At 34.0% G+C, this 72089-nt stretch overlaps 3 protein-coding genes across 4 annotated transcripts in view; 1 reads left to right on the forward strand and 2 right to left on the reverse strand.

Annotated features, from left to right (window-relative positions):
* Positions 1-20593: 20593 nt before the first annotated feature.
* LOC137403983 (uncharacterized) lies at positions 20594-36525 on the reverse strand. The gene is made up of 8 exons (XM_068090134.1): positions 36481-36525; positions 32725-33018; positions 27590-27795; positions 26364-26501; positions 25910-26000; positions 23893-24010; positions 23248-23424; positions 20594-22507 (listed from the first exon to the last, which is right to left on the reverse strand). The coding sequence occupies exons 2-8, from the start codon at positions 32911-32913 to the stop codon at positions 22320-22322; spliced, it is 1107 nt and encodes a 368-aa protein (XP_067946235.1). The 5' UTR covers positions 32914-33018; positions 36481-36525; the 3' UTR covers positions 20594-22319.
* A 7853-nt stretch (positions 36526-44378) lies between these two features.
* On the reverse strand, positions 44379-44699 carry LOC137404852 (uncharacterized). Its single transcript, XM_068091079.1, has one exon. It carries the CDS (start codon positions 44697-44699, stop codon positions 44379-44381), a length of 321 nt encoding a protein of 106 aa, XP_067947180.1.
* Positions 44700-57321: 12622 nt separating this feature from the next.
* The window catches only part of LOC137404486 (uncharacterized), a 25652-nt gene continuing 10884 nt past the window's right edge, over positions 57322-72089 (forward strand). The window contains exons 1-2 of one of the 2 annotated variants that reach the window (XM_068090708.1): positions 57322-57366; positions 71696-71864. In XM_068090708.1, coding sequence (XP_067946809.1) covers positions 71741-71864 — 124 coding nt within the window. In that variant the 5' untranslated portion in view covers positions 57322-57366; positions 71696-71740. The other variant, XM_068090709.1, reaches the window with a different exon arrangement.

Here is a 72089-nt window from a genome sequence, read left to right on the forward strand (position 1 = left end):
AGATAAATACTCAGAATAATTTTTTTTAAATGCCTGTGCATTCACATATAACTGAGTACAGAGTCTTTTTGAAGGCAGTTGTCTGCCCATTATTATTTCTATGAGAAGACTATTTCGAGTTTTTATAATAAAAATAGGCTCTTCCAGAAGCAACATAACATTACCATGTTTGGCCCATATCTATTTTCTACTGTTGATTGAAGGCCTCAGAATTTTCTTTCTAGTAGAGCCTCTCTTTCGCCTTTTTCGCTAAGTAGTTCTGTTCCACAACCAGTCTATTTCATCTCTCATTCTTTTGTTTGGCCTTCTAGTTCTCTTTCCATATCCTGTCCATGTCTAAACTGTGATCCTGCTGGTTAATTTGTTATCTGTTGGGTATGTGGGTGGTTTGTTTCACATCAGGGAATTGTCACCTCTGACTAGCATAGACTAGTGATAATGCCACTTGAAACGCGTCTTCCAACCGGCACTGACTGGGGTAAAAGGGTCGCCAATACTCAAACATAAAAAATGACATAAACCACGGACGCCAGACTCCAGCAGGCAAAGTCAGCATGAGAGATGGTTAAAAACCTGCTCTAAAAGAGCCTTACCACAAATATTACATAGCGACTTACTTTCTTGTCAGTATCATAAAGAGGAAGCAAGAGCCTATCATTAACCTTCCTGTCTTGTTACTTCTGCCATGATGTACCTACTTGTTCATACCTCTGCTTGTTTGATTGTGACAGGAGAATGACTATGTCACAGAGGTTGATCTCAGTGGTAACATCATAGAAGAAACTGGAGCGGGCTATCTTGCTCGTGCACTCGCTATAAACAACTCCCTTGACAAGGTCAACCTTGCAGCCAACTGCGTCAGAAGGACTGGAGCTGTACACATTGGGCTGGCCATACGAGTGAGTGATGAACTCTTGCATTTTTATTGTGAAGAATTGCGATAGAATTAGGATTATGATATAACATATATTATGATAGTACAGAATAAATGGACATAAAAAGATAAAATAAAGGACAACGAAAAGGACAACTAAAATAGTAACAATAGTTAGACTGAGAAACTAACTAATTTAAGCACAAGGCAATGGCGTCCCTCATGTATAAATATGAGGGATGCCATTCAATATTACTAACATGACGTCCCTCATGTTAGTAATATTGGGATCATAGCTCATTTGGAGTTGTTTGCACAACCAGCATCTCAATTTTTATGATCGCAGATAGCAGTTTCCATGAAGTAAATCAGTTGTGTACAAAATCTTGCTGTATGTATAGATAACAAATAAGGAATAGAAAATTTTAGTTATGAAAAATGCTGTGATTAAAATATTTCTTGAAAGTTATGTCAGTTGTACTTCAAGACAGCCATCACTATGTTTTTGTAGAATGCTTACATGCCAGAGAGAACTAGCAAAGTTTTATCAGTCTGTACAGTCCAACATTAGTTGTTTATTAACTCATGTTGTGAGCAATTGGGAATTCAAACAAAATATTTGAGATTTTTTTTATTCGAGTGGTAAACAGAAATGCAGAACTCAAAGAATTTGATGAAGCCAAACATTATTGTTTGCGCCTCAATCAGTTTTCTGTCGGTATATTTGATGACTGGTGTAAGTCATCCTTTATTGTGTTACAATGAGCCCATGACCATAAACACAATCACTAGGCCGTATTAGTGAAGCCATGGGAAGATAACTGGCATTTTATACACGTTCATTCAACTTTCAAAATATAAAGGCTAAGTTGAAAGCCTCATTTTCTAACTAAACTATGAGTTTAAAATATTTTCCTCACTGAAGTTATCAATAGTGAGCACCGTACCCTATTTTATTTTCACACAAGCCAAGCAAAAATTCTTATAACAGAATCAATAGCAGTATCTGTTACTATAATATTATACAGCTCTTGCGTAAATATGTAAAATTTATCTGTGTTCTTATGCAGTTCAACTATTTGTTAACGGAGATTAGCCTGAGATCTAATGGACTGGCCTATGAAGGAACCCTGGCAATCAGAGAGTGTCTCCTCAAGAACACCTTTCTGAAGAAGCTTGATATTAGCGACAACAGAATCAACTGGGAAGGAGCCATTGTAGGTGTTTAGAGCCAGCAGAGGGGGGTGGTAGGAGAGGAGTATGGTAAAGTGATAGGGTAGGATTATGGTGGAGTGCTGAGATGACGTGACCTGCCAACACTATATGAGTGCCATTATGAGGGTAACAGTGTTGTGATACTGTAAATAGTGTGACTTTAACAAATTTAACAGCCTAACAAGTCATTTACCCATATATAAAATAAAACTTAATCCTGAGGCTTTAAGAGATTTAATCAGTCTTTTGTAAATAAGACTGTGTTCCAAGGCCTACGCAAACAGCTCACCTCATTTATATTGCTCATGAAGAACCAGGATGGCACCAATCTATTACCATTCAATTCTAAGTGTGACTGTGAACTACATCCGGAAGCTTCTATATACCCATGTTAACCTATAGCTCTATTGGCACTGGTGCAACTTGCTTAAACATCTCCATCACTGTTTGACAGACAAAGTGTTGAAAAAAGCTTTGATCGACATAGTTTGTAATACAGGCAGTATTTTCTCTGCAACAGTAACAGTTTTTATTTTAAAAGCATTTAGATTTCATGTCTTACAAGCTCTTTTGATTTCTATGAAGATCACTGGAATAAATCTTGATTCTTTTTCAGGTTTTGGCACATGGTCTGGAGGGCAACAAAACGCTGCACACTCTCTCTGCTGGTAACAATCCTCTGACCACTACAGGGGCCATGGATATCATAGACGCTGTTTCTACTAATTGCACCCTTCAGGTTCTTGATCTGCAGGTAGGTTGGTCTAGTTCTAGTTTGCGCTAAAGGTTTGTCAAGACACACAGGTATGCATATGGAGTATAGATTCCAATGCTGTATCCCTCACCATTGTAAAAGATTTGTGGGTGCGTTTGCAATAATGGCAACAAGGACGCCTTCGATTCCCTGCACGTACCCTGAAGAGATATGCATGAATAAAAAGCAAAAATATCTACTGTATCTTAGTGTGTGACATCGATAATTATTTGTTTATTTATAATCATGTCTATAATCATAGGCATATGGTAATTATTCTATCAACTATCTGCAAACGAATCCACTAAAATATTGTAAACACTAAATCATTTTGTTATATAGATACAAGATTTCAGTTCTCATAGCTTAAAAACCTTATAAGGCTTATTTAGATTTTTGGATACAGCTACATATTCGCATGGTCATTGTTAACATACCTTATTCCACTCCATTATCATGTATCCTAATTAGGGCAAATACTATTGTATTCATCTTAAAATTGCGAGTGAAGTGTGATTAGAATACGCATGTGTACACAATCAAGTACCCCTATAGGTTATTGAACTGTTATAGTAAATATTCACAGTATTTCGCTCCATGATTAATTTCATAGCCTAGTTTAGTTATCAAAGCCTTAAATTATTATTATCCTCGTTATTATTATAATATTCCTCATGATTATAATATTATAAAGTTATGTCCACTTTTTTTAATTATTGCTCCATTTTTTACATAGAATGTAAATGTCATCAAAGAGTTTCGTCAAGTAACCCAGATGATCAGAGAACGGAATCCAGAGTTCCAGGTCATCCAAGGTCATGTTGTCATCAGACATGATGTTCTTGGTCTTCGGACAAGTAAGTAAATGAGTCAATTGTCGGCAGTATTTTGGATAGGATTGGTTATATCCCAGCAAACAACTGCTAGCTGAATGGTATACCAAAGGATGTAAAACAGATTCAAGCATTCAACTCCAGGCCTGTTTTTCCCTAGTTGCAAGTTGGGGTGGCAAATGCTAAGCCTCTAGCTGTTAAGCTCTGGACCTTTTAAGCATCAACAGCCTTCAAAGTATGCATAAATGCAATCAATTGTAAGCATCAAAATCTACATAAATATATTGTTTATGGTTCATGGTGGGAAAAACCTTTTCTTTATTCAACGAACGATATAAAACTCATGTCACTACAGATTTCTGTAAGGAAAATTGACAGAACAAGAGCTATTACTTCTTTATTGCAATAGCTCTTGTTCTGTCAACGTGTCCATGACAGAAATCTTTTACAACTGATTCTGTATTTATTTCAACATCTTTATATATGTGTAATATTCGAAGATTATTTAGACGAGCCTGTCCAATAGTGCTCCTAGATCGATGTTTTGATTCTACGTTGATTAAGTTTTATATGATAAGGAAACTGCAAGTTTGGGGTTTTTCTTCACATCCCCACTATCAGCAATAAAGTTCAGTTTCCAAGTCTTAACAAAGTCTCACAAGATCACTCACTTAGCAAGATCACCATAAAGACAACATAGAAGGCTAGTTGCTAGCAGAGCCGTATAGCTTCACAAGCTGTGAAGCTATACGGCTCTGGTTGCAAGCAAATTAGCTGTTGGAAATTCCAAGTGAATGGGTTTAGACTGCAATTCTCACTACTTAACCACTTAAAATCACTAAAAAGTTAGGACGGCTCAGCCGTCCAGAGATTACGGGCCTGTTCAACTCTGTAGGTATTCCTACATCTTTGTTAAATATTTGTCTAATTTATGTTACATGTAGCCGATATGACCCAATTTTAAGATATATGTTTCTATTTAAACTCTTAAATATTTTGAGTAAAATTAAATTATTTTATTTTATGTTTGTGATAAAAGTTGTCGAAAGTAAACTAAATACTATGAAAGCTGAATTCTTTATGAATACTTTTAAAGTCAAGCTATCTTTTCGTTTTAACTGTCTTTATTAGCAGCAAAATATATATATACTAGCTGTACTACCCGGCGTTGATCGGGTAATAAAAAAGTCTTCAGACAGAAAATTTATTTTTATATAACATACCGTATAGAACATATGCCATTTTAACTTTCAAACTTCATTTCATGAGAAAATATTTTTGTGCAGTTCAAATGAATTAAGAGAAAAAAGAAAACAACTCTAAAGGTAACTTTTTCAAACAACTACAACTTTTAAATTTCATATCTTGAGAGAAGCGTTTTGTTAAAATAAATTAGGAGGAAAAATAAAACTGTAAGCGTGTTTAAATTTAAATGGGAAATCATTAGCAAGTAATGGTTAAATATAGTCTGTTTAGCTATGATTACAATGAAAAATTGTAAGATTTTAGTTCATTCCAGTTTTGGCATCATGAGGCGAAAACATCATATAGACGTATAGAGTGGTATAGAAACCCATAATAACTATCTAATGCAATCGCTGCCTGGTAAAAATCATCAAAATCAACATTAAAAAATAGTAACAAAACAATATGTTAACCTTAGTAATTATAGTTTCTTACAATAACTTTAGTGGGTTTTTTGGGTATATTCTGCAAAAAAAATGTAACATTACAATGTAATGCGTGCAGAGTTCATACCTTCAAGGCAAACGTGTAACATAATCGCTGAATCTAACTTATATAACTTTAGCTTACTAAAAACATACTTGAAAGAAATTTTCGAATGCATCTTAGTAAACTTTTGACTAAAATTTTATCACTTATCTGTTTGCGAATCCATTTTTACCATAACGGATGACGAATTGAGATATAATCGCCAAATTTTAATTTTGAGAAAAACTATTCTTGATATTGCTTTGCGTAAAACAAATTAGCTCCAGCACGGCGAGAACGAAAAAGCGTTGCATTTCATAGAGCTAAAAGAGTTCATACATAGAGTTTCAATTAATACGTCATTTTGTCATACTTGTAAATGTCATACGTCATCCTAAAACTAACCTATCTGATCGAATTATACATAAATAGACAGTTTAATGTGGCCTAAAATCATGATAAAAACTTGACAGGCTTTTTTAAATCAAAATTAAGACCGGCCAACGAAACGCCAATAAGGCCGTGCAACAAAGAGTAGAACCATTAAGTCGTGCACATTTCACGAGAAAAACGTGCACATTTTACCAGTATATGGCATTGTCCAATTGCCGAAGGTTTCTGTAATTATCGTAGAAGTACTGAAAAGTAATCGTTTCTTTTTTGCCGATTCTACCGGACTCTGACATTTTGGACACTTACAATGAGTACTTTGGTATTCCAACTGATGTCCAAAGCAGTGAAAGTAAAGGGAATGACGATGATATTTTTCTAATGATTCTAACAATATTTAATTATAAGAATAATTATTCGAATTTACAAGATCAAAGTATATAGTGACGGATGGTGTGCAACATGTTACTGTTATTATTTTTCTAAAAATTTTGTTGATGATACTACGGCTGTGCCCAATATCGCAGTACTGCTAAGCCATTTTTAATATCTGTAAAATTAAGTAATAGGCCTGCATTTTCTTATAGATATACATCTATTTCCATGACGACCAGCTAAAATCTGTTTAGATTTTTAAATTCAGCATAATCTTTTCCTTTCATTATTGCTGGTTGTTGTACATAATAACACCCAGTACATTACAGCTACCATTGCAGCTACCATTGCAGTTCTATTGCACTGCAGTGCCATTTGACTGCTAATATTGCATTTCTCGACTGGAAAAAGAAAGTACCCTTTCTTTTTCCATTATCACTTTAGTCGTGGGCTGTATGACAGGAAATTTCTAGTTTTAGGAATGACAGCTTAGATGACCTCTTAGATGAACTCTTAGACGAACTTTTAGATGACCTCTTAGTTGAACTTTTAGACGAACTCTTAGATGAACTCTTAGACGAACTTTTAGATGACCTCTTAGTTGAACTTTTAGACGAACTCTTAGATGAACTCTTAGACGAACTTTTAGATGACCTCTTAGTTGAACTTTTAGACGAACTCTTAGATGAACTCTTAGACGAACTTTTAGACGAACTCGTAGATGTCTTTTTAGATGAATTCTTAGATAAAAACTTGGATGAACACTTGGAGAGGTTATATTCTTTACCAACTAGTTTAATACACTAGTCAGATATTCAATTGTTAGCAATTGTACAATAACATTTATTTCATACACACTTTTAGTACTTTTGTATTTATTTATTTATTTATAGAGTAATGTTACAATTAGATGTGTTACATTGATTATGCTGTTACACTAAACATACATTATATTTATTGATATTCATACTCCACTTTGCTTAAAATAAGACCATCATTTCATGTATGCTGAGAATGCGTTTACACCAGGCAAAGTTTAAAACAATTTCATATTTATAAATAATTATTACTAAAGTTATATGACACATTAAATGTAATGTAATATGAACAGTACAATGCAATAGAATACAATGCAATACAGCATATATACTGTATATTACAATTTATTGTAAAAGATAATGCAACTTAACACAACTTAACACAACATAACGCAATGTAAAGCAATGTAGTATAGTAAAATATAATACAAAAAATTTAGCATAAGACAATATAATATATTGTAGTACAATATAAAATGATATAATATTACATAATATCATATATATAGTATGTAAACAGCGACTGGTGTGTTGCATTTCTATTAATCACTAGCAATCCATCTATGCTAGCTTATACGGATTGCCTAAAACTTTTGGAATTCATTTTTACATGAAAATGAATGCATATGCTGAATATTACAACTTTATTTTTATTAGGTGTTTGATATTGAACGCTGCTTCCAACTGCAATATCAGGCAAATAGTATGCTGTACACCACTTTTCTAAACATCTGCTTTTTTAGCTTGAGTCGTTACTATAATATGGGCCATGTCTGTCCGTTCGGGAATTGAACCCGAATATTTGGATTCCCAATCAAACTCAATCACCTTGCTGCCCTGAAAATAATTATGCATGTAATTATTAAGATATGGTCACACGTGCTAAAATTTCCAAAGTTTAGGGCAAAATCACAAAATATACGAAAAACACAAAAATACTCGACCAAAACTTATGGAATTGTCAAAGCTGTGCATGCACACTGTGAAATCGTGGACAAATTGCTTTCAATTGGCTGAACAAATTATTAGCGAGAGCGACTTTAGTAGCTTTCGTGATTGGTATAGTCCAAGACCCAAACATAAACATGCAAAAAATACCAACGTAATACAACATAGTAAACACTATGCATAAAAACACAAAAATAATACTTTTGGGTTTTTCGTATATTTCATTATTTTGGTCAAAACTGCTGGAAACCTATGTACCTTTACACCTGATGGTCTTTCACAATGCACAGCACTACCTGCCTGTTTAAATAACATTTAAAGCTAAATTGAGTAGCCTACTTATAACACTGTAAATATTTGAAACTTTTTTATTTTATTATAATCAAGCAATATATCAGCTGCGATTGTCATTGTATGACTGCACAAACAAATCAACTTGTCTTTAACTGCAGGTAGAATAGCGCATCCAATGCACAAGATACTTGCTTACCTGCTAGAGAAAGAACTCAGACCAATAGAGCTAATCAGGATTATGGATAAGACCGTCTCCTTTAACCTCACTGCTGAGGAGTTGCTTGCCAGATGCAAAGTAAGACAATTCACAATACAGAGAGTTATTCACAGAGACGTTAGTAGCTCTTTGTTTACTAACTTTTTAAGAAGGAAGTAGCAACTTATATTACAAAACTATTGATTTTTACAAAAGCAATATGCTAGCAATTTACAAAATGGCGCCTGTAATCATGTATGTCAAGCGGAGAAAACTTTTAATTGATTTAATTCAACTTGTATCAAATATTTTGTTACTGCTTAAAAATTTCATTCAATTTTTTTATTGTTGATTTTTGGGAATTATGAACAAAGTACATGTACATACATATATAATTGAAGTTAGAGTAAACAGCTGAGGAAATTAGTTTTTTTTTTCCTTTTCACAAGTGGAGTGAGCAACATATTAAACAAATAATTTAAATTTTTGGAACAAAATAAACCTTGACTTAAATTGCTTATTAAAAGAAATCTTTCCAGATACAGGGTGTAATTTGTGTACTATTTGACCTTACACTTGAAACACTTTTCAACGTACGATGTTCAACATACTAGTGAAACATTTAGCCAGATTGTTGTCAAAGTTTGACTCCATGACTTTTTTTAATTTTAATCGCGTAAGCAGGAACTAAGGTTATTTCTAGCTTTTTCAATAACAGCTGTGGATTTATCATTGATATACATATCTTGGTTAATCTAGATTTTACTGATATTTGAAATACCTAAAATTCACTGACATTTGAAATCTACCAAGATTGCAGAAGTCAATCTATATATATAAATCTCAAAGTTTGTCTGTCTATACATCCGTCTGTCCAGCTATAAAGTTTTAAAAATGACAAATCCGCTGCAAACTGGATTTGTACTCACAACATCCAGATCTGCAAGCATTCATTTATCCAATTCACTACACTGTCAATTGGCTACACCATGGAATAATATAATATACTATGGAATAATTTGGGCTCATATTTGGAGCACATACCAATCTTTCATGACTTCAGTTTAACCACTACAGCTTGCGTTATGCGTAAAGCCATTTGAAGAAAAACAAATAAATAAAGAAAAATTTGTAAAGTCATATGCGAAGAAAAATGCATGACAATACGTGAAAAAAAATGTGTAAACTTATATAGTCAACAAGTCTATTGCAATCAGTATAGATCTTTAGTAGGCACTACAGCTGGTGCGGTATGAATTACACAGAAATGAACCCTGTAAACAGAAATAAACAAAAACCTTCATTTAACATTTAGAATGGTCAATGTTTTTGTTGATTAAAAGTAGATTTTTATACAAAAACCTTTTCGTTGCCCATGCAACGCCGAGCATTCATCTAGTGTAGTCCATAGAGTTATCTCCCCCTAGAGTGATAACTTCGCGAGTGTTTCCGGTGCCAACAAGGAGCGTTTAGGCCACGCCCCTTTTTTTGGGCTAGCCAGTCGTAGTGATTGACTAGATCATTAACATCAGCCATGAGAAGGGTTAAACAAGGATCATGAATTTCCAGTTAAGATAGTAATTAATGCTCATATTAAAGAAATGATGATTATAGCTTATTACTTTAATATATGCTTATTATTTAATGCAATTCAATACCTACCAGGGATCGCTAAACATATTATGGAAATGTTTACTTTTCCATATTCATTTCCATAAAGATAAATATTTCCATAATTTTAGGGAAATGGATATGGAAATTTTATTGTAGAAATATGGAAATGAAGATAATATGGAAATGAATTATGGAAATGCTATGGAAATAATATGGAAATGAATTATGGAAATGTTATGGAAATGGAAATAATATGGAAATGAAGTAGGGAAATGCTATGGAAATAATATGGAAATGAATTATGAAAATGTTATGGAAATGGAAATAATATGGATATGAATTATGAAAATGTTATGGAAATAACATGGAAATGAATTATAGAAAAGTTATGGAAATGGAAATAATATGGAAATGAATTATGAAAATGTTATGGAAATGGAAATAATATGGATATGAATTATGGAAATGTTATGGAAATGGAAATAATATGGAATGAATTATGGAAACGTTATGGAAATGAAAATAATAGGGAAATGAAGTAGGGAGATGTTATGGAAATGGAAATAATATGGAAATGAATTATGGAAATGGAAATAATATGGAAATGAATTATGGAAATGTTATGGAAATTGAAGTTATATGGAAATGAATTATAGAAATGAATTATGGAAATTTTATGGAAATGGAAATAATATGGAAATAAATTATGGAAATGTTATAGAAATGGAAATAATATGGAAATGAAGTAGAGAAATGTTATGGAAATGGAAATAATATGGAAATAAATTATGGAAATGGAAATTGTGACATACACGTAATCCCTGATACCTACATGACTTGCAAAGGCACTGAATAGATAGTGTTAAGTAAGTGAGTTAATGCACAGTTAATAGCACTTTTGCATTAAGCAAGTGCGAAGAGAGAGAAAAAGAATTTTTCTCTTTCGGCGAATAGAGAAAACACCCGTTTATTCTTGAGGTAAGTTGCTGGAAGCGGATTAACCTATATCCGTTAGTAACCAATCACACAGCGATAAATTTATTTGAACATACACAAAAAAATTTTTGCTTGTTGATTTGCGCAATGTTTTAAAAAAAGAGTAAAAAAATACCAAATTAAATGATAGGTTACAAAATTAAGAAATAACGGATTACAAATTGACATTCTGAATCAAATAATTTGCATTTACAGTCAAACATGGATAACTCGAACTTCACTGGACCGAGCGAAAGTGTTCAAATTATCAGAGCGTTCAAGTTATCAGAGCACTGTCACAAGTCCATGTATTTATTTATTTATTAGTAGATACATGCACATATACAAACTATAATAGAAATCAAAAGCTTAAATGGCTTGTTTCAAATTAGATGCTTGTAGTGTAAAGTTTAAAACTTTTTCATCAAAAAGTATAGGAGATTTTTCTATCACTTGAGATTGTTTTGTTGTTTGAGGTGATGTTATTGCCAGGACATTTTTTAGATTAAAATTGGCAAAACTTGATCGTTGTTGAAATGCCCAGAAAAAAAGACATCTTTTTCTTTTGAGCGTTTTAACCGAGGTCAATTTTGCCGATTTTTCTTGAAGTTTATGCGATGGTCACCTCACTTTTCCATGCTTCCAAAAGGCAATCGCTAAGTGGATGTTTGGGAAAAATCAAAATTCACCAAACCTTTAGAAAATTTGTTGACAAAAATATTTTGCCGACATTGGTAATAATGACGCCTATGATTTACGAAAAGTTGAGGTTTACCTCTATGACTTGGAATAAAGTGATTTTCTAAAGCGATACAACCGTCTCGGTAGCCGTTGGGCAAAAAACTGTTCGAGTTAACAGAGTTGAGGTCGAGTTATCTATAGCAATTTATCATTACTTGGGAACAGACCAAAGAAACCGTTCGAGTTAACCATGTGTTCGAGCTATCCCTGGGCAAGTTATCCATGTTTGACTGTACTTTGTTTAAGTATTTTATAGTTTATAGTTTTATAGTTGCAATGCTGTTGGCTAACATTCACCACAGATTAGCCAATCATCAACCTACAATTTAGATGTCTGGCATGTTTGGCATCAACATTCAGTTGCTGAGAACAGGGTAAATCGGGGATAATAATTCCCTTCAACAACACTCAAAATAGTACAGTAAGAGGGCATCAAAAAGTTGTCAAAAAAGTGATTTATTCTTTGTGAAGGTGGGCTATGTGATAAGATTGACATCTAGATCACAATTTCGAGCTGATTTCAAATATCTGATATCTAATTTCTACATCTCTCAGATTTTCAATTTTTGAGCAATATAATTAATATATTATTTTAATTAAATAAATTTCCGTAATGTTTTATGTGCTTCTACCAACAATGTGATAATAAAATTGGCATATAACTGGTAAAAATAACGCAATAACCCAAGTTGAAATCAATTCTGATAACATTAAACTATTTATTATTCAAATGTTAGAATAATATTATAATTGTATTATATAATATTATGTATTCCCAGTTTGGTTGATATTGTGGCAGCTTTACAGTTTGTCCTTGCCATTTTGCAACTCCTATATCATTACAGATCTGTAAAACAGAATGAAAAGTATTTTTTACGACTCAGATCATGTATATATAATATTTTAGTGTACATGTATTCATCATTAATGCTTATTATGTTGAGCTGTGTACTTTATTATGTAAGTGAAATCGCAGTTAGTCAGTCTTTTATACGGTATGACACATAATTATGTATTCTAAGCATACATGAAGCACACATCTGGTTACAATACCACCCGAATACTAACCTTTTAGTTCACAGTCAATTGAGTCCTCTGCATCACTACTTTCATCTCCATCTTCTTTATTTCTATTGGTACAGCAGCTGCATCTGCACATTTTCGTACACTTGACATCTACTTTGTTGCACTGACAACCACGAGACTGGCACCCAGTTTTGAATCGACAAAACATGTCCATGAGCACATCAGGAGGTGCTGGTTGTTTTGTCATCCATCAAGCTTTAAGCTCTACACCTTCCATGAACCATCCATGTTGATGGGGGATGGGGCATTGATGATGGCTCTCTTGGCTCTTCTCCATACCGCGGCCTTATAGGCAGCCCTAGATATATATGGAGGTTTAACTCATTTAGCGTGGGTGGTAGGTTTAATTGTGATGTGCGAGACGGTGAGCAGATGATCTTATACAGTGCTTCATTGATGCAATTTGTCTATTTACCGTATGGGTAATATGCATATGAATGTTTTAATAGATCTGTTTCCAATGATTTCAGTGTGTTACAGAATTCAGGATTGTTCTTGGCAGCTTGAAGAAAGTTTTCTTTTCTTTGGATTAGAATGTGCTTACACTTTCATATGCACTTAGAGCATAAAGCTCGAGCAGTGCTTTGCATCGTTCGGGTGTGAGGATGGTAGACAGACAGCCTATGTTTACATATCTCAACCGCTCCTTTTTACCACAGCAGTAAATGAGTTTCTGTGATAGCAGCTCATCCACTAGAGATAGACAGATTAAGAAAACATGTGTGTCCTGGCACTCAGGGTTGGAAAAAACCACGATTTTTATAAAAAAAAAAACGAAAAAAACCAGGTTTTTTTGGTTTAAGCCGGTTTTTATGGTTTAAACCGGTTTTTATGGTTTTTATAATTTTACCAAGGTTTTTGCAATTTTAAGTCTAATTAACATCACTTACTATAGCTGCATGATTGAGTATTGAACATGCATATATGTGGAATCACCTGTTAAAGATGGTACTGTGGGAGTTGTTATGGGAAAAAAGAGAGAAAACATGGAAATTTCAGAATGAGCATAAATCAAACATGATCGATGTAATACAGAGCAGAAATCTTATCACATAAAGTGAATATTTTACATACAGCTCTATGTATAAGTAAGAACTTTAACCCCAGTGATTAGTCGTGTGGTAGTGTAGAGCATAATGCAGATACATTGTGAGTGTTTGGAGCAGTGGCAGATGACTCAACTTCTATCATCTGAATATTAGCATCACTGTCTAAATTGGTGTTTTCAGCTTGGCATTTTGCTACGTGAGCTTTAAGCCTATCTGCGTGCCCTCGCATTACGACAGCACACCTATTACATGTTGCCTTAAAAACTTTGCCTTTCAAGACACAACAAACTTGATAAACTGAATGTTAACAATCCAAATACTTTGGCCTGTGCCCAATAAATGAAATATTAGTTTGCAAACTTAAAGCTTTTGCCCTAAAGGATTTTATTGTTTTAGTTTCTAATTATAAGTAATCCTTTCTCACTGGCCAGACTTGAGAAAGTATTCATCCGTTATTAGAGACGATGATTGAATTAGTATATTTCACATGGTTTTTATATTTCATCAGTGAAGAGATCATCATATCACTTGATAAAACCAATTGAAAATTAAATTCCCTAATTCATTGTTGTGCTAGGAGTTCATGTAGGTTCAACTTGAGCTCTGCCATCAATTTACTACTGTGTCCTAAATAAACTTCCACAGCTGTTAATTACATATAATTGCATTTCTACCGCACATGAACCACTAGGAGCTTGAAATATTATGTTTTTCACAAAAAATAATGAAAAAACCGAAAAAACCATAAAAACTGGTTTTTTCGGGCTGGTTTAAATCGGGTTTAAACCGAGCCAACCCTGCTGGCACTTGATTAGAACTTTTGAGCTAGGCTTGTCTTCCATTATCTTTGCGATATGTGATAACAAGCGCATATCTGCCTCCTCGTGGTCTGATGTCAAACTATCTATTTGGCTCACAGCGATTGATGAGTCAAGGTCATAGCTGATTATGTAGCATTCTTGAAAGAGAGCTATTACAAGAGCTAGTTTCTGCTTCACTGTTGAATTGCTTCATGTATACTTTGAAAATTTCACTAGGACAGTCTTGTTTGAGCCTCCGCTAAAAATTCAGACCATTTTGGCACTGATTGGTTCACACCAAACACAGCAACCCTCTGCCTTTCTTTCACAATTCTACGACTTCTCTCACCTCCTTTAACGCTAATATCAGAGTACTTGTCACAAACAGAATCCACATGGCATATGTGATACACGCTTGCAATACTAACTATCCATTGCGAAAGCTGACTTGCAACCATGCCAAAAGGTGGAGGAGTTTTCAGGGTCTGAATTTTAGCCATGCATCAACCACAATAGCGTCAAAGACTGGTAGCTGATCCTGGTTAGCATAGATCGATAGTTGATCATCAACATCTTTCTCAACAGCAGACATCAGAGCCGACTTAACAGTCTTCAATATAGAGCCATCAGAGTTAGCCAGGGACCAGCTGATGTTGCCAAGAGAGAATGATAACACTTTTTTCAAATCCAAGTTAGGCTGTTGGCTGATCACTAACAAACAGTCAAACAGTCTGTGCGAACACTCTAGGACCTTTTTTTTATTTCTTCTTTTTGAAAGTAATGTTGTTTGAGAATGTAATTCTTCAAATATGAGAACCTTTTGATTTTGAGATCATACATGTAATTTATCTACACATTTACGTCAAAATTGTAGGTTTTAACAGGTCATGTAAACTGCAAAGAGTTAGTTTTGCTGCTCACAAAATGTGCAGATAAAATGAAAAATCTTTCTTTTTCTGCCACCAAACCATGTAGTAATCATCATGAATTTGTGAAGTAAGAAATATCTAGTCTCACCTTTTCTGCTGCATCAAATTCTTCCTGTTTCTTCTCATGTCTTTTCTCAGCTCTTTCCATAACAAGTTTGTTACAATACTTTTTATAACAGGCATAATGACATAACAAGTCTGAACTTTCATCAAAGTTTTTAATGCTTTGCAGTTTTTGAGCAATTTTACATTGAATGCTCTTTTCTTCCAATATGATCCATCTATTTGAATACTGTTTGACTGTATCAAATTGAACTTTAGTCACTCTGACTAGAGTTTTATTCACAGACTGATTAAGACAGTGAAACAAGCAGTCTTGCTGAATCCTTTGCATGGGTTAAGAAATGCTGAGAGTTGACTCACCTAATCTCAAAAAAGGCATTTATTATTTTTCTAGATTATAAAATAGTTTTCTTTTTCTGATATGTAAAGTTTTTTAAGCATATATAGAGTTGCCCCCTCCCGTTTTCCCGTTTGAAAGGGCTTCTTAGCTCAGAAATGTCAAAACCATAGGTGTAGAAACATTATAATTGAATTCAGCATAAATTTCTGACTATAAAACATCTCTGTTTAAGTAGCCCACCCTCTGAAGGAAAAAGCTGAAAGATAAGTTTATGTTCCTACTGTACTGAAATATTTGGAAGTCTAAAACAACGCCTACTTTCATAAAGCTACAAAGCTCAACATTTTTCACAGGTACTGTGAAAAGAGTTGAGCTATACTTTATAAAGTTATTCAGTTCATAAGATCAGATACTTTGTCATTTAACTCCAAAAAATTCTGAAAAAGTGAGCCTAATTACGCATTACGAGTGTTAAAAATCTTTTTGCATTTTATAAATACTTAAAAATTGGGGATTATGCAGGCGAGAAAGTTTATTTAAAATCTATTGACCACAATGGAGTCTGACTAGCTTACTAGTTATCTACTAGTCTCACTAACCTATGGCTATCTACTAGTCTGTCTAACCTAATAGAGTTTATAGTTATCATTCTAAAAATATGTAACATGGCATACAAGTTAGTCATTCCACAAGCATTCACTCAGGCTGAAATGTACATATAGGCCAAAATGTACATACAAGCTAAAATGTACATACTTCCCTGTATGTAAGTTACATACACGGAAGTTGCGCCCTATATCTTCAAAATATTATCAACATTATATCAAACTGAGTGTTATAAACCAGATTGCTGGTTTATTCTTCATGAGTAACTATTGGACATAGACATCAGGTCATGTAAATCTTGTCATTGTTTTTATAAGTTACAAGTTAATACTTTTAAGCTGGGCATAGACACCCAGATGAAATAAATATTGTTGCTGTTGTTTAGAAGCTGGGCATAGACATCAAGTGGTACGAGAGAGGTGAGCTGATAGAATACATACTCGGAGATGCAGAGATAAGTATCACTTACACGTGAGTGTTTCCTTTGTAAACTGAACTTTCTGTATTATTTCCTAATTACTGTCCATGATACAATAGAGTAATTTGAATGTGTTAGTCTTTACAGCAGATGGGTTTTTGTTTTTTCAAGGCATGCTTATGTTGAATTGCAAAGAGAAATTCTATTGCCATGTGTTCTCATAAGCAACCTACTAGTTGCTAAGGACTTTTTGCCTTCACACAAATAATTCTATGGCTACCATCTTTTCAGGATAGCTCTACTTTTTGTTGGGTATAACTCATGATGTTTTCCTGTTTTAAAACAGCTCAGAAACAACTAGTAAATACAGCTCTACAGTTAATAAAAATTGCTGTCATTTTGTTATGTTAAGTCATTATTGAGTCAATTATTGATTTCTATATTTCTAATGTTAGGAGACATCTCAATGCTATAGTTGGCTAAGGACTATACTAGCATATAGCTTTATGTTAGCATTTTATAGCTTTGCAATTAAAACAATGTATGGTACGTACTATCCTACACCGCCTATCTTTTAAGATAGCTAGGTCTATGAAAAATAATTGTTTTGTTGGAGAAGGTCGTTTCTGAGAAGCATCACACAGTTCACAGAGGAAGAGAGACTACACAGAATAAAGGAAAGGAAAACAGCTCAGGCACTGCTCAAGTACCAAAAGGATGTGCTCAGAAAGAATCTGCCGCAGGTGTCTGTTCGCAGCATGGTTAACTCTATGACCGGAGGTAGGTAAAATAGCCTAGTGAGTTGCTCCTCCAAGCTGACCAATAAGCATTTTCTGATTGTTTGCTCAGCGGTCACTTATTGATTGTTTGATCAACTAACACTTATTTGATTGCTTGACCAGCCATAATTTATTGATTGTTTAATCAGCTATAATTTATTGACTGTTTGATCAGCTATCATTTATTGGTTGTTTGATCAGCTATACTACAAGAGAAGTCATTTATAAAAAAGGAATGTCTCTCAGACAAAATGACTCAATTAAAAGCTGATTTTATATTCAAATTAATGTTCAAGTAGCTTGGCTACTTACTATATTAAAGTTGTATAAAGCTACTCTATTTGAGTGGAGTGCAGTATTACCTTCACTGTTTAGTGCATTAATCCCTTGCATGGTATGAGGCCAATTTAAATGTTAGTTGGGAAAACCTTCCAGACACAACTTAGCCTGTCTTGACAAACTGTTGTTTTTGCGGAATTGTCCCCCGTTGAGCGGGGCGAGCAAAACAACAGCTTGTCACAAGACGCACTGCACCTGATGCATCAGCTGCACTGAAAGGGAGTTGTTCTCTTCCGTCTATGCAGCTTGGCTGCAATGTTATGTTGGTCGCTCCATTGGTAAACATAACAGATTTAGCCCAAACATTTATGTAGAAAAAAATAAGATGAAAACGCTTAACCAGAGACCAGTCTCTGCGGTACACTTTAATAGAACTTAAGAATAAAATATATTAAAAATAAAATCAATAAGAACAAATAAAACTGACTGATACCAAAATAGAAATAAAACTGACTGAGCATATGGTTTTGAGTCACTTGTTATATTAAATTTTGAAAAAATGGTGTTCCATCTGATTAAATGGTATTATGGAAAAATCAAATGTTTACACTAATATCATTTTTATAGTAAGCAAACATGGAATTAGTGAAAGTAAGATTTATTTGTATTTGTAGATTTACTAGACAAGCTGAGTGTATGCAGAGACAAAGAGGATCTGGTGGCCAATCGACTCAAGAAGTCCATCAAAAACCTTTCTATTCAAAAACGCCATCAAAATTTATAAGTATGCTAGAACTAAGATGGCAAACGAGCTCTTTGGTTATAAACTACAAAGATTATTGATTCTTTATTTGAAAGCAACTCTACTGTAACTATGAGTTTTCTAGTATCACAACATGTGTGAGTTTTCACGAAAGTATATAAATAAACTTTATCTTACCAATTGTGAGCCACAATAGAGTATAAAGTAAAGGGAGATGGGGAGAGAAAGCGAGAGAGAAAGCGAGAGAGCAAGCGAGAGAGCGCGAGCGTGCGAGAGAGAGAGAGAGAGAGAGAGAGTACCATCAGTACCATAAGAACCAGAATACTTTTGCCATAAGTACCAGAGTATTGAAATTTGCAATTCATTTGACCTTTGACCTACGGTAATCTACTGCTGTTCTGTTTCTCTGATAAGTTGTCGTGAGCTATAAGAAAATGTAATATTATGCCTATATATATGAAATAAAATATAATACCATAGTATAATAGTATATAATGTAATTTGTATGATAAAATATAATAGCCTATAATATTTTATAATGATATATTATATTTGCCATTTTTATACACCTGATAAAAATTTTGTTTAACTTCTGACTAATCGTAAAAAGTTAATGTATTCATATAATCATCTTTTCATCTGCATTTAAGAAGGGGCCATTTTCCTATTATCATCATGAGTGCAACTATACAGTAGGCGCTCCTATAACATATCCCTCCTATAACATAAATTCCAGGCATCGTAAAGAATTCATGTGAAGTTTTTGCTTTGTACTACGTAAAAAATTCTATTTAACGTAAAGTGTCAAGTCGGGCGAGTTCTCAGATTCAATTTTAGTGTAAGTTAATCTATCTCGGCGCACTTGCTAAAGAAAAGACGAGGTACAGATAGCATTATATCTATTATATATACAACTTCTATGACATTCTAGTTCATCGTGATAGATCGTCAGATGTGTCGACAAAACAGAGAATATGTAGCTGTGCAATTACTAATAGATACTTCGAGACAACTGTTTGGTGGAATCATTACAGCGATTCTAACGCTGTAGTGATTACAGCGTTAGAATCGCTGTAACGCTTCGGTCCACCAATCTGAATGTCACGAGTTGAAGTATGGTTGGAAGTTCTCTTTTATCCCAACCTTGGGCCCTGGCTACAGATAGACGAGATACAGGTTGCATCACTTTTCCTAGTAAAAATAGTTGCTCACTTTGCTTTTATGTAGATGAATAAAATATTTGTTATTAGTTATACTTTAAAAAGTACACATTGCTGTTTAGATAAATATGCAAATTGTTGTAAAATGAACGTCGAAGATGTGCGCTCCCCATCAACTTCTTGTAGAATTTCAATCATTGTCTATAAAAACCAGTGAGATTGATCAAAAAAAGTCGAAAAGTTGTTAATTCATACCAATAATACTGCAGTTACGGTTCAGCCCACAAATTAAAGAAATTACGTCAAGTTTTCTTTCTTTTTTGTATGGCCAAAGGAGTGGGTTTGGATCTTGGAACTTATGAGGCAATTTACATTTATTTTCTTACAACGGTAAAATCCCAAAAACGTAAATGTTCCTAGAACAGAATATTTACCTAGTAGGAGCGCCTACAGCGTTTAATATAATACAATAAGTTGTAAAATAACATTCTTTACTTTATGAGCAGGACAGGTGTGACTAATAACACCAATTCTCTTCAGCAACTCTAATGCAACAGTATTTCAAGTTTGAGTCTATTAAGCATTTTTGCTGTGACTTTATTGTAAAGTAACAAAAAAAATTGCAATTAGCAAATTGTACAGAACTGGAATAAAAAAATAATGTTCCTTTAATTGCATCATTTTCTTGCAAAACAAATTAGCTTATTAAATCAATCATAAATCATGTGAAATGTTTATTCATTGAAGCTTAATGATCTCTGATTATGGCAATATAATCAGAGATCAATATATAATCAATATAATCAATATATTCACAACATAGTCACCGCATTGTCAGGAAATTCTAATTAAAACTATTGACTTCAACTAAGGAAAAAATGAAAACAGATTGATGTTATGCATCAAATTTTTTGCGTTAAAGGTTGACTTGCAAAAAAATTCACATTACAGTTATTTGATATCCAAAGATTCACTATGTCTTACTCTGCTGTGTTGTAGGTGCAAAATATGTGGAAATGTGATTACAAGCTCCTAAAAGCTCAAAAACGAACCGTTCATCGCCGCCATCACGAGATCGCCGTGGATTAGAATCTCTTGCCAAAACGGCTCATATGGGACATACATTAGTTGTACAAAAGGCTTCTGTTTATACTTTCACGCAACCTCATTCGTCAAAATATTTTCACAAATATACTTCACACATTCAATAAAACCATGTCTATTATTCTTACACCTCTATTTCATCATCATTGTAATGCTGTCATTTTGAGCACTGATATCTCAAAACCTATCGTAAAAATTCATTTAATTTTTTAACCTTAGCTCAAAGGAGTACATATCATCCTCTGATAAACATGACGAGCCTGTTGGTCACCTGTGATAGTCGAAAAATGCTGCAGAAATTATTCGCGGTGTTTGGCAGAAAGTATGGGTCACATGATCAGATTATGGCTAGACGATTAGACCAAGCCGAAACAAAACTGTAAACTATAGAGCATCTATATTTGGTAAAGGCTCTTCGGTAAAACCCGAAGTGTTTGCCCTAAACTAGTGCTACAAAAAGTTTTATATAGAGCCTTTTATTGGCCTTTCAATTTAAATGAGAACAAAACATGACAAAACAATGACCAAATGTAATGACTACGTCAACGAAATAAAATGATTTCAATTTACAGCTGTTTTGTAATGGCGGCGATTAACTGTTCGTTTTTTAGCTTTTAAGAGCTTGTAATCACATTCCCACATATTTTGCAATATTTTGTGATATCAAATAACTGTAATGTGAATTTTGTTACAATGAACTTTGGAATTATTGTACCTTGGACATTCGCAGCTCAACTTGGACACGTTCGTTCACTTTAGGAGTTTGTTTTTATGACACTATGTACCTTAAACTCTCACAATATCTTTTGTAATAATTTTTTGCAAATTTTTCTGTTTTTTTCAGCATATTTGTAACGAAAATCACAATAAAATAACTTCAAAAAACATTAACAGAGAAGACATCTTGTTAAATTCTTACCACGGAACGTTCTAGAAATAAGTTTGGAAGTAGCTACAGCGCTGATAAAAACAAATCAGTAAGTTTTGGCTATGAAATCAAAGATTGCAAGCTTATCATGTCAGTTTACAACAAAATATTATAAACTAAATTAAATTAAAATAGAGATTTTTTGGTGCAATTGCTGTCTAAAGTACAATATAGAAAAGTAGCATTTTTGACTAAAATGGCTGTCATAATAAATTAGCAAAGCTTCATAAATTTTTATTTAAAAAAATAGCATTTAACAAATTGTTCGGAATCAATCAATCGTCGAGAATAAAACGAGCGAGTTTGGTGAAACCATTACTTATGTTATATATGTTCTTCTCGTTGTAATCTGTTGTATCATTATATGTATAATCTTTATGACCATAGTAAAGATGCACCACCGACCAGTATTTCTGTAGATATTCTACATCTGTATTTTCGTTCCACAACAGCGATATGAGACCTAAAACAATGATGCACTTTTGTTTTGATGCTTTCTAAATAATACATACATTTTGGAGAAAGCAGCTAGAAAAAAACTAACAGAAAAAATTATTCCAAAATACTTGACAATAAATTTTTTAATATGGGTTTATTTTACAGACTTGAAGTTGCGTTTTCAGAATTCTTACATGTTTTTTTTAATTATTTACATACTAGTGATTCTAATGTATATGAAAAAACAATTGTTATATCACAATTTATTGAAAACTGAATTTCTCTCGTATAAAACTGTTTATTGCTTTATTGTCTAAAACTATCAAACAGTTATATTTGTCTCACTTATATATTTTCTATAAGTACTGTAAAACTAAACCTCAAATTATAAAGTTTGAAAGTTACAGTTGTTTGACAAAGTGTGAAAACCTTTACAGTTGTTTTATTTTCTCTCTTAATTTAGTTCAACTACACAAAACACTTCTTTCATGATATGTAGTTTGAAAGTTAGAATAGCAAATGTTGTTGTATGTTAAATAAAAATCAATTTTCCATGCAGACTTTTATTACCCGGGCACCGTCGGGTAGTACAGCTAGTATATTTTCTATAAGTACTATACAGGGTGTTTTTAACACATACTTATACCTTCTCTAAAATAGTGAACTAGATAAATATATAAAACTAGTCAGGATGTCTTCCCTACCACAAGTCGAACTTATGATTAGTCATAGGGTTTAGATATGCCAACAAAATTAATAACTTACGCTGTGCAACTCCTTCGTCAGCCATAAAGGCAATGCCAGGGTACTGGTCCAGCAATGCATACTGTGGTAGTTCTCCACCATTGTAGTACCATATGTGTCTTTGGTAGTCCAGCCTGTATAGCTCTTCATACAGTTGCATGAAAACACAGTCTGTAGTAGCCATCATAAACATGTTACCTGCAGGAGACAGGTTTTTATTTAAAGTAAACATTACATACAATGGAAATTTTTGGTTGTTTTGTGCAATGGTAATACCCAACAGGCATGAAATTCTAATAATACAACTAGTCCAAAAAACGTAAATGTAACGCTTTAAACACACAATGAAGCAAGGGTACTATTTTGTTGTGGCACAATGGTAATCCCCAGCTACACGATGTGATGGGAATACCCAGCTATAAAGTGCATTGGGAATACCCATCTATACGATGCAGTGGTAATATCCAGCTATTCAACGTAATGGTAATTCTCAGCTATAAGATGCAATGGGAATATTCACCGATATAATACAGTGGTAATCTCCAGCTATAAGATGCATTGGGAATACCCAGCTATATGATGCAGTGGGAATACCTAGCGGTAAGATGCAGCAGCAATAACCAACTGAAGCATTCCATGGTTACAACACACACCAGTAATACCCACCCATATGCCTCTCCTCAGAAGACTTAGAAACAACACAGTGATGTTTTCTTTCCCTTTCAAACTCATTAATCACAATACAGTCATTGTCTAAATAAATGCCTCCATGTTCCCTCAGTATCTAAAAATGGGTGAAGCAAAGCGTTCATTAACATTGCAGTGTATTCTAGTAGAACTTTCCAGTACACATGGAAAAACCAACTTGCAGCAATGAATAACACTAAGAAAGGCTCAATGACATTCATTAAGCTAATTTGAGGCAATTCACAATTTACAATTTATAATCTGCAACTGACCACTTATAACTAGCATACAGCTTACAGAGTACAAAGTCCATGTATAATTTTAAACTTACAGCTGATAACTTACAATATATAATTTGCTATTTAAAACCAATAAGCTAATACTAACAACTAGCAACTGGCTTCCAACTTAAAACTAACCATGTGCTATTTACAACTGACAAATGGCAACTAACAATAATTATTAGTAATTTTTTGTAATTTATAATTTTATAAACAACATAAAATTTGCAAAGAGGCAAATCACAATGATTACTTTGAGCTTCACTTTACAATAAAGTGCAAAATGTGAGTGCAAACATAAGGTTAGTTTCCTGCATTTTCACCACTTACTAGAAGTTGTATGCTTTGTTTATTGAGCTTAAACCATAACTGCCACATACAGTACAACTTTTATCATATTTATTTGGTAAACCAGACCGGCTGACTCCAATTTTGTACTCAAAATAAAGATTAGTCCACTAACTTTCAAAGTCATGAAGGCTTTTTTAAAGTGTTTCAATATCCGCCTAGAAAACAACAAAACCGGCACAACAAGCTTCGCCCATAAATATGTGACGAAGCCTAGCTTTTTAGGAACGAAAGTTAGGGATGATTTGTCCAATTCAGAATGATAGAGATGGGTGTCTTAAAACCCATTATTATTTAAATCCAGCCTGCAAAATCTTCTGTCTTTTCTGAAAGGTAAATAAACTATTTAAAATTGCTCGTAGCTTGTTACATGATGTTTAATAGGCTGAACGCCGAGAAAAATGTGCTCAAAAATGCGATTTTATCACAAGATAGCGTTGTTATCGCGCTTTTTTGAGCTCACTTTTAAATATGCAATGTTAAATAGCTTATCTACCTTTCAGAAGAGACTGAGATTATTTTGATGGCAGAATTTAGATAATAATGGGCTTTAAGACACCCATCTCTATCATTCTAAATCGGACTAAACATCCCCAATTTCCATTGTTAAAACGCTAGGATACGTCACATATTTATGGGCGGAGCTTGTTGTGCCAATCAAGTTGTTTTCGAGATGGATATTGAAACACTGTATAAAAGCCTTCATTACTTTAAAAGTTAGTGGACCAATCTTTATTTTGAGTGCAAAATCGGAATCAGCGTGTCTGATTTATCTAGAACATACAATAAAAGTTGTACGTGGACAGTTATGGTTTATAGGAGTACAATTTTGGTATCATAGCTCATAGAAATGAAGATTTACTAGTGTGCCTAAGAAGTTCTTGTTGACTGGCTGACTACTCTCGAGCTAGATAAATCAGTATAACAAGAAAATTATAGCAAGCGCAGCACATGATGCATAATACATAATACATAGTGCATAGAGTACACTAGTGCTGGGCATGAGTGCTTCTTGGCCAACGGGTTTTTCGGGTATCGGGTTTGTTGATACCGGTTTTATGTCTGAAATTTCTAAACATCAGACATATCTAAAAATTTACAATGCAATTATATTTCTATTCAATTTATTTATTGTGTTTTAATGTTTTCTATCAACCAATATTTGTGTACGCAGTGTTAACAGGGCATGGCGCAATAGACCGAGTTTTTGTTCATTCTACTCGATGGATTCGTCGTGAACTAAAACCCGAACCCGCAAGATCGAAATGCTCAAACTTTCTATTACCCAATACTCAAGAGAAGATAAACCCGCAAAATTAACGAGTTTTACTACCCGTGCCCTGCACTAATGTACACCGTTTTCTTACCTGGATTCGAGCCAGATCTGATCCATGTTGCACCCAACCAAATTCTTTACCAAATATACTAGTCGGTGGATCTCTATGAACAACCTTTATTCTAAAATTGTTGAAAGAAAAATTGAGAGATATCCCATGAAAGATATTCTTAATAAATTTTTTGTCAATGACAAATGTCCATGCATAATCTATCAATCCAACCATACAAGTTTATGGGAGATGTAGCAGTAAACACGAATAGACCTCGTTAGCTGTGCCAAATACATGTAATATACCCGGTGTAACTAAAGGAACAAAAGATAGCCTTGCATTTCAATGGTTGGCTCAGTGGTAATAGAAAGTGGTACAACAGCTACTAAGGCTTCTCTTGAAAGCTTAAGCCTACATTCTATATATCAATATTTTTATTATTCATTCATTTTACCTATAAAATATGTGAGTTTTGAAATGAAAAGTGTTTTACCTTGGGTCATTTTTGATCATGTCCCAGAAATGACCTTGTGGGGGAGAATTTGTGTGTATGTATACTTTTTCGGGGTTGATTCTCAGAGCCGACTTTATTGACAGCATCGCATAAAACTTTAAAAATGATTGGTTGAACCTAAAAATAGTTCATATTGACAACATTTCATCTGCTAGCAGTTCCCTATATGATTGTCTGTCTCTGTAACAGCCTTACAAGCTTTTAAGAGTTGTTCCCTCATACTAAACACTAAAGTTATTCACATCAAATTTTGAAAGATTTTATAAGGAAATCTAGATATTTTTCTATCATTTGAGGTTTTGATATTGTTTTAGGATGTTTTAGATTGAAGTGACCAAAACTTGATTGCGGTTAAAATGACTACTGGCGTCACGCGTCATTTACTTCTCAGCGTTCTAACCGCTATCAAGTCTTACCGATTTTAATCTTGAAGCATCCAGACAGTTAGCTTACGAAAAGCAACAAATCTCAAATGATTAAAAAACATCTTTACTTTCAGATAAAACTTTATCAACGTTGACAAGATCGACTCTGGAAGACATGACCACAGAGTTAAAGTGAAAGTTAACATGACTTTGGAAGACATGACCACAGAGTTAAAGTGAAAGTTAACATGACTCTTGAAGACATGACCACAGAGTTAAAGTGAAAGTTAACATGACTCTTGAAGACATGACCACAGAGTTAAAGTGAAAGTTAACATGACTCTTGAAGACATGACCGCAGAGTTAAAGTGAAAGTTAACATGACTCTTGAAGACATGACCACAGAGTTAAAGTGAAAGTTAACATGACTCTTGAAGACATGACCACAGAGTTAAAGTGAAAGTTAACATGACTCTTGAAGACATGACCACAGAGTTAAAGTGAAAGTTAACATGACTCTTGAAGACATGACCACAGAGTTAAAGTGAAAGTTAACATGACTCTTGAAGACATGACCACAGAGTTAAAGTGAAAGTTAACATGACTCTTGAAGACATGACTACAGAGTTAAAGTGAAAGTTAACATGACTCTTGAAGACATGACCACAGAGTTAAGTTTCCAAGAAATAGATTTTTCATATCGGTTCATATCCAAACTCTCTGTCGGGTGTGTATGTTTGCTTCCAATTAATATATCACTTATTTAATTCTTGAAAAGATTTACTCAAAAGTTCAACATTTGTACAATATCAACCGCGGAGCATACAGACAAGTACTTACCTTACATAATGAAATACGTTTGGTATTACTGGATATTCTGTTGTGATGAGGTCATTTATAATTGAGCCGTTTGCTTTGAGTTTATGGTAAAGCTTAGATATACTTTGTGCTACATGCGCAGGAACCTTCTCGTTAAAATGTTCTTCCATTGTATAGTTTGCAGTGCTTGTCTCTCTCGTAGACGGCACCATTGTTGTGTTGGTAACCTACGAGACCAGACAGTATCAATCAATTCACTCAAAGTTCAATCCAATTCAAACCGATTCAATCTACTTCAATCCAATTCAATTCAGTCAAATCAATTCAAATCAATTAAACAATTGATTAGCAGAGGCTTGCCAAGGTCAACAGGTAAGAAAGTAGCTATTTTAGAAACACTACGAAAATAGTTTCCTAATGAGAATCATCAAAAGGTTTTCATAGAAAAAGATACTATGTGGTATGAGAGATGGGAGCTGATAGAATACATACTCGAACATAAGAGAGGAGACAACTACAACCTACGCGTGGCTGTTTCTCTTGCAAATTGAAAGGTCTTTAACAGTTCTTATCTACTTTTGGTGATAGAGAATTTTTGGATGTGTTAATGTTTACAGCAAATGGGTCATAATAAGCTGACATGAGATTGGACATATCTGACTTGAAGATAAACTGTGAAGCTATATATATATATGTACGTGGTGGTCAACTAAGGACATTAGGGTAGTTAGTGCAAAAAATACTGGCCACCCACATCCACATATACATCCAAAGGACAGCATGACTAATCCTACCCATCCGGTTACATCAGAGGTGGCATCAGGATTCGGGTGCAGCCGCTGAGGTCAACCCCATTAATAGAAAGTTTAAATAAACAAGATGCGTTTTAGTAATTGTATGTGAATGGTTAATTGCAGCAAATGTGACGAGTGCTATCTAATTTTACTACTAGTAGTGTATGTAAGTAGTGTCATTGACCAAAGCAAGCTAGTTCCATTTGTAACCATGACTGAAAGGAATACAGTAGACGTTCCAACAATGTAAATAATCTGTTCTGGGAATATTACATGTATGTTATAAGGATTTTACGCCATTCGGAGCATAAAATCTGAGTAAACAGCCTAACACGTTTTAAGAACTTTCCAAACTCACCTTTTTGGCATTTTAAAATTAAAATTAAATTTAAAATTAAAAAAGCTAGACTTAACTTTTTAATTCAATGACCTACTGTAACTGTAGTATTATTAGTTTGTATTGACAATTTTTCTCTCCTTTTCTTATTACTAAGACACCGATATGTATTATGTAATAATAATAATTATAATAATAATAATATAATTATTATAATATTAATAATAATAATAGTTAGTAATAAGTATTATGTATTAAGGTTCTATGAACAAGGTAATTTTCCTAAAAGTTAAGGGGAGGGCTCACCTTCAATGTCAATATAAATCTTTTTTTCAAACTTTTTTTCACAGCAAGGTCTATGCAGGAAAGAAAAAATAATTATTGCATGTATTATGGTAAATAAATTAAAAGAATGTATACATTGGACACGCCACATGTTGTTTCCTCGCCCAAGTGCGGCATGAGAGAGCAAATAATATTTTGTTTACTTACTTTGCAAATGAAATTTGTTTACTCGCATGACCTGACGCTTTATGAAAATATAAAATTCTTTACATATTACTAAGCGAAAACTTTAAGTAAATTTTTTGCGTTCGGTGGAATTTACATAAAAGGTGGTTTACGTTACGTTATGGATCGTCTGCAGTAGTAAAAATGCAGATAAAAAAGAAGCCAAGGGTTGACACTCAATTGTAAAATATCTTGCCGGTATACATGTGTGTATATATATATATATGACTTATACATATAATCCCACGACCAAACGAGCGTAGCGAAGTTTGAGAGTTTTTATGATAAATGCATGTGCACACAACTTACGAAAATTATTCATCAACAACGTCACAAACCCTTGTATCGAAATATCATCAACAAATTTAACCATCATTTTGTAGTGTCGTTAAAGTATGATAACGATACAAAACACCTATAAAGCTATTTAAACATGTTACCAAGTCTTTGAAAGGTTACCGCAATATCTTAAAACTAACCCATCTGATCGGATTATACATAAATAGACAGATTAATTCGGCCAAAAATCGCCACAAAACGCTTGCAAAGCTTGGTTTAATAATAGTTAAGACCGGCCTACGATACGCCAATAAAGCCGTGCGACAGATAGTAGAACAATTTAGCAGTGCGCATTTCACGAGAAAAACGTGCTCATTTCACCAGTCTATGGCATTGTTTACTTGTAATCAAATTTATCAGAGGGTTTCTGTAATAAACGTAGACCGTTTGAGGCGTAGACCAATTTACAGGTACGAAATTGTGGTACACAGTTTATTAGCCTATGTTTTTTGTCCAATTACCGAAGGTTTCGTCAAATTATTCAAAACGTTAGCCAAAATTCTTTACAACTTATGAACAAGTTAGGACCGAACTACAATGCCCCTTTATGACGAGAACATTTTTTTATTTTGCTCCAGTTTGCTGAAAACTTCCAGACGCGTAAACGCTCATACTTGATTTTTGTTAAAGATCGCTATCAAAACCATTCTACATTCAACACAACCAACCTTCAAACTGTGTATAGTACACAGTAGCTTGCCATTTTACTTCTAATTTTGCATTTCATATATATGTGTCATGATCACAGAAACCATGGTTAAGTCGGGATTATAAGATTTAGAGTTATGTGCATTAACAGAAGGAGAAAATTCTCACAATTATTTTGCAAAAAAAATTTTGATTCTAGCTTAATTACAACAGATTTTATGGTCAACAAACTGAATGCATGTTTACCATCAGTGCGAAAACCTAGTTCCGAGAAAACTGGTGTTAAAGTCTGAGAAACGAAAACCGATGCACAGTTTTGTTTGCATTTCAAAACGTCATAGCAACCAATGTTAAGAGGTTGTGATATTTATCTAGATTTCTGTATTTGTATCAAAAAAATTATGCTGAATTTAAAAATTTAAACAGATTTTGGCTGGTTGTCATAGAAATGGCTGTATATCTATAAGAAAATTTATTACCTAATTTTGCAGATATTAAAAACGGCTTGGCAGTGCCGCGATATTGAGCACAACCGTAGTATGATCAACAAAATGTTAAAAAATAATAATAGCAGTAACATATTGCACATCATTGGTCACAATTTATACTTTGATCTTGCAAATTCGAATTATTTTTCTTATAATCAAATCTTATAAAATCGAATAATTATTCTTATAATTAAATATTGTGAAAATCTTATATGAATGGTTAAGAATATATCATGGTCATTCCCTTTACTTTCACTGCTTTTGGCATCAGTTGGAATACCAAAGTACTCATTATAAGTGTCCAAAATGTCAGAATTATCCCTCAAATCTGCAAAAAAGAAACGATTACGTTTTTCGGACGCCATTTATCAGTACTTCCTGTTTAGCATAGCAACGGTTTTAAGGGGTTTTTCCGAGGTTTTAAGACATTTATTATCTAAACTGACTTCAGATTCAGAAAGATCACTTTTTGATTAGTCCAGAAGCATGTGTTATCAAAATCCTTACCAAAATTATAAATTCAGTTAGTGGAACTTTAAAGTCGAATAACTCAACTTCGTGATTTGCGACTTAACCATGGTTTCTGTGACCGCGACCCATATATTTGATACAGGACACCACGAAATGACGCTGGAATATCATTTGTTGCTCTCTCTCGAGTTCGAAACATTAATGACTTACTTGTTAACAAGTTCGCTAGGGAGCGCATCACTCGATTAGCTATCAATGACCAAATCCTACAACGTAAAAGAGAGAAGACTAGATTGCGTGGTCTTTAACAGAACACTGCACTTATCTAACTTATCTATATTTGTTGAAATTGTTATTTGCTCCTTTTTGAAGTCGTGCTAACTCAAATTCATTTTATGTCATCTCGAACAACTTTCATTCACACTATACTCTGCCAATTCCTTGCTGACAACTACTTTTTCAACAACCAGCACTGCCATTTCTTTTTTCCATTATCACTTATTCCATTATCAGGTCGTGGGCTGTATGACAGAGGAATTTCTAGTATATATATAAGTTATATATATCTATAGCTTATATATGTGCTTATATAAATAATATGTACAAGTTATAGATATAAATTATATATAAGCATATATATAAATTATATATTTAATATATATCAGCTATATATATAAGTTATACATAAAACAAAAAACTTCAAAAATAGCTATTGACATAAATGAAGTGGCAAACAATGAGATTATGTTGGTAGTTGTGCAAACGTGTTTGGTAGTTTATTAATCATAAATTTTGGTTTCAACGTCAAAATCTGTCAAAATCTATAAAGTTGAGATACTTAGGACTGTCTATCAACCAGCCTGCAATTGCACCATAGAACGAATAACGACCCCAAAGAAGCATATCTTCAAAACAGGAACGCACTGATTGTTATGAGTATTTATTGGATTGATTTACTTTACAATGACACAATTAAACTCTGCCTCTTCATCAAAACTATACATTGTTATAAATAGCATGGATCTCAACTAGATATTGCCTAAAGCGAAAAGCACTCAAAGCCAATTAATGTTTTGTAAATATTAGTAAACCTTCGTAGGTTTTCATATTTCTAGACATTTGACCTAGCATTACTTAGTACTAGAAGCTCTTTACAACACACTTGCAAGTTTGGGGTTGAAAGTTCTTATTGATAAATTCCACTCTCTTAATTTTGAGTCATATAAAACCATTGTTGAAGTTTTTAAGTTCACACAGCAGAACCGGGTTGCTCAGTTCAAAGTTCAAACATTTAGTGTGGTACACATAGACCTTGTAATAAAATTTATATGCTAGCGAGCGAATAATAACTGAATAAAAACAAGATAGACAGCGAAATAGCTAACTAAAGATATACTACGGACAAATTTGTAGCATAATAAATAACAATGGTATGCTAGCCATATTTTTCCTATTGCAAATTTATGTACCGCTATAAAATGAAGAAATTCAAGCAGGATCTACAGTTTGAACCAACCAGCCAATAAATAAATAATATTTATTCTTCTGATAAAGATTATAGTACAATACCTGAGTTTGTAGGCTTTTATCTCGAGGAACCTCCGGAGATCTGCGAGAATTCTCATATGGGTCGTCAGTTGGACAACCGCGTACGACGTATGTAATTTGTTTGGTCATGTTCCTCATTACGAACAAGGTCGCTGCAGAGAAGAGCAACAAAGCCAACAGCAACACCTGTAGTCGACTTTTTCCCATCATTATGATCTTGAAATAGCCGGCTTATTAGTACAAGTAGTTATGACAAAGTCGCTTTTCAAAGTTAGTCGTCTCTGTGGCTATCCAATGTCTGCCGCGTACAGGAATCTACAAGCATAAGTAGAAATGTCAAAAAGCCAAAACTACCGGTCTGCATGAAAACAACCTGTTCCATTTAATGCCATGGCATCCTATACTCGTATCGCATGTTTACTCTAAATATGCAAACAATTCATTAACTACGAAAGGAATGCTAATAAACATACTATCTTTTTAGTGTAATGTTATGCAATGGATCTCATTGTTTGCACGCAATCACTTACACGAGTTACACTTATCGTCACTTACTTTCATCACTTTCACTTATCTTCCATCTTCCATACACATCTTACATCACTTAGTTACACTTACATCATTTACACTTTGATAAAAGTGTAAGTGAATTAAAATATTAATAAAATTATAGTACTTACCCTTACAATTGCAAAGAGACCAATAGAATAGGGACGCGTAACACTTTAACTTGAATGCAACGATAACAACTATAAGTGACATCATTTTGCACGTATTGTTTTTCTGAGCGTTGGAATCACAATCGAGTTTTATCGATTTTAATCTAGATACATCCCAGCATACAGATCACCTCAAACATCAAAAGCAATCACAAATGATAGAAAAAGGCCGCTACTTGCTAAAAAGTCTACACAAAAAATTTGTGAATGTTCTGCTTTAATTTATCTAATACCCTGGGAGTCTAGTGCACTGTGAAACATCATTCGGTGTCCTGATAAAACACAGTGAATCACCAACTGTACAGCTTTTTTGAAATGCTCAATAGTGGTCAACTGCTGCAGGTGTTAGAGAGTCGGTCCACTAAGTTGAAAATTGGGTGTTTAAATCCTGTTAAAAGCTATCTTTAATCACGACCTCTAACCATAGCCTCAGATAGATAGATGGACATGACTTCCGTGCCAGCCTTTTATCACAGACAATATAGATTAGTGCTGGGCATGAGTACTTCTTGGCCAACGAGTTTAGGCTCGCCCCTTCTGTTCGAGATTTTCGAGTATCGGGTAGCTGGTAAGGCTGGGCACAAGTACTCCTTGGCCAACGGGTTTTTTGGGTATCGGGTTTATAAATACTGGTTTCATGTAAAATTTTCAAACATTGAACATTTCTTAAAATTTACAATGCAATTATAATTCTATTCAATTTATTTATTATTTTTCACTATTTTCTATCGACCGATATTCGTGCTCGCAGCATTAACAGGCAGGTTGTTAAACAGTGCTCACAGCGCAGGGCGCAATAGACCGAGTTTTTTTCCACTCCATGGATTTGTGTACTAAAAATCAAACACTCAAGTCAAAACCCAAACCCGCAAAATCAAAAAACTCAAAATTTCTATTACCCGAGACTCGAGAGAAGATAAACTCGCGAGTTCAACGAGTTTTATTACCCGTGCCCAGTACTAATATAGATACTCACTCTTTTTGCCAATGCTGGTCACAAGGCGTGTTTGACTAGTATGTCAATATTTTAGTTATTTTAAAAAGTGCAGCGAAGTGTGAAGTCATCATCGAATTAGACAAGGATTGAACATTTCCTTCTATCTCGACCAGTTCAGTTCAAGCTATAGAATTCGCATGAATGATTAACCTACACAACTATTTGTTTAAGTTCATCAGTAATGCTTCAATTCTTCACCCATTAACTTCCTTTTCATCCAGTCAAAGGGGAACACTGACAACTAGTAAACGCATGCCTGCGTTTTGGGCAAAGAAATTTTTTATACTAGCCGCGATAAGCAAAAGCTGCTATACCTACTGCTACTCTTGTGTGTTCTTTACGCAGTTTTTCTCAGACTAGCTCCTGGGATCCACACTTAGGCTAACAGGATAAAAACCTCCCCAAATAAAAGTGGTACAGACGTCTCATGCATATATTGAGCTACAAGGTTAATAAAAGCGGGCTTGCATCTAATTTCAGATAAAGCATCAACCCACGCATAAAACATATCTGATTTCCAGTCACAATATTAAACAATATTTCAGACAAATCAATTATATTTCTATCTTTAGTAACAAGCCTCATGGGAGGTAGGAACGAAGAACAAGATTTAGAGTTTATGATGCTCTAGATAAAACTGATCTGGTAGGTAGGGAAGAGATTGCTGCGGGTACAATAGATTGGCTTTGATGAGATTTCAATGAAATGAATATTGGAGGGTGGCTTGAAAATATAGTAGTAGGTATCCTGTAGAATATTTATGGTAGATTGTGCTTCATAGTGCAAGCAAAAATTTGAAATAAATATTAACTTTTGCAAAGTATGATACCCTTGCAAAATATTACATTTTGCAAGATAACTTCTGTAAGATACATATATACATTATTAATATGTATTGTAAAACCTCTATTTGAACGCTGTGGGGCTTTATTTTTTAACTCTCACTCTATAGTTGCGGTCAAATAAAGAAGTCGTTCAAATAAGGCTAGCATTGTACTTTTCAAATAGCTCGTCAGAATTTTTAGGAAAATAAGTTTAACCATTTTACGGGCAAAGCGAGCGTCGCCTATATTTTGCCTATATAAGCTTAAAACAAGTCGTTCATATACCATCGTAAATGTAAACCGTTTTTCACATACGTTGAAGTGACAAAAAGATGTTAAACCAAGAACTGCTTGCAGCCTAATACAGTTATTAATTACGCATTTCTATGGTGTTGTTTTCAAAGTTTTAATGAAAAACTTAAAAGCTTTGAAGTTGGAAAACGGACGTCGATACGAACAAAAACAATAAAATAATTAATTGTTATTAATGCAACTGAGTCATTATTAGTACAATTTTGTGGACACTTTTCTACTGATCACTTGCTTTTATGGGTTTGCAAACATCAAAGAATGTCAAAATGGCAGTCAAATGGAGGTGGCGCTCAATTGGAGGGTGAGACTTTATTTTTCAATTCTTCTCCTATAGTGGTAGTCAAATGGAGGTGGCGTTCATGTAGGTGTTGTTTAATAAGAGGTTTCACGATATGTACATTATAAATACATGTATACATTGTAAATACATATACATACTTGTATACACATAAACACGTATACACCTAAAATGACCATATATAAAAACTGACAATTTTTTTCTGAAGTTTTCTTGCAGCAGCTACAATGTTGTTTTGCGCTGGCGCTGCAAGTTGTCCTAAATCTCAGGCCATAACTTTTGAGGATGCCTTATCACACAAAAACGTATCGGCGACGAATGACTGTCCTCGACTTAGTAATCACATACAATCGTGTTCCCAACGATAATTCCTCTATAATTGATAGCTGTAGGCAAACGGAACCCAAACAGCCCATGCTTACCTCCTCGCTCATTCCCCGCAAGTAGAGAAGCCAAAAGCTGGCACTCAGACGTTTTAAGTCCACTTGTTTGATAAACTAATTGACATGAAGCAGTTTAGATTAGCCATGTTCTACAAGCCTTCAGCAAAGGGACGGTACTCTACTAGTGAGCTTACTCTATGTGAGTAACAAGAAGCAGTGTACACTATAGAGTATAGAAGCTTACTTGATAAAGCACCTTTGTTGATGAAGCAGTGAGCATTATTGTAGCTTACTGGAGTAAATGAAGCATTTTTGTTTATGAGCTCACACTATTACCATGATTAAAACATTCCAGTTCAGTAGTCAAAAGAAATACTAGTAGGCTACTAATAGTTGTTATGATAGAAAACAATTTCATGCGTATCAAATCGCAGTGCCAACAATTCACAATATAATCAACACCAGCTTGTTTAAAATTTGTTGCTAGCTCAAGCCTTGTAATGTTATGCTACATAGTTAGCTTGGCGTTCGATTAGAGGTTTTACAGTAGTTACCTAGGCGTTCGATTAGAGGTTTTACAGTAGTTAGCTTGGCCAGGGAACTGGTAGATGGAGGAGACATTGAGCACACCTTGTGACGACAATACCTAAGGAAGTTTAGCATAGGTCCTGTGCATAGAGAAGGTCAACTACTGCTTAAAGAAGGCCTTCTCGGAGCTTTCAGACTTTTTGCCGATCCAGTAATTGCTGAAACTTATCTACCGTATTTTTTCAAGTATGAAATCCGCAAATATTTTCCATTAAAAATTAAGGGTTCGCATTATACACGAGTAACTACAGGCAGTTTCATATCATGGTGTTGACCGATACGGTCTAATCGTTGCTACAGCTTGCAGCGCAATCATTATCGGAACAAGATGTACAAAAAGTTTACATACCAGCTCTACATACTGGTAACACTATTTGTTGCGTTGAATACACAATTACGCGTACAATTACGTGTACTTGCTTTTGCGAGCATGCCTATGCCTAATGATAATAAAAACTATGATGATGATATTTATGATGATGAGAACAATGATGGTCACAATAGCAATGATAACAATAATGATGATGTCGATGACACCGCCAACAATAACAACCATGACAATGGCTCCAATAAAACAACTTATTAGGCATAGAACACATTTGTGATAAGCCTAAAAACTTTTAGGCTAAAGTATATCTAAAGATCTCGGAGCAATAAATTTTGCTGATCTGTGAAATTTGTTTATTCAGTGTCAGAGAAGTCCAACTGACTCAGTTATTATGTAATTCAATCAAGACAAAAACTGCTATGTTTCTCCTAAAACTGTGATCGGAATTCGAATGCCTCATGTGTTGTCAATCAAGTATTCCAACAAGAAGGAATTCAAAAGCACCCTAAATTAACCTTAGCAATCTTTAAAGTTTGTAAAATGCTAAGATATTTTAAAACTGTTAAAAATACTGAATGCAAATTTAAAAAGCGGGTACAAAGTTAGGCATAAGAGTAGATAAATCTCTAATACATGTCTGTTGCTATTTGAAGTAATCATTCAACACTCGAGTGTAAAATGTTGTCATAATTGGACAAGAGAAGAGAATGCAGGTAGATAGCAGGTAATACCTTCTCTTTTCTACTTTATCTTTTATCAAAAATTTCTACCCAACTCTGTTAGCAACATAATCAAGGCAAAAACCACCGTATTTCTCATAAATTAATTCGCTCACTCAAATTCATAAACTCATTGAAATTCAAAAATGTCATGCACACTCAATCTTGTACACTAATTATACAAGTTAGCAAATATCCTTCTTGCGCTTTTTAGCCCTCTTTCATTGTCATTCAGTCTGCAGCTGTAAAATCAGTAAAAAAGATTTAAAACTTCAAGGCTGAGCCGTAGTTATCATTGCAGGATTCGTACTGGTATACTTTTTTATTTAGCTACAAATCTGTGAATTGAGTGGCACTACTCAAAACAACTGTGTCATCGACAAGAAATCATGATAAGGTTTTTCTTCAGCTAGGAATCGAGTCTTGTTTGGCAGTGCAACATAAAAGCTTGTTAATCGCGGCGTGTTTCCAAATGTTTCAAAAGAAAATAATCAACCTTGGTTTTAAACAAACCACTGTTGATTACACATTTGGCCTGCTGCCATGCTTTTACCTCTGCCATGCTAATCATTCTCTTGAGGGAAGAGCCAAAGCACTCAGCTATAGTCAGAATCAACTACAGTCATAATAAAGAACAAAAAATTTTAAAAATAAAGCAGGCAAGATTGAGAACCGGTAGACACTAGCAAAATGACATATCACTGAAACTATAGATGATGCACTAATATTGTCTCCTTTCCCACAAGCACAACAAAATGTATTCATCCCCTGCTCGCAGGATACAAGCTCACAATTGCTTCCCAATCGATTCCGTCGTACGCCAGGCTAAGTACGTCAGACTAAGTTGCAACTACTTCAAATATTGTTTTAGATATTTTGATAGTGAGCATTCGTAACCTTGAATCAGCATAAGCCAAGATCTCCATAACCCGTAGACTTCGGTAACTGCTTTTTTAGACAAATTTATACTAACATGAATTTTCTTATCCCCAATAAGTTAATCTTAGTTAGGTTAGTTTAATTGAAGGCTTTTTTATAAAACTGTTTTTCTAAAAGGTTATATTTAGCGAGTTTGCTAACTAAATGGAACTCTTTCCATTTTCAGCTTTTAAAATGTTAAAGTAGAAATAAGCAGAAACCATTGTCTGTTTTAGAAGTGCTTGCAATACTTATTCTAGGCCTAGACGTGACCTAAATGTATATACTTGATGAGCAACTCCACTGTCAATCCTTCATAAACGCTGTATACTATGTGATCAATTTTGTGTATTACATTTCAAACAAAAAACTTAAAAAGCATGCTTTCAAAAAAAGACTAAGCTCTATATGTTTATAGTTTGTAACTAGTAGATGTCTGTTATCCTCTAATTCACCTGCAAGCACAGGCTAAGGATACTCACTATGAGTTTATTGATACACACAACAGCCTGTTAGGATTAAAGCAAGAGATAAAACCTACCTCTACATACTACAGAGTGGCATCCTTCTGCTGGTTTGAACTCAGCATTGTTAGAAATAGATAAGAGCTTATCTCTCACCACTAGCAACCTCTTCGAAAACAATGTAAACAGATAGCTATAATATTCCACTCAGAGCATCCACTAGTAAACTAAATCAACCTCTTGCAAAAGGAATTTTTTAAGTAGGCGTCCTTTCTGACTAGGTATATTGCTGATTGGAGGAAATAAGACTAACTTTAGTAGTACAGCAGTGTTTATCTACATAACTTGCCTGGAGTTCTCGTCGATTTGCGGTTTTAATCCTAACTTTACTACTTTATTATTATCACAGCTAAGCCAACATCAGAAAACACTGAGCTAGTAGGTGTGGCTTTAATACTGCCATCAATTTAGTTTAGGTGACTGAACAAGCTTTAATTGGTTCCATATTTGTGGCTTGACTGAAAATTGCGGGCGCTTCCTCATAAAAGACTTAAATACCTCTTTCAAATTGTTGGCTCAGACTCATTGGTGGCTGATGAGTTTTGCTGCGATGTTGCTGAAGATTTGAGGATTGTACTTTTGTGGCTAAAATGATATACAGTGGACACTTGTCATACAATTTTAATTTGTTGCAGCGTTGATATCTATGGCAAAGATTTCATATAAAGTGGCATAGAAACCCATAGTAAATATTTACTGCAAACACCCCCTAGTAAAAATCATCACGACTTTACATGTGCAATGTACATTTATATGTATATACTATAGCCTACATATTAAAATTGGTAGCAAAAAAATATGTTAACTTTAGGAACTATAGTTACCTACAGTAACTTGAGTGTATTTAATGGTTATACTCTGCAATAAAATGTAGCGTTACAATGCACTATGTGCAGTGCGTACCATGGGGAGTTCTTACCTTCGAGTCAGATGCATAACATAAACGTTGAATTTAACTTAAATAAATTTAGCTTACTAAACACACACTTAAAGTTTTAGTATGTATTTTTGACTATTTTACTGAACTGAAACTTTTTCATCGCTAAAATTTTATCACTTATTTGTTTCCGATTTCATTTTTAACTAATAACTATTAACTAATAAAGTCGAACTAGATTGTACAGCGTATTTCTTTCATTTGTCGTTAGAGGGGTTTCAGCAAATAGCATATCGGCATATTTTTTATTCTAAAGTAAACAGCGCACTGACTGCTGAATTTGGATTTCAAAAAAAAGTTTCTTGATATCGTATGGTGAAAAATATTGCATGTTGAGAGGGCAAAAAATCATTGTGTTCTACATCGAAGGGTGGAAAATTGTATAACAGGATCATCGTAAATTAAGGGCACACTGTATAAAATTTTGTTTTTTTTTGTAAAAACTCACCAACATTTAGTCAGGGTTATTCCCAGCATAAATTGCAATACAATAAATTTACTTTCGTTTGTCTTATCACCTTCTATTTCATATTATATATTATATTATATATTTAACAGTAAAACACGGAAAATCTCTAAACTGGTTTGAACTATTATTGTTGTTAGCGTTTTTCTTCACAGTAGGTGACTGGTTTTAGTCGGTGTTGAGTTCGGGTCTTAACAAAAGGCCAAAGGATCCAACATCTTCCTCAATTCCACTAAGAGAGGACCTTCTTATTGTTGTTATTATCATTATCAATTATTATTATTATCATAACTGTTATTACTATTATTATGACCCTGGCAGTCTAGCTAGTAGTGAGAGATTGTAACGTGTGCTAATAAAGCACAAAAAATATGTATATGCAAATAGTTATACATCAAGATGGTGAATGATTGGTGCAGATGGTAGAGGGGTGGAATACCACTGTCGCAGGTTCAAATCGTATGTAATGGAAACCTTTTTCCAAAATCGCATGCACAGTCTTTTTCATTTACACCGTGATATCATTGATGTCATGTCACCTTATTAGTTATTTGTCTGTCTACCGTGCTGAAAGTCGCAAGATCGAATTCTGTACGATGCTATTTTTCTAATCTCCAACCAGGGCTTCGGAGAGCCAGATACAGCTCTTATTAGGGTAAAGACTAAGCACCCTGGCATTTGGATGTGTTGTGACAGATAGTCAGGCGGGCTGATAAAGTACAGAGAATAACTAACTTTGAACTAATGCCCTGGCATTTGGATGTGTTGTGACAGATAGTCAGGCGGGCTGATAGAGTACAGAGAATAACTATATGCACAATTACTCTGATATGTCAGAAGATGGGTTTACTAATGCAGGCATGAGAATGCTAGGCTTTCATGAGGAAGGATTTGTTGGCGTTTGGCTGCAATGACACCCCTCATCCAGCACTGTAGAGTTGTATCACCTTGCCCGTGATATGACACGTACAGAGCAGTGACAATCCCACCCAGCACTGTAGAGTTGTAGTACCTTGCTGATGATATGACACGGACAGGGTTGTGACACCCTCATCCAGTACTGTAGAGTTGTATCACCTTGCTCATGATATGACACGTACAGAGCAGTGACAATCCCCACCCAGCGCTGTAGAGTTGTAGTACCTTGCTGATGATATGACACGGACAGAGCAGCGATGATTTTGTATGTTGAACATTGTATTTAAGGCTTTAAAAACAAGTACACAGTGATTTTAAAATATTTTAGTCACTACTCCAAGTACTCCCACTACTATTGGGACAACTGCTCCCCTTTATTTTTATTATTATTATTATCGTACGCAAAAACACTTGTAAGTCACTAGATATCTAAGCAGAATGCAACTTTTAATATTCATAATTTACACTATTCAAGTGAAATATTTGGTTCTAGGGTAGCAAAAGACATTATCTGATATTACAAACATAATATATAATTTAATATTATATTAAAATATATTTTATTCTATTAGGTATAGATATTCAACAAATACGGTAGTTATGAAAGCTCATTGAGCAAAGAAACTTTAAAGAAGTTGATATTTGAAGGAAGTGCTTTATAAAATAACACCAAAAAAGTTCAACCATAGAGCTACCCAATGTTGCTACCCATAGAGCTACCCAATGTTGCTACCCATAAAGCTATCCTAGATAAACCACAGAGCTGTTTGATTGCAAACATGAAATTCTAGAGCTTTTTATAGACAAATTATGAAATAAATTGTTAACTTGTGTAACAAGGGATATTGTGTTTAAGTACTCAAAAGTAAGTGCAGAGCTTATGGCTAGGAGTCATAGGCTTGCTGCTTGACCTTTGATTTGTTGTGACAACCAGCAGAGCTATAAATGTCACATTCATCCCATCAAGTCTCTCGGCAAAAACGTCGTATAGACAAGCAGACTGCTGTAGCGTATACATGTATCTCTGATATTTGTTTCAAATATCTTAGCAGCGATACACAGTAGTGAATAACTTTACAAAAATATACTGTGTCTTATTTAATGTATTTTAGAGCCCAACAGCAAAGATGAATATAAAAAGTAGTATATAAACACATTTTAACTAATTACAATTATCGTGAAAGCAAATGCATTATATAAAAGTATTTAAAAACACTAAATGGAACAACTTAAATTATATATTCTATTAAACCAATAAGATAACTAGTAAAAATAAGTTTTTTATGCTTATGTTAAGTTGGAGATACATTTTTGTTACATTTTACTTAGCGAGTTGTTTAGTCCCGTGTTACAAAAGGGAGGACAACTCCTAGGTTCTTTGATAAATTCTTGGTTTAAATAGTGGGTTTGATATTTGCAAGCAGTTCTTTTAAACCTAGATTAATTTGCTAAATAAGTGATTGCCAAGAATTTGATGAATCATTTGCTAATTTTTCTTATAGCTTTCACGACAACTGCAACTTTGTATCACACGGAATTACTAAAAACACTGTATGCTATTTTTTAAAACCTTTTGAGATGAGTATAACTTTAAGCATTGTCTTCTCTTTTCACTTTAAAACTTTCCTTTACTCTAATCATTTGTTATTGTTGGTACACCACTATTCTATGCTAAATCTTGTCAGTCCTATGTCTAAAACATTTTTAAATAATGAGAATTTTTTAAATATAATTGAATTCACATGTTATTATTTTATTTCTTACTTTTATTCATTTATTTATATATGTTTTTCAACATGGTCTGATTTATTTTTGTCAGCATTGGTCAGTAAAATCAAGTTTATATCGAATTGAAAGATAATGGCATGATGATATAATGATCCTTATCAGAGAAAAATGAAAAAACAGCTGCAAACAATTGAATAATTCCATAAACAACTTTCATCGTGAAAATATAAACACAAGACAATACGCAAGATGTCAAAAAATGGCATACTGTTCAACAAAAGTAAAGATGATTGACATGTTTCGTAATTAAATTTCAGTGTCGATACCAGCTCTGTTTGAATTGTTCTCTGTTTGCTATGGCATCGCACTGTACATGGTGTATTGCACAGCGTATGAGTAATCCTGTTTGTTTAAAGAGTTCAGTTATACAAACAAGTTATTTATATTTAGTAAACTAGTTATTCGTATTAGTCTTTTTTGTAACAAACATAACAGCGATTACTGCATAAGAAGACATTTTACAATGATTTAAAGGATATAAGTTTAAATTGCAAGCATGATAGCCTAACTCCTAATAATTCCCATACTGCCAAATAGTATCAAAATCTAGGTCATGAAATTAGGTAAATAAAATAGATTAACTCAACACAATGAGTAGGTAAAGAGGTAAACCATACCTCCTTGCTCAGTCGAACAGCTTCCTTACACTAGGTCCAGTATTCTCTCCCTCTGACCACCCACTATGATTATTATGTCGCAATAATGACTCATGTCCCCTGTCTTCACAAGGAGTGCAACTGAAAGCAATACTTTTGTGGCCACCCACATCCAGATTTTCTGCTTTTTTCTTCTGCTGTAAAAGCTATGCTTTTGAATGGTCAAAGTGTGTTAGCGTGTGCTTTTAATGCTTGTCTTATAAGTAACTTGCAGTTTAGCAGAACTCCTGATTACTCATACAAAAATGCAACAAGTTTTTTGTGTATTTTATTTAAGCGCATACGTATTTGATAAATACTTTAAAGCATAAAGTTAAGCATAGAGTTAAGCATAGAGTTAAGCATAAAGTTAAGTGCAAAGTTAAGCACAAAGTTAAGCACAAAGTTAAGCACAGAGTTAAGCACAGAGTTAAGCATAGAGTTAAGCATAGAGCTAAGCATAGAGTTAAGCACAGAGTTAAGCACAAAGTTAAGCACAGGGTTAAGCACAGAGTTAAGCACAGAGTTGAGCATAGAGTTAAGCACAAAGTTAAGCACAGAGTTACACACTGAGTTAAGCATAGAATTAGGCACAGAGTTAAGCACAGAGGTAAGCAGAGAGTTAAGCATAGAGTTAAGCATAGAGAGTTAAGCATAGAGTTTAGCATAAGGTTAAACACAGAGTAAAGCACAGAGTTAATCATAGAGTTAATCATAGAGTTAAACATAGAGTTAAGCATAGAGTTGGACATAAAGTTAGACACAGAGTTAACCATCCAGTTAATCATAGAATTAATCATAGAGTTAATCAAAGAATTTACCATAGAGTTAATCATAGAGTTAAGCATAGAGTTAAGCATATAGTTAATCATAGAATCAACCATGATGTTTAGCATAGAGTAAACTTCATGGCAAAACATGCAAAATTTAAAATCTCATTCAAAATTAGTGTTGTGGGCTGGTGAGAAAAAATTTAGCTCTGCGCTTGTACATTTGTGGAGTAGATGGGCATAATATCCTTGTGAGGTAAACATTCACAGTAAAGTATGCATTGAGCTATCACAAAATTCTCGAATTATGATAGCACGGTATAAAAACTGACAAATTAGAGTACCACTATTTATCTTTTAAAAAAATAAAACACAGCAAGTCTAGTATAAGAACTAACTTCAGCCTTTTACAGTACATATTTTACCAGAATGTACAATTCTATAACTTAGTGAATTGCTAAGTAATCCGGTAAACTATTTAGTATGGTACAAAGTCATCAAATTTTGCTGATGCATTTGCTTCTGCACTGTAAGTAATAAAAGGATGGACTTGGCTTTGTCATAGATTTGTGTTATACTACACTCTTTGCTTTATTTATTATATAAATCTCAATGTCCGCGTGTCTGACCAGCTATAGCAGGGGTCTACTCAAAAAGACATTTGGACCCCTTTTCCACAAGAAAGAACGCAGTGGGAGCTACAAACCCCCTTTGATATTTTCAATTAAAAATAAATAAATGCTACGTGTAACATTTTTGTTTAGCTTTTATACTATGTTTACACAAAAAAAAACAAAAATATGTGGCATGTATAATGATTTAACTGCTGAGAAAACAAAATTACACTTTTACAAAGATTACAAAGAACAATAAAATAGCTAATAATAACTTGAACGTAACGTGAAAATATTACATTGTTTTTATGGTTACTTTCAAGAAAAATTACAACTTTTAGTTTAATTCAGTTCATCTCTTTAAAAATTGCCGAACTTAAATTCGTCTCAAAAAACGGCTTTAAAAAGCAGCTTTAAAAAACGACTTTCCGTGCTTGACTATTTCTCGAGCGGCCGCAAAACTAGCATAAATAGTTGAATTTACGAGCTTCACCCACTTTTTGAAATGATTTTTACTCAAATTAGCCTAACGCTTAAGTTCCGAAATGACCTTTTTATCTCATTTCCTTCTAGATATTTTCGAACAAGGTCTGAATGTTTATTCTAAAAGCGTCTTGCAACATTTGACATTTTGTTGTTTGCAAATCTTTTATTACATATTAAGCAAACTGGTGAACCAGTCTCATCAGCAGTGAAAGTAAACGAATCAACCCACATAAGATTAAATGTTTTATTTTCTTCTGTCACTTTCCTTAGTATTCGCCGTAGTTTGCCTACCTGGGGTAAAAAAACCAAGAAGTGTCGTGCCAGCTGGTGAAATTTTGGCGGTTTTATTGGCGCATAAATAATGATGCATAACAAGCGACATTGTTTAATTACACCATAATTACAATTTTTTAAATTATATAACAAAATGTAGTGACATAGCTTCTATATTTTTATGAATTACTTGAAGTTTTACAAATTACTTTAAGTTTTAAAATTCAATTCAGTGGGAGCTGCAGCGAGAGGATGAAAGCTGGAGCCGCAGGTTGCAGACCCCTGAACTATATAGCCTTTAAAAGTTAGATATGAAATATCAGCTTGGTGCTGGACTTGATCTCGGAACCTTATATTTCCCAGGCAAATGTCTTACCAATTAAGCTAAGCTATTTCTTAGACCTTACCAGTCGTTATGTCGATTAAAGTATACATAGCACTATTGCTTGCTCTCACGGCTCTTATTAGTAAGTTTAGCAATACGGATAGCAGCATACTCAAATAAGTCATTGGCAATGTGCCTGGCTAATGGCAAGTGGCAGGCAAATACATTACCTGTCACTGTTTATTACCTGTCCTGTCACTGTGGCCAGGTATTTGGCTGATTGACTATAATTGTAAAAGACCTGTATAAAAACCATTTGAAGAATTAGTAACTTGCTGAGGTCAAACTGACAGAGAGCATACTTCAATTTATATTTACTGCACTTTTATGAGCTGATATTATTCAAATATTATGTATCTCCTTATTTATCTAAACAAAAAATATATAAATCACCTGAAGATATATTTCATCTAATCTATATGAATATATTATTAACACAAGCTTTGGTTTTCCTCCAATGTAGTCTTTAGAGAACGCATGTAGCCAATTATTGGTTAATTTTCTGTGGGGCAGACAACTCTCGGTTTAAACATACTAGCTAATGACGAATAACAAAAAACCAAGAGCTGAACAGTATAAAACCAAAACTAACTCCACAGATAGCAGCTAAAACATAGTACCAATTACTTTGACCCAATTACTTTGACTCAATTACTTTGACCTTGAATCCCAAAAGAATAATTGCAGTATTTCGCTGATAAATACATGTATATATATATGATGCTACAATATATTATATATAGAATGATGGCTGGAGAAGCACAAGGAAAGTAGCAACTTGTTTGCATACTAGTATTTCTTTATCTTTCCATTTATTTATTTGCTCATTTACGTGTATTTATTTGTTTATTCAATTGTTTATATAATTACTCATTTGTTTAATTAATTACTTATCCATCTGTTGTGAGGGTATGTTGACCTCAAACTTATGGGTTTGGCGTGAAACAAGACGTTCACTCGAAACGTTAAGCGAGATATTGTATTTGAGTCAGATGCACTGTGCACATAGCAATCACATGTAAAAAACTGCTGATATATAGCTAAAAATAGTTCTTTTATAAAAAAAAACTTTGGCAGCATGATTGACGTCAAAGTATAAACTTTGCCAAACACAACTTGGTATATGTGAAGCATAACACTAGACAAAATATACATTTTATGTTTTAGACACTGATGGCACGACCAAAGTTCACAGGAGAATATATCATTAAGTTGAATGAAATGTATCAAGAATAAACTTTGAAGGCAGAGACAGGATGAGATTGCTGGCTTTAGACATTTTTCATAGTAATTAGTGTCAGCAATCACTGTCGATATAAATAAAACAGTAAACATTGCATAGCTTGTGTAAATGAGTGTTGTTCTTGGAATGTTGCAGCGATGTTATTATCATGAGGTAATGGTTGTTGTATAAGGCTGACGGATTTAGGTCAACTCAGGCGGTCTTCTCCTTTAAGATATGATATCTTACACTATATTTTTTTCTATTTATTCAATTAGTTATTTATTCATTTTTTTTATTATTTAATAAATTATTTATTTGTTTGTTTATTTATATGCTTTTCTATTTGGCTAATTCTCATCCTAGTAAAATTCTATCTGTTTTTGAGCAAATTAAACCCACTCAAAATGTAATACGTAGTCAAAAGCAAAGCAGGAACTAGAAATATGATTTTATATTTTGTAGAATGAAGTTAGTATTGAGATTACTTGAGCATTCTCAGCAGAGGGCCAGTTTTCATGTTGAGAGTTTGCCTTCACTATCAGACCTTTGCTAAATTTAAAACTACAGCTATTATCAGAACAACTCAGTTTTCCAACATCCTAACTAGCTATCCCAGTTTAGAAAGCCTTCTTAAAGTGTATTTTATTCTCAGGCTTTCATAACCGAAGCTCTGAATTTCGTTGCTGAACGGCTTGAAAATCACTTGTTCATTAATGCTTCTGGTTTTACAATTACATTCTTGTGGCTGAAATAGTTTTTTCAAGTTTTGATTATTTGGTTTCGACACCAGGTACATAGTTGCTCCTAGTGTCCCATCAGCTGAGGTTGGCACCGCTTTAAAGAAATTTTTCATTAAATTATATTACCCTGTATCTCTCATAATCTCTGCCCCGCACCTGCTGCATTCATGCATAAGCAATCACTGACTAACAATTGCTTGGACTATCCTTTAAATAGTTTAATATTAAATTATTCAGAAAGCTCAACCTCTCAACGCTATATATACTCAGCGGGTTGTACAGCTTTCAAAGAAGCAAATCAAAAAACTCTTGAGATGTTATTACTGCATGGCACATATATCAAGGAAGTTAAGGCCAGCAAAAAACATAGACAGCTGGTGAAGATATATTTACTTTGGTGACTGATGATCTCAGGCTTTACATGACATCCGTGAGCAGGTGAGGGTTTGTTGCAGTGATATTACAGTAAACTGATATGATGTGATATGCTAGGATAAAGCACAATGTGTGACATAAGATAGTGTGATACGCTATGATGTGCTATGACGTGCTTGACATGGTATGAGGTGGTGTGATATGCTATGATGTGTTATGATATAATGGGGTATGATTGCTATGATTTGTTTTGGTATAGTATGATATAGTGTGATATGCTATGATGTGCAATGATATGGTATGGAGCTGTGTGATATGGTATCAGGTGATCTGGTGTGATATGATATGCTGTGCAATGATATGGTATTTTGTGATATGCTATAGTATGGAAAACTTATTATGGTCATGTCATGGAAGTTCATGTCAAGGTCTATATTGTCAGTTTAATAATTCGGCATGCTGGGAATATGGAACAGTTCAATTTTATGTGATAAATATCAGAAACGAACTACATTGGTTTAGATAGATATAAAAAATGTTATTACTTTTTACATAATATATATGTATATAATATAATAATATAGCCATAATAATTATGCAAATAAAAGGCTCAACACACAAAGAGCAACACATTTACGGGTTTAATGAATTAGAGGCCAATTATAGATGCCATTCCCTACCAGCGAACTAATTGTGGTTATACAGTGAAGGTTTACTTGCTGAAAAGTCTTCATGTACTGTAGGCACACCAGCATGAGAATCACTGATACAAAGCGATACCAATTTTAGGTATGAATTTCACTGCTGTTGAGTTCTGGGAACTAATATACATGTAGCTTTATCTGACAACTGCACAAGGCCGGTTGAGTTTTTGAACCCCAAAATAGGGAACCAACTGTGTCACATCCATGAAATGTTCTCGGCAAGGTGACAACTCCGTTGCATTGTAACTAATTCAGTGTCACCAATTTGTACAACATATTCTATAGTTCAACTCTTTGTCATCGATGCATACGAACCATTTCTTATTTCTTGTAAAGGTTTTAGGATAGTTTAGGTTCCTTTGTCAACACTCTTGTATTTCTTCCTAAGAACAGGTTGAGAGACTGGTAAGTCTGTGATCCTCATCATCATCATCATCATCCCAACAAGATCTTTTCACTGCTACAACTTCCATGAGAGTCATTCTCACAGTCTTCTCTCGAAAGAACACATTTTATACATATTTTATACTATAAGATAGTTTGGTATAATATGGGATGTAATATTATTTATTAGATTATATTACAATGTCATAAAATAATGTAATACAATATCTATATACATTCACCTTATGCACAACCCATTTACATTATATTTGAAAATAATATATGCATATATTTTTCAAAGTATATCTGTCATTCCGGTTATAGCTATAGCGCACGCTGATTATATTACTGATGCAGCCACGCGTTACGACGCTCCTGTTAAGAAATATTTTTCGTAATGTTCAATCACTATATCGGAATCAAGGTCAATTCTTCCCACGTGGACAATTATATTATCTCGAGTAGAAATAGCCTCGCCATTATCTCGCCGTTCAGTCAGATAAAGACAGTCTGATGTCTCATTTTTTTATTTGTATCGGTATTGAGTGGTACCAGTATCGGCGTATTCAAGGGTTTAATGGTTAGCTTCTGGTGGAACAGTAACTAACAGTAACTAACACACATACTTCTATGCAACGAATTGTTATTAATAATTCAACATATTCAGAATTTTGATTTTTTGTTTTCTCAGTTCGTATGTTTGTGTCAGTACCAACTCATATTTTATTGTAATCGTAGCAAAGCCTACTTAATTTAGCTATTACTTGCTAATTATTTCACATTTACATCTAACCCTTTTTATAGCCATTTTATTTTTTTTAATTTAGTTGACCCGAAAAACTTTCCTCATGATATGAAGTTTTAAAGTTACAATTGTTTGACAAAGTTTGAAAACTTTTACAGTTGTTTTTATTTTCTCTTAAATTATTTCAACTACTCAAAAGGCTTCTCTCATGATATGTAGTTTGAAAGTTGGGATGGCAAACGTTGTTTTATGTTAAATACAAATCAAATTTCTGTGCAAAGACCCTTTTATTACTCGAGCAACGCCGGGTAGTACAGCCAGCACTGAAACCATTGTAGGTACCTATAGTTACTAAGGTTAACATACTATTTTGGTGCTGTTTTTAATGATGATGATTTTTACCAGGAGGTAATTTCATTAGATAATGACTATGGGTTTCTATACTACTCTATGTATGTCTATAGCCTACGATATTTTTACATGCTAACACTGAAACGAACTGAAATCATATACTTGTATAACAAATAATCTTTTATTGTAATCGTAGCGAGATACTGTAGACTATGTGTAGCCATAACTCTCTAATGATTTCACATTTACATTTAAAAACTTTTACATTTTTATTTTTTCTTCTAAATTATTTCTACAAAACAAGTTATGACATTCTAAACTTGCAGTTATTTGAAAACCTTTACAGTGGTTTATTTATTTTTAATTTACTTGTCCTGTACAAAACCATTTCCTCGTGATATGAAGTTTGAAAGTCAGAATGGCAAATGCTGTTATATGTTCATACAAATTTTTTTTCTGTTGAAAGACTTTTTTATTACCCGGGCAGCACAGCTAGTTATACTATAAAACACTATAATTTAAGACAGCATAATTCTATATGAGACCATGCAATAAGATACAACGCAATTTAACAAAATGCAATATGATATAACATAATGGAACATAGTTTAATATAATATGACGTAACATAATACATGACCATATATTGTTATATAATATAGCCTCTGTTCGGGGCTATTCTAAATGCACATTTTTACCCCAAAAAATTAATATACAGTGTCCTACATTTGTTTAACATTCCCAGTTCTGCAGAAGAGCTTACAAACTGAATTTAAAATTATAATTTTAATCTGGAAAAAAAAGACTGGAATTTTTATCTGCTCAGAACTACACTTTCTGTGAGGCCACTATGACCATAGCAATAGTTTCCATCATGTTCAAACTTACAACAGCAACAACAATGAGCTATTATGAAAATTGCTAAATATAGGTTACCGTCTCTCAATGTCCTATTACCCATAATGTAAAATTAACTTATAACAGCAAAAAATATATTATATATAATGGTTTAGCGGAAGGTCTAGTAAACTGACATTGTTTGGCTGTTCGATATGTGAAACTTGCAGCTAACAATCAAGAATTTATATGAGAAATACATAAAGCATGAGGGTGCTTATATTACTTCAATATTATATTACTATTTATATTATTTTATTATTTATATATTATTATTAATATATAATATTATTAATATTATATAATAATATATATATATATATTAATAAAACTAATGTTATATTTATTATTATATTTATTATATTATTTATATATTTATACTTACTAATTATATTACTATTTATATTATTTTATTATTTATATATTATTATTAATATATAATATTATTAATATTATATAATAATATATATATTAATTAATTAATAAAACTAATGTTATATTTATTATTATTATATTTATTATATTATTTATATATTTATACTTACTAATATTATAACTTCAATTATTATATTACTTCATATTGTCCGTTATCACCATAAACACATAAACTTTCACTCAAGTCCATAAAAAGTTGCATCTCTTTCACGGTTTCCAAGACACGCATGATGTGGATTTGGAGGTGTAAGTTGACTGTGTCAATGGACATTCACACGATGACTTCTTCTTCGGTAAAAAGACTAGACTGTGTCGCTAATTATTGACCCCATAGGTCAATAAGTAAATAAGTAGCGATGCAGTCTTGTCAGCTTGTCAGCATTTAAAACATTAGCGCATTCGGAGCTGCTAAAATCGAAATAAAACAACAACAATGACTGAAGTGTGAAAATGCTTAGAATGGAATAGCTGGCGCAATATTTTAATGCGTGTCATTCGCAAGTGCCGTTTCCATCATTCGCAAACATGAAGCATTCATTAAAGACTTGCGAAACTCGCTTAACTTGCGCATTTTTGCTATTTCTCAACTTGAAATTTGCTATTGGCTCAGACGTGTGCATCATGCGCGTCATGGAAACATAGTGTTTGTTTCACTAGCATTAATTTTGTAGGTGGAGAGAGAATTTACAGTACAGCTATTGCTATAACTCTGTACATCTCAGAGTTTTCATCCATGAAAACTACGTCATTCAACTATTGCTAGGTACTCAAACTGAAAAGGTCTGCCATGTAAGCAGCAGAACTAAATATTCTTGAGACACTCACAACTACATATGAACCCTTGGTTATCTTTGATTTTGATCCCATTCAAAAATTATGTCACAGGCTTCTATGGCGTCACTACGTCATGTCACATACACAGTTGTAACCTACTAAGTAATCGCTACTGTCTTCCGCAGATGATGGCCGCTTTTACTTCTTACCCTTTTTGGTCCAGTCTAACTGCAGTTTTCAAAATCGTCAATTTCAGTGGTTACATCAGCCAAAGTTACAAGCATTTGTGTAGAAATTTCATTCTAAAATTCACCTTCTGGGGAGCAACATTTACCTTTTGTGATGCTCCCTTCCCAGTGAAGGAAACTAAGCTACCAAGCAGAGCTAACACATTCTTCAACATTTTTGTTCTTCTAACCACCGACATCAGGTGAACGTTTTAAGTGAGTTCTACAAGCTTTTAATCCAATGATGAGTTTGTCAGTCCCTCCTTACTCACTGCACAACTTGCTACAAAGCAAACGGTTCCACAGTTTAAGGAATGCATCATTCAAAAGTGTATGCAGCTGCTTTGATGAGTTGACCTTTCAAGAATGTAATGTCTTCCTCCACTCCCAGTTGAATAAGGGACCAAAAAGGCTAAATGTAAAAGTTGTAGATGTGTAGAGTTTACAGGAAGACACATGTTGTTATGGGCTGATTTTGAAATGACCTCCTTGCAAGAGAAATGACTACCCAGGTTGTCACCAGTGACCAACTTGTGCCTCAATATGCTTCTAGCAGGTAATAAGATAGCTTGAAATCAATCCTTGAATACATGGGTGTCGAACCATCAAACCGTGGATGGTTTGGTGTCAAGCCATATACGGTTTGACACTCTATCAGCCAGAACGCATTGTAGCTTTTTGTTGCATGACATTACGAATAACCTTTGACTGTTCAAATTCCACAGATCTCTATCTATGAGACAGTCTGGGAGTTATAAATACATCTTTAGGCATTAATTATATTTACATGGATATTCCATTGATCAAGCATTTTGCTGTTTTAGAAACATTTAACCAAAACATGTTTGTTACCTTAGTTATACATGCAAGATGATCAAGTACACAAGTGATCTGTCATACATAAATTTTTATATATAAAAAGAACGCTATATAAAGTATCAAATTTTATTAATTTCAAACATTTATTTACGAAGAGAATAGCGGACGCGCTGTTTTGTTTCTTCATCATTTGTAGCTTGCCTCAAATTTGAGAATATTATTTTATGCATGGTGAATAATGAATCCAAAGCTCAAATCATTGTTATTTGTCGGTATTACTAGACAATCCCATTGTCCAACCAGTGGTTGATTTGGTGTCAAACCAACCACTGGTTGTTCTGCCATATCTAGCTCTCGGTGGGCACCTTCTTTTCATGTTGACTAAAGATTTCTACTTTGTAGACCGATTAAGACCGAAGAGCACCACCTGATGCAAAAGCTGAAAACATAATAGAAATGGCAGTTTTATTGCAGTCTCTTGAAGTTTGTTTCTCTCTTTAGCATACTTTTTAACACTGGCAGGTTGATTTCATCATAATTAAATATGTATTAAAAAGGCAGCATTGTTTCCTGTGTAATTGTCTGTTGAATATTCTCTATCAGTTGAATACATCCATAAAAACAGAGTTTAACACATATTATATTGTATTATATCAAATTATGTTATGGTATGATATATTATATAATGTCAAAATAAAGTATGTCTGGTGCAGTTGAATAAATATACTTTGAAATAAATATACTGCTGGAACTTTAAAATAACAATTATGTCTAAAATGCAACAATTTTGTTTTTCAAGGTGATTTTTGGTTATTTTCCTACGACCAAACGAGCGGAGCGAATGTTTGAGAGTTTTTATGATAAATGCATGTGCACACAACTTACGAAAATTATTCATCAACAACGTCGCAAACCCTTGTATCGAAATCTCATCAACAAATTTAACCATTATTTGTAGAGTCGTTTAAGTATAATAACGATACAAAACACGTATAAACCTATTTAAATATATTACCAAGTCTTTGAAAAGTGTCGACAGTATCTTAAAACTTACCCATCTGATCGGATTATACATAAAATAATAGACAGATTAATTCGGCCAAAAATCACCACAAAACGCTTGAAAAGCTTGGTTTAATAATAGTTAAGACCGGCCTATGATACGCCAATAAAGCCGTGCAGCAGATAGTAGAACTATTTAGCAGTGTGCATTTCACGAGAAAAATGTGCTCATTTTACTAGTCTATGGCATTGTTTACTCGCTAAGGTTTCTAATATTTTTGTTAGATTTAATTATAAGAATAATTAATCGAATTTATCCAAAGGTTTCTGTAATAAACGTAGACCGTTTGAGGCGTAGACCGATTTACAGGTACGAAATTGTGGTACACAGTTTATCAGCCTATGTTTTTTGTCCAATTACCGAAGGTTTCATTAAATTATTTAAAACGTTAGCCAAAATTCTTTACAACTTATGTACAAGCTAGGGCCGAACTACAATGCCCCTTTATGACGAGAACATTTTTTTATTTTGCTCCAGCTTGCAGAAAACTTCCAGATGCGTGAACACTCATACTTGTTTTCTGTTAAAGATCGTTATCAAAACCATTCTACATTCAACACAACCAACCTTCAAACTGTGTATAGTACACAGTAGCTTGCCATTTTACTTCTAATTTTGCATTTCAGAGTTATAATAAACATATCTAAATTACATACATTACAGTAGGTTAGGCCTACAGTTTTAATTAATATTTATTTTATTGTTGTAAAACATAGGTTTGAGATAGTAGTAGATTAGGTGGGATTTTTTGTGTGATTAGGTGTGATTTATTGTTGTAAAACATAGGTTTGAGATAGTAGTAGATTAGGTGTGATTTTTTGTGTGATTAGTTGTGATTTATTGTTGTAAAACATAGGTTTGAGATAGTAGTAGATTAGGTGGGATTTTTTGTGTGATTAGGTGTGATTTATTGTTGTAAAACATACTTTTTGACAACTACTTTTTCAACAACCAGCACTGCAATTTCTTTTTCCCATTATCACTTATTGCATTATCAGGTCGTGGGCTGTATGACAGGGGAATTTCTAGTTTATTTATAAGCATGTTTTCTGTCACAAATCAAATGCAGTAAATGTACAACTATTTTATGCGGCCTGAATCTAAAGTACAGTAAAAAGCAAACTTTTGTTAGCCTACGTAGTAGTCTATTGTCAATAAGAATGTTCATTGCAATAAACAAGAAGACAGCTTTGAAAATAAATTTTATTCTAGTTTTGTGTTGCATTTTGAATAATTGTTTATCTTATATATTATATCTTATATTTAAACGGTCGTATAATTAATATTATATTAATAGTTTAACTTATGTCCAGATCAGCTTATGGCCTGTCAGATGGAACATAACGCAGTCGTGAGTCGACAATGACTTGTATCGTCGCCAGATCAACCATGAAAATGAACTGTATTCGGATTTTATATTGCATTTTGCATGATTTTATGTTGAAAGGGCAGATAGAATTTTATGTATATCTAATCTCAAATTATATGCTGACCATCTTTCACTCTGTCGATCAACAACAGAATGAAACCTACAGACTATATGAATATCATAATGAGATTGGTAGGGAGTAAGGAAACCTATTGACTTTGAAAAAGCTGATAGAAGAATTGCAACGTTAAATCACTATGATCACGAAGTGATTTGCTCTTTTGTGGTTTCATGTAAAACCTATTGAGTAAAGTTAAAATGATATGCAGGCTTGTGATTAGTATAATTGCTTCCATATTTCATGCATTTCAGGTAAACAGCATTCAGTTTTATGCATTCAATTTACTTTGTAGCTGAGCTTCTGTCTTGTTATTTCATTGGATTTGAAGAGAAGCGTATTGATTGTATCAGCTAGGAAGTACTGAAATACGCGCTGACGACGTCGCGAGCAACAAGACATGTTAGCGCGTTGCCGTGAAGTGTCAGCTGACAAAGGGATTGGCTGATATTCTAAACTCGTAGATACAGTGAATAGATAGGCATGAAGTATTTGGAGTTCATTATGTAACAGATGGCCATTTGCCCAACACGGTAAAGCAGTGTTCTCATGAAGGTAAGAAAGGAATGATTCTCTGAAAGTGAGCTGTTGACAGAAAGAAAGCACTAGGTACTAGCTAGTACTCTTTCAACTTTACGTTGGACATAGCAACAGGTAAGGTGTCGGCATATGAATCCTAGCATTATCCTTGCAAGGAACTTTTGCTTCTGTATATTAGTACTAGTATGCTGGCAATTTAAAGTCTGGTCCCCATATACGTCGCAAAGCACCGGTGACAGCACCGCAGGCTATTAGCAATGAAATGGATCCTATGCGCCGGGGACTGCCGGTAGTTGCCGGCGGCAGCGCAATAGTTTAGTGCTGTTCAAACTTCACAAAAGGCTGCAGGCAAAACCTTCCCGAAATGCACTGTTCGGGTGAAAGTCGCCATTATAGAAACGGCATGGCGAGCGAACATTTTATTTGATTAAGCGATTATGTTTACCGATGTAGTTTTATATGTGAACATATGCCGGCAGCGTCGCAGGCGTTTTGCTGCACAAATTACCACTGGAGTCTCACAACCGATATGGAAACCAGGCTTAATGTGCCTTAAGAAATCATTAGGTGTGATTAGTGCCTGCACAAAGAGTGATGGCACAAGTGGTGGAGTGTTCACTCAGCCAAAAGTTGTGAGTTTGAATCCTGTTGAATACAGTTTTTTCTAACCTCTAAGCGTGGCTTCGGACAGACTGCCCTAATAACTACACAATGTGGCAACATGGTTGATTAGTGCAGATGGTAGAGGGTTGGTCTTTTAAGCCATTAGTTGTGAGCTCAAATCCCAATAACAACAATTCTTTTTTTCAACGTCTAACCATGGCTTCTGACAACTAGATGGGCAGGCACGGCTATTATTGTAGTAAAGATTGTCTAAGCGTAACATGGAGATGTCTCTGAATTTTCTAACCTCTTTGCAATTCGTCGGATAGACTTCACAAATAACTACATGATTATTAATGATGGTCGAATGGTGCTGGTGGTAGCGGGTGGCTTGATTAAGCAAATAGTTGTGATTTAAATCCTATTGACAACAATTTCTTTTTATAATCTCTAATTATAGCTTTGAACAAACGAATGGACAGACACGGCTCTTATCATAGTAAATATTGTCTACTCATAACAAGTTGTCTTTGTATTTACAACAAAAACACTATGCACTTGAAGTTCCCGTGACATGACAACTTAGTGCAGTCAGAGAGAAAGTTAAGATTTGTTTTGTCATAGTATCTCAATCTGCTTGGACTGTGTGTAGCAGGTAAAAATAGATACAACTAGCTGTTCAAATGGATGTTAAAAAGTTAAACATGACAGAACAGCTGTTAGCCAAATCATAACAAAATGGTAGGTCTGCCATTTTATACCAAGCTGTTACCCAAAGAGGAAATGATGGAGGTATTGCGCTAAACTTGTCAAATGTTTGTCAGAAGTACTTACTCTAACAGACTATCTTGCACACTCAATTATCCACTTCATAGATACCTTTACAAATAATAACCACTAAGCACACCAGATAAACATCTTGCCCGTCCTATATTTAGAACTTCCTTACACCATAACATTTTCTTGTTTATTGGTTTTCCATGTTATTAGGTATTTTTTAACACTGACTGCTTTTATCGGTTGGTAAAATAAAATTAAGTTAAGATCAAATCAAGCCATTGTTTTAACCTAAGTTTTACTGATTGCATAAATAACCACAAAACCACCCCAAATATTATATATCCATCGTTGAAGAACTTTGTCTATTAGAGTACTTGGACTATTGCATAATTTAATCTTTTGCATTCGGTAAATGCAGATATTTCCAAAATTTTGAAGTGAAGTTTTAATAAAAAAAGGTTTTCACCTCATTTCGACTTACATGATATGAACAAATTGCACACAATCTCTAACAACTATTTTTAAATAGTTATTGCTAGCTCTTTTAATAATGTTCCAACTAGTATTAATTCCTTTTATCAGAAAAAGGCATTTTAAACCCTATGTCAAACTGTTGTATGTCAAACTATTTATTTCATTTGATTGACTAATTGTTGCCCTTTTTTATGATTTTTATATGAAATAATTTAAAAAAACATTTTTTGTTTGAAATAAAATTATTGCTATTAAAGTAATGAAACACTTAAAATGCTAATTTCAATAACAATAAAAGTAGAATTTTTGTTTGCTTTATAATAAACATTATTGTATAGTTACCCTTTTACAAAGAATCGCGCTGTGAAAATATTGATAGTGAATATGGTACAATTTGCCAAACATTTGCGTTTGAAACAAAATTATTGCTAATATAGTAATAAAAAAGGAATTAATAACGTCTTCAAAAAAGAGACTGGATTAAAACTGCTCTTCTGATTAATTTATTTGACTGTATATGCAGGCTTTAGTAAAGATTGCGTGAATAAATCTCCCATAAGCTAGGATACGTCTCCTTTCAAGTAGTAGAACTAGGTTTATCTCAGGCCATAAGAGACATGCTTAAAAGAGTCTTATAACAGTCTGCCTAGAAAAGTCAACAAATGTTGCTGAGGATTTTTAGCTAAAGATCCTACTGACAGGCATTGTAAGATATACTTTACACTGACAGCTAACAGTTGCACATAAGAGTTACAGACCCAATTTCACAGACCCACTACATTTTATATAAATAAACAGATATTTCATGGTGACAGGTAGAGGTTATGAAATATGATGATCATTGACAGGTCATATTTGTTTAAAGTATTACTTGACCTTCCTAGGTGGTGCCTTGAGAGTAGTAGGATTACTATAGTGATTTAGTCAGCACCATCAGACTGTGAAGTTTTCAACTACAGATAACCTGATTTTTGTGAGAAAAAAATGGTTTCTAGAATAACATTAGGCTCAATATCATGCTTGTACCCTGGCAGTCTAAAGTGCCATGAGAGATCGTCAGGGGTGCTGATAAAGCATAGATAATAAAGCTGTTTAATCAGCTAAAGGTCATGAGGTTCAGGCCCTGCTAAAAACAATCTTTTTCCATATCCTCCAAATTTGGCTTTGATGGATGTATGGACCGAAACAGCTTTTTTGTGGTAAAGATTACATCTTTTCATTATTTTACTATACTAGAACCCTAGCAGTCTAGGATGCCTTAAGAGATTGTCAGGGAGGCTGATAGACATTAGAGAATATGATTCTAAACAGCTGCTCTAAAAGTACGAAAGATGATTAGCCAGGGTGGTAGAGAGTAATGCTACTACGCTGAACATCAAGAGTTCGAATCCTGTCTGAAACAATGTTTTATTTCAACCACTAACCGTGGCTTCAACAGAAGCATGGATATGGCTTTTATTATAGCAAATATTACCTGCTTGGAATCGATTTCTACATAAAATTATGTCAACACTTTAGCCACCTGAGACACATTGACTCCGCTTGTCAAGGATCCTACCTGTCTAAAGATGCCTGTTCACACCTGTCACATATTTCATAATCAGCCTCACTATACGTTGAAGTGTGAATGTTTCAACGAGAAGTTTGTTCAGTCAGTATATTTCATGTAGTATATTAGTTTACAATGTTTTTATTATCTATACCTTCTGTTGGGCTAAACTGTTATCAGTATACAAAAAATATACAAGCTAATGCCATCACAAGCTACAGTGCTTTCTTTATTTTACACTAGATGAATGTCCGGTGTTGCAGAGGTATAAAAAACAGCTTATAAACAGAAGCAGGCAATGTATGTATTGCCTGTCACTTGCCATTAGCCTCTAGCATATTGCCAATGACTGATTTGAGCAAGCTAGTATTCGTTTTGCTAAACTTACTAATAAGAGCCGTGAGAGCATATTTTAACCTACATGAACATCAATTTTGCCCAATGAGTCTAACACATCTCACCTAGCTGGTTAGGTAATGGCCTGGTGATCGAGAAGTTTTGAGATCAAATCCTCTATGATATGAATTTGTCACTTCTAGATATTGATCCCTATTGCTGAACAGAGCAAATCACAGAAAGCTCTTAAACACTGAGATTTATATATATACTAGCTGTACTATCAGGCGTTGCTCGAGAAATGAAAAATTTTTAATATTTTTGGACATAAGTCACTTCCACACCACCCAGGAGGTAGACGAATAGCGCATTACCCATTTTTTAAGATGGCAGGTTCCCCAGTAGGCATATAAGCCCCCAAAAATATATACATTTTTATGGTGGTTTTATGAATCTTCATATGCAGTACATACATTATATGCTACCTAGCTGTTGTCTCAGTGATCAGAAATCACTCAAACGTATTTGACTTCTTATCTAACACGCTTCGGAGTCAACCTTGCTTGTAGATTGTTCCATTGTTGTATTAATCTTTTCCCTTCACAGTTAGAACTTTGTTTTATCTGTTTTTTCTATCCGTTATAATAAATAAGTGTTTGCAAACAGATAAGTGATAAAATTAGAATTAAAAGATATTAAAACAAAGAGTTAAAATAAAAATTAACTTGAAAAATTGAAAAATATCCATACAAACAAAGATAATTTTTTTAAATAGAACTGATTGTAGAAGTTATTTCAATTCAAAGAAATAATTTAAAAACTATGAATGAAATGTAAATTTTGTAATATTAGTGGACATGTCCACATTTCCACACCACCCAAGAGGTAGACAAATGGCGCATTACCAATTTTTTAAGGTGGCGGATTCCCCAGTAGGCATAAACCACCGAAAACGTATACAATATTTAATATCTCAAAAATTTTATTGTTGTACACAAAGCTTATTACATGACAATGAAATATAAATTCTCTAAAACATTTCATGAACAAGGCCGTTTGTGCCAATCCAAAAAGTTTACAAAATAAAGAAGACACCAGTAAAGGTGGTTAAACGTGACATAATTAGCAAACAATGGTTAAATGTAGTCTGTTCTACTACAATGATTGCAAAAAATATAAATTGATAGAAATATGATATACAAAAGGAAAAACCCAAAGAATCGTGAATGATAACAATGAAAGGTTATTGTCGCTGCGGAAGATATTCTTGAAAATTTGCCGAGCATACCGCTAGTGTATCACTGAAGCACTTGTGGTAAACAATGTTCTTTGTCTGACCAAATGGCAAGAGAATGTATAGGCCATTTTTACTGCTTACTCGGGATAGCCCAACATACAACTGTCCATGTGAAAAGCAATGTGTTAGGAGGTGAATGCCGACAGTTTTGAGTGTTTGACCTTGAGATTGACCCAGTCGAACAGGAAATTGAATACGTTTAAACTTTAAATTGAAACGGCACATTTGTCAGAATTAGTGGTATTCTAAGGATAAAAACTTTTTCATCCATTGCAGCTCCGCTAAGCACTGTAGCACAAATATGATTTGGTGATAGATTTTCGATGATCACTCTTGTTCCATTACAAAGTCTAGGTAAATCCAAATTTCGAAGCATAACTGGGGCACTAACGCATAGTTGAAGATTATGAGAAGGCATACTGGCAGGCTGTAAACAGTTCAAGAATTCTGTAGAATAATTGACAGAGTCATTCTTTTCAACAACACAGTCTACGCTAAGGAATGAAGTCGTAGTCCCAGGAATTTTTTCAAGAAGTAGTTAATTGGTGTGGTCAACAGTGACATTTTAAGTGCCAGAATTACCCTTTCTTTCAGCCATTGGTGCTGAAGATAGTTGTTGTGAATATTAGGGTACACTTTTTGTAGTAAATTGTTTTCTGTGTTTACAATAAATCTGCAATTTTCAGGAAGAGATTAGCCCATTGTTAACTGGTAGCTTTCCATCACCAATATTTAAGAGTTATGCAAAAAACTCCCCTAAAGCATCATCCCCTCGCAGATGCACTCTCATATTTGTCGTTAGTTTACAAACTTCTACATAGTGCCATATATGAGAATCTTTTAAGCAAGCTTTGAGTTCATCAGCTGGAGTTCCTCTAGGTATGACCGGTAGGGTTTGATGAAAATCGCCAGCAAGAAGTACACATGCACTACCCATAAGCTTGTCACTGTTATAAAGGTCTTTAAGTGTGTGGTCCAGAGCTTCCAATGGTTTATGCGCCATTGTGCATTCATCCCAAACAATTAATTTCGTGGTCTGTAGTAATTGAGCCAATCCAGTGCACGTTGTTCTGCTGTCTATGATGCTTGAAGTTGTGCTCTCCTTTCTCTAGCCTTTGCTAAGTGTTCGTTTCTTTGCTGTTCAGTTTCCAAAGCTTTTGCAGCGGCTTTCCTCAGCCTGTCTTTTCTAAGTCTTTCTTCTCTTTCCTCTGATGAATCATTGCAGGTTCTTCTTTGTGGAGGCATTAGACAATGTGTAACTTTAGAGAACACATGTATTTAACGGATTAAAAAAAGAATATGAAAGAATATTTTGTAGTATTTTGAAATATTATTAGAACAATGTCTGCCAAAAATGGTTGAATGAACAATTAATATTAATAATAAAGATTGGAAACTAATCAAGTAATAATAACAGTGTCGGAAAATGAATAATGTTTAAAATTCAAACACGATACTAAAATTACGTTTTAAAAATGCAAGTTGAGATAATAACGATAATGAAACAAAGTTTAAAAACTTATATTATAAACTTCAAAAGTTATATGAAGTTTATAGATGTTTAAGAGAATGTAATTGGTTAGGTTTAGAAGGATAGGTGTGTAAGCTAATACACAAAGCAAGCACTGATTGCAAATTTTGTGGAACGGGTGATGAATGAAGTTCGCCTTATTTGTCTGTTGAGAAAAGGAAACTGCGCTTGTTAATATACTATATATCGCTATTAAAATAAACGTTAAATAACCAATTGAAGAATATTCATATAAACAAAAGATGGTTTAGTTTTTATTAAAAGAAATAACGTAAAATATTTATGTTTACGAAATAAAATCATTAAATATGAACAAAATCTTCGTTCGTATTTGATGATTGTGAACCGCACACTTAACCAGTAAAATCATCTCTCTTAAAATCCTGAGTGAATGCAATATTTAGAGTTTCTATTAAACTCTACAGCAAGGCTTAAATGATTAGCACGCGCAAAATGTACTCATTATATGAAAACATTTCTATCGCTATGGCGTTCTAGCTCAGTGGTAGAATGTCCGGATAAGAAATGTATCTTGAGTTCAAATTCCCTGCGGCGCGTGAATTTTACATCAAGATTTTAATATCTATAGTCGGAATGCGTAGCAACATACCAACATATATGCAAACACAGACATACTTTGAGAAATATATAGATGATAAATATTATGTGAGAGCTGTTTGATATTTTGGGCTTTTAAGAACACTTGCTCAATTGAGAAAATATTAATAACATCTGTTCTTTATACATTTTCTTTAAAAATCTGTGGTTGACGAATTGGGTGTCAAAAGCCTTCGGCTATTGCAAAAAGATTGCTTTTTAATGATCACACTAATCACATTTATTACACTTTTTGTTTGACGGCATTATTCATGAACATTTTGACTTGGTAATAATTAATTTTAAAAGAAAGCATGTATTTCTTTAAGTTTTGTTTCCGCATAATAAACTTTAAACAAATTAGTAGTCAAAATATGTAAATCGCATGCCAACTTAATGATGTTTTTGAAGCTTTGACTGTAAAAGTTAAAAGCCTTGACTGTAAAAGTTACAGCTTCTAATCCCTTAGTTTATTTTGTTTCTAGGCAACAGTACCAAGTAACTTATTCCTGTGATCATTGCAATAATAAAAGCTACACAAGTTGCTCTTCTATTGAGCAATTTGTGTTTGTTAATAATTGCTTTTAGCTATTATATTTTTCTCATTTATCAGTCATAATATATGACCATTTTTATTTAAAAATATTTCATCTAATTTGTCATTAAATTTTTCTGACAAAAGTATGTAAAAAGCATTCATTTTTTATTACTATTGGCTGTTTTTTTAGGAAATTCTGTCAGCTAATCGCAAAAATATACAAATTGTTCTAGCTTCAGTTATGATTCGCACAAGACAATTGACTGCAACAGTTGAGTTGCTCAATTTTTTAGAGTTGAGCTTCCATTTAAAGATGTATGTCTGGTGACGTCTACACCCTCTATGAGGTGAACTTTAATCTCATCTAAAAAGTCAGAAGGCTAATTAAAAGATTAAATGACATTCATAACTTGGTTCACTTTAATTACTTATGACAATAAAACCTTCTATAATACGAGCCATGTCTGTCCGTTTGTCCATGTGTCTGTAACCACGGTTGGAAATTTGGGTAAAGTATTACTATAAACACAATTCGAACTCACAACATTTCGCTTAGTACACCAACACTTAGCCTGTTTTGACAAGCTGTTGTTTTTGCGTAGTTGTCCCCCCGTCGAGCGGCGAGCAACAACAGCTTGTCACAAGACGTATTGCACCTGATGCATTAGCTGCACTTATAAGGAGTTGTTCTCCTCCGTCTACGCGGCTCGGCTGCGATGTTATTCCGGTCGCTCCATTGGTAATCGTAACGGATTTCACGCAAAAATTTATGTAGAAATATTAACATAAGAACATTTAACTGGCGACCCCTCTCTGCAGTAAACTTTATTAGAATTTGAGAACTTAGGCAACCACAGCGACTAAACATGTCGTTATTTGTGCGCTCAGTAAGTTTTATTTCTATTTTTCTATCAGTCAGTTTTATTTGTTCTTATGGATTTTATTTTGAGTTTATTTTATTCTTAAAGATGTAGTTGCGTCAAAAAAGTCAATTTAATGAAATTAGGACCCATAAAAGGCTAAAACATCAGCTACAATTTGATGCCATTTTTGTCTTTGTAGACCAACCCTGTCCAGAGATATATGCGTTTGAATGAGGCCCTCTTTTAAAAAGCTCACGTTCCAGCGGGTGCCTATTTGTGACGTCACAAGCAAGGTATCTGAAACGAAACCACGAGCGATAAATATGAGGTCGCTTCGTTAGCCAATCATGAGCGCGAAATCTTTATATAGGCCGTAATAAATGTTATCACTCGTAAAACGCGTTGTCTGTGATCTCGAAGAATTCCATCGTTAGAGAATTCTCAACGTTACTGGTTCAACGCGTTTCAACTAGAGATGCCCCGATTCTAAATTCACCAGCCGATTCAGATACCGATCCGATATACCGATCCTAATTGAAAAATAATCCGATTCAGATACCGATTCAGATCTTTTGTGTTGCATAGATAGTAGCTCATTTTATTATGCAAATACAAACATAATGCAAAGAAAACATGAATATTATTGTATTTATTTGTTTGCATTTATGGAAAAAAATATATACATATTCACATACTGACATACCGTGCATGTAGTAACAAAACAGTCCATGTTTCTTGTAATTTGTAAATAAAGGTAATTACTGTTAGTGGTACAATTCTATCTGTGATAACGAAGTCCCTCTTCTATTGTTGAATGAACTGCTGTGTCTGTACAAGTTTAGAGCAAATCAATGTTTCTTTTAAAAACCGTTAGTGATTCAATTGTCTAAGTAAGACGTCTCTTTTCTTCCATCATTATCAATGTAGCCGAGCGTACTGAAGGGGGATTCCCTTGCAACAGATGTTGGAGGACAGGCTACATACCGATACGCCACTGGGGTTACCGTTTTTGTACAATACAAACGATCCATTGTATCGTCAGGATAAAGAGAGTGATGGATAACTTTATGCGTCGACTGTTTAAATTACTTTCGTAATGCTAGTAAATAGAAATATTACACTGCGTTCTTGTTTCCCACTTTTGTTATCTTGTTCGTGATTGCTTGCAATAAAACCTATCGCTGTAATTGGGAAATACCACACTTTTTGTTTACGTTCTGGCTAAAAAGTTTCCTTTGCTGTGTTGATCAGGCTATAGACATGAAATATATTGTGTGGCAGGCCTGAAATTCATTAAGTAAAAGTAAGAAGCTTACAGCTGATGATTTTTTTATTAGTATAGCAGGCTAAAATACAGTTTTCTGCTAAATGATTGATCTGTAAAAAGTATCGGAAGGTTCAGATTTTTAAAGAAAAGATCGGCCGATACCGATTCAGATACTTGACACTCATATCGGCACCGATACCGATTCCGATACCAAAATTGGGGCAACTCTAGTTTCAACAATTACTCAGTTATACATAGTTTTGTATAGCGACTGCGACTCAGAGTTATTTGAGCAACTTTTAGTAAAAGATTGGAGTAGACAGCCTATGGCTGTTGACAGGCGTCAGCAGCGTTTTGCTGCAGAGGAAGACGGAATAGAGGTAAATTAACTTAGAGTCTTCTATACTTGAGTAAATATAATATTTTTATAGTCATAAATACATTTACTAATTAATAAAATGATAATTCTTTGCTATCTCCAATCATCGTTTCATAGCTTATCCGCCGTTTTACTTAGCTTTAATATTTTTTCGAATTTTCTTTGGTAAGTCATGATTACCAATTATTTTCACTCGTAGGAAGTGGGTAAAATCGATTGATCATTGCAAATCTTTAATTTCCAGAACCAAAGCTTCGAATCGTTGGCTTGGCTTGCTTGTGCCTTTATTAAATGTTTATTCGTTTTTAAAATTACACTCGCAATCTATTTAACTCCCAATTTGGAAGCTGTCAATAGATACGCTTTAGAATGACATATCTATGAATGTCATATATTTATTGCATTTTTTTACTGATTACAGAATGTTTATGTCGTCCAACCAGCCGAAGAAGCTTTGTCAGTGTGGAAACTGCCATAAAGTAGAAAGAGAGACTTGAATGCGTGCTGCATAAGCCATGATGTTTTGTTTGAGTTTGTTGCAGTAGATGAATTTGTCTTATTGTATCAGCTAATACTATCTGAGTGGCCACGACTTGATGAATATTTTTAGTAAAAGTTTTATGCCGAGATGAAAATATTTTTGCTTGTAAAAATTATATAATAAAATAATATTGTTGAAGATAATGCAAAAAATGATTTGCAGAATATTGTAGTGAATTGGATATGGTATATGGATGTCCGCAGAACTGGAGAAGGTGAGTTCAAATCCAGCTTGCAGCAGACATCTCATCCTTAAAACTCTCCCCCTGTCTATATTCTTTTCAAAGACGTGGCTTGCTTATTTCGCTTCGGTAGTATTCGGTAAGGATACTGTTGTGATGATTATTGATAGTATTGGATTATCCTACCAAGCAATCTTACAACGGTTAGGGAGTAAGCTCAGGTTTATTGTCATGAGCAGATGCACTGCTAAACTATTATAATAAACTCAGATAGGCCTAATCCTGATTAATGACTGTTAACCAATGTTTCGTTGATTAAGTATTCAGGATCTTATAAAAGACCCTCCTAGATGTGAGAATCTAGGACTATGCTCTGAGATAAGGAAATTCCTAAGGTATGCAAAGAGGGGATTCACAATACCTTATGTTTATTTAAGAACAAGAAAAATATATAATAAGTTGCACTCCAGACTAAACTTATAAAAGTATACAAGTAAATTTCTAGAGACTTAGAATATAGTCACCCCCTTTTGTTCTCCTAAAGTTGACTCTTCCATTTCTTCTGCTGACACGTCTGACCGCTGTGAAGAAGCTTGTATTGAAGAGTGAAGTATGAAGGTGAATATACGTCCTTATATATCGATTAGGAGTTAGCCTGGGTGTCAAAGAGTGAAACAATATGTTTCAGATCTCCAATTTTGGGTTTTGCAGTTTCTGGGGTTCCTGGCTATGTCCTGTTGAATTTACATCAGTGGGGTTTCATAACATTTAATCTTCCAGCTTTAATCCCTGTCTGGTGTAGATTGGTACCAGATGCGGATCTTCGTACCGCATGACGAAAGTTGTTATTGTCTGGGTGTTGTCGTTGACTTGGGGTGTGATGCCGTTTTTAGGATTTTAATTACTGGCTTTTTTGCCATAGTCTTGAATTTTCAAATGTAATGTTCTCAATGTTCAGACAGTGGAATGGGTGGGTCGTCATGTGATGGTACTAATCTCAAGGATGAGATTTATGGGTGTCGTAACTCTAGGAGTTTGTCTAGTGAGCCATATGATGATATAACTTGTAATTTTCTTTACGTCTATTTGTACATGGCTGATATCAGATATAACAATACTACTAGTAAGAAACTAGTACGTAGACGGTGTAGGCAATGATATACCGCCCTGTCCCAAAGATAGGCGACAGGCATAATGTGGGCGGGGCTTATAAGTGGCTGTATATCGTTAGTATAATGGGTAGCTGCTGATTCAAAGACCGCGTTCTACATAGTGACTTGACAGAATTACCGTAGACCGGTAAAATTGGTAGTCGGTACCCAAATGTTTACACAACATTTGGAGAAAGTGAGTAGAACAAATTTTCAATTTTCGTTATTTGAGGCCTTTTAAACATTCATAATAATGCATCTGTAGCAGGATTTAAAATTTTATTCTAGCCAACATGAGCAAATACAAAATAAGATATATGCCAATAGAGCCGCGTAAGACTAGACTTTTATCGCAAATAGCCGATGTGAATACGAGAGATAGAAACAGGTTGCCAAACGCGTGACATTTTGGGCAAGTCTGGGCACATTTTTGTGGCCTGAGCGTTTTTACGGCGATCAGATTTTTTCGGTTTTAATCTTCAAATATCTTGGCAATGCGATCGCGTAACACAACAAACAACATATCAACTGATAGAGAAAAAAATGCTTTCTTTTAAGATCAACTTAAATTTGACGCAACTACATCTACTAAAGTTTATTACAGAAACTGGTCTTTGGTTAAACGTTGTAATCTTGTTTTTTTCTACATAAATTTTTGCGTGAAATCCGTTATGATTACCAATGGAGCGACCGACATAACATCGCGGCCAAGCCGCGTAGACGGAAGAAAACAACTCCCTATAAGTGCAGCTGATGCATCAGGTGCAGTACGTCTTGTGACAAGCTGTTGTTGCTCGCCGCTCGACGGGGGGGACAACTACGCAAAAACAACAGCTTGTCAAGACAGGCTAACCAACACTGTATTTCTCACCTACCAGTGGTACAGAATAGTTGTAATAACCTCTAATTGAACGCCACCTCTATTTGACCACCACCTTTATTTGGCCGCCACTTCTATTTAAACGTCACCTCTATTTCAACGCCACCATAGAAATAACTAATACATTTATCTGTAGGAGGCGAATTATTATAGTAGTTCATTGTTTAATGCGGTCTTGATACTTCAAAGTATATGAATACTGGCATACGTTTACGATGGTACATGAACACCTAATTTTAGGCTAAAAGTTGTGCTTAGCGAGCAGAACTTTTATTCATTGTATTTGTGCAAAATGCAACGCGCAAAAGTTTTGCTTCGCTAAAAAAGTTGGTTTGACGCTAACATCAACTAGTTCAGCAGTGCAGAAGAAGAGTTGAGGTCAAAAGACATTGTGAAAAATATTGAACAACCAAAATATGTTCGCTCCATTGAAAGCAATAATCAGAACGCCACTGGCCGAGCAAACGATGAAAATATTTTTGTTTCAAAAACATTATTTTTTGTTTCTGCATGTATTATAAGTATTGTTCACTTGTGTCATTTGTTCTTGAATATATATTTGTAGCATTTGAACAGTTATAATTATATAACTTATAAATTTGCAGATTTATAGCATATGATTTGATAGTATAATTGCAGTAATCTGATCTTACAATGGATTGACGATCGTAATTTCTCTCCTATTGCACACAAAAAGCTAGTTTTGGCTGCAAACTGTAGCAAACATATCAATGCCTACAATGAGTTTTTATGCAACATTGTTAAATGTACATATTGAATAATAATATTTTTTCAAATTCAGAATGAGATAAAAATTAAAACTCCAACAAATTGCAAAATTGCAAAACAGAACACATACTATAATATCAATGCGGATTAATTGCAAGCAATAGATATCAACTGGGAGATATATTTCCCAGCTATTTAATGCATATTTATTATGAGATCTTTGACAAGTTTAAAGTAAGTTAGCAGATTTATTCCATTCAAAAGAGTTAATGTCGCTCCACCGGGAGGAGCGTGCAAAATATAGGCAACATTAGCTTCACCCGTAAAAGGGCTAAATTTATTTTCCCAAAATGCTGACGAGCCATTTGAGAAATACAACGCCCACTTTTATTTGAATGTCACCTCTATTTGACTGCCACTATAGAGGAAGAATTGAAAAATAGAGTTGTCATGGCATTCAATTAGAGATTTTACAGTAGTTATTTTGAACTTTATTGGCAACCCTGACAATCTCCAATGGCAGAGTGAAGTAAAAAGCTAGACTAAAACCCTACCCTTATAGAGAAGTGCCTCGGTATCCACCCGTAAACAGTAGAATGAGATTAGCTAGTAAAGCATCTCTGATAAGCTACCTATTCACTGTCTCAGGTGTGTCACAGTTGAGAGAGAAGTGAGCTATCAATTGAAGCAGCAATGGATCACATGCATGCAAGGTTTGAGTCAGCTGTAAACAGAGTTAGGTTGGGCATAAGAGCTCGACCAATGCCAAAGACTGTTAAAAAAGTGATGACATTGTTTTACACAGATGAATCATCTGGTAGGTTTTATGTGTACCTTGTTGTAAAATATATACATGTACCTTGTTATAATATACGTGCCTTGTTATAATATACGTACCTTGTTATAATATACATACCTTGTTGTAATATACGTACCTTGTTATAATATACGTGCCTTGTGATAATATACGTACCTTGTGATAATATATGTATTTTGCTATAATATACGTACCGTGTTATAATATACATACCTTGTTATAATA

The sequence above is a fragment of the Watersipora subatra genome, chromosome 9, assembly GCF_963576615.1.
Source record: "Watersipora subatra chromosome 9, tzWatSuba1.1, whole genome shotgun sequence".
Taxonomy (NCBI): Eukaryota; Metazoa; Bryozoa; class Gymnolaemata; order Cheilostomatida; family Watersiporidae; genus Watersipora; species Watersipora subatra.

What these genes read in the sequence shown, in the direction of transcription:
- LOC137403983 (XM_068090134.1), bottom strand. Translation starts at nt 32,913, where the DNA reads ATGATGGGAAAAAGTCGACTACAGGTGTTGCTGTTGGCTTTGTTGCTC. An exon ending in ATAAAAGCCTACAAACTCAG is followed by an intron (nt 27,796 to 32,724) that starts GTATTGTACTAT and finishes CTGGTCTCGTAG; the next exon opens with GTTACCAACACAACAATGGT. An exon ending in TTCTGAGGAGAGGCATATGG is followed by an intron (nt 23,425 to 23,892) that starts GTGGGTATTACT and finishes TGTCTCCTGCAG; the next exon opens with GTAACATGTTTATGATGGCT.
- LOC137404852 (XM_068091079.1), bottom strand. Translation starts at nt 44,699, where the DNA reads ATGCTTAACTCTATGCTTAACTCTCTGCTTACCTCTGTGCTTAACTCT.